Source organism: Calidris pugnax, unplaced genomic scaffold (assembly GCF_001431845.1).
Source record: "Calidris pugnax isolate Ruff unplaced genomic scaffold, ASM143184v1 scaffold70, whole genome shotgun sequence".
In the NCBI taxonomy this organism is placed as follows: Eukaryota; Metazoa; Chordata; class Aves; order Charadriiformes; family Scolopacidae; genus Calidris; species Calidris pugnax.
In genome coordinates, this window is record NW_015090862.1 from 9,830,807 (window position 1) to 9,901,871 (window position 71,065).

Genomic DNA, 71,065 nt, shown 5'->3' on the forward strand with positions numbered 1-71,065 from the left:
CTGATACAGAGACTGTGAGTTGTCTTTGGAGGTGCCTATTTTATAATAGGTTGTTTAGGGAGGTCAGGTACCTAAAATTCTAGGGTATTTACAAGCCCTTAAGAGCCTTAGTCTGCTTAGTGACCTAACTTTCAAGTTGACTGTTTTGAGCAGGAGATTGGACTTAAATGACTTTCCAAGGTCCCTTCCAGTGACAGTATGGCGTGTTGACTAACACTAAAAATGGGGCTAGGCCCCTTGAAACATCACACCTCAAAAAAGACAGAAAAAGCAGAGCACAGACCTCAAAAAAATTGCTTCCAGTGAGCTGTTTTTAGTGTGGTGTGATTATTAGTAAAAATAAAAATAAAACTCAAAAAAATCTCAACTTCTTTTTTTCCTTCATACTCTAAAAGCCACAACAGCTTCTTTCTTTGAGACTGCAAGGGAAAATGATTTGAAGTGGTGACCTGACACCTGAGTTTGATAGCTCCAGAATAAGAAGAACTACTTTATACTGACATCTGTTAAAAGTCCACTTTTTCGGTTACTTTACAGTTGGGAACATCTCCACTTCATCTAGCAGCACAGTACGGACACTACTCAACAACAGAAGTGCTGCTGCGAGCGGGTGTAAGTCGGGATGCCAGAACCAAAGTGGACCGAACTCCGTTGCACATGGCAGCATCAGAAGGCCATGCCAGCATAGTAGAAGTCTTACTTAAGGTAAAGACTGCTGAAACAAGGTCTGAGGCGGGGATATTACAGTCGTTTGTGATCTAATATTTGCAGTTTCCTTTTAGTCATGAAACCAATGTTGAAATGATTTAAATATTTATGCTGTGTGCATTGGGTGCTTTGTTTTCCTATTAAACTGTAGTTTATTTTGCATTAAAATCATTATAATTTCAGGTGAATTATTTATTGCTGTTTCAAAATAAGACTGTTTCCTAATTTGACATTGTGTGAGTAACAGCGTTTAGAACCAAGACATGTTATGTTTTTAGGAGTCTTTAATCCTTTAAAGGTAAATAATTTATTTGGTAATTAGATTGAAGTACTTCTAATACATCTGTAAATGTGAGATAACAGGACATTACTGCTAGAGAAAGAATGAAGCCCAAAATTGTCTGTGAGCAGTGTTATTTAATTCAGCTACTTCTAATGACATAATTTATGCAATGATCTTATTTGTAGCACGGTGCTGATGTCAACGCGAAAGACATGCTTAAAATGACTGCACTTCACTGGGCTACTGAACATAACCACCAAGAAGTTGTGGAACTCTTAATCAAGTACGGAGCAGATGTTCATGCTCAGAGTAAATTTTGCAAAACGGCATTAGATATTGCAGTAGACAATGGAAATGAAGACCTTGCAGAAATATTACAGGTAACGTTTGATTCATGATGTTAAGGGAACTTAAAGCAAAGTACTTGTTCATACATGTGATAAACTAAGCTTTTAATATATAGCAGCTGTGAGAGCCTATATTCCTTGATGATATTCACTAGACTCCAGTCTAGTTTGTGACATGGAAATTGCATTAATGTTAATAAGCAATAGTTGGCCAAAGAGCATTTTCACCACATATAAAGTCAAGGATGAGTATCCTTTATTTTCTTAAATTTAAGTGTATGCAGAACTAGGTGGAATCTTCACAAGCAAGGTATAAAAACCATAACTCCCTACTCTGCCATATAGTCTGTTTTCACTATACCCGACTGTTTACTTAGCTTCATATGGGGATATTTCCTAACAGAATTGGACATGAGAGATGGCAGTTTCTCCTGAATTAGAAAAACTATGATTGAATTGTTGGAGAAATTATTTGGATTGGGATTATAATAGATACTTCTGTGGAAATGTGAGCTCACACTTCAGTAGTGGTCTTGAAGACAAATTAAGTGCTAAGCATTAATTATTGAGAAAAGAATAGAAAGCAAACCAAAAAATTCTGTTATACCACTGTATAAATCTGGTGTTCCCCTGCGTCTTGAACTGTGTGAACTTCTGGTCTGTTCCTTTAGCTTCCTCTTCATTACAAAAAGGCTATAGTAAATAAAAGTCAATAATCATTCAAAGACAGACAAAAAGAAGAATGTAATCTTCAATTCCTGGTAATTACTGTGCTGTCCAAGCCGATTTTCATGGCCTGTAGCTGCAACAGTAGTTTCAGTTCTTCAGGCCTCTGTTTTAGATACTTGAGCTTGCACATCTACAAAAGGGCCTTGTCTTTATATGTTCCTCTTTGTTTACAATAAACGGTATGGAGAAGTAGTGGTGTGTCATTATTCTCTTCCACTTCAACAGACCTTTTGTCTTCAGATTTCAGCTAAAAAAAATGCTTCTCATGTACTAATACCGAGCACGAGATATGACACAATGTGTGTATGTTGCATGAGTATAACGAGGGAGTTCGTCCCTGTTTAAGTGGAATGTGCAATAATTCTGGTTCTTACAAGGTAAATAACTTCTTTATACCTTCAATTGGAATTGAATATTATTACCTTTGTCTCCTAGATTGCAATGCAGAACCAAATCAACACGAATCCAGAGAGTCCGGACACTGTGACGATACACGCAGCAACACCGCAGTTCATCATTGGACCTGGAGGGGTGGTGAACCTAACAGGTCTGGTATCTTCTGCAAATACATCAAATGGAACAGGTATTTAGATGCCTATAGGATAGCTACTGGGATTTTATACTTTAATTGATTTTCACCATTTAGTGAAAAAGCTTGAGGAAAAACAGTGGTAAGAACAGAGTAGTTACCATGTTCCTCTTCAGTGTGTTTTATGTGTTATAAATATCTAGGTAATTTAAACAACAGTCTTCACAGAGATAAATTGTCAGAAGTTGTGTTTGCTTAACAAACTTCCCTTCAGAATAGCGCTTTGGTTTATCAGAACATTGCTGAGAACAGAGGGTGTGTGTTAGAAGTTTCAGTGGAATAATAATAAAAAAAGGACTTAATTGATTTAAAATTTATTGCCTAACTTTATTTTTGTCATTCTACTAGATGAAACAGGAGTGTCTGCTGTACAGTTTGGAAATTCATCGACGTCAGTATTAGCCACATTGGCAGCTTTAGCAGAAGCATCAGCTCCACTGTCTAATTCTTCAGAAACACCAGGTTAGAAAGCTAAGTCATTTAACCTCATTTAATAAACTGGAAGTATATAACTGGTGCTTCTGGAGATCTTTCGTTTTTTCAGCATGAAAATTCCTTTTTTCCGTATGAACAAAATTTTCCCTTTACTTTCACCTGGAAGGTTGCCAGATTAATTTGTACAATTATTTCTTAATAAGATTTCTGACTAGAACTGGTATTTCTGGGCCTAACGTGAGTAGCATTCATCTTGCTGAAAGCAAGCATAATTCAGGAGATTGAATTCCCATCTTTGTCTACATACGGTCTAGTTGCATTTGTGGGAGAATGTTTTCTTTGAATGCTTCTTCCTGTTAAATATTGGGAAATGGCCTCCAATGTAGTTTACATCTACCCTGTTAGCATTTTTCTTATTTTCTGCCAAAAGGCACAAGAATATTTGGGGATCTTGATGTCCAATTTGCCCATTAGAATGTCTGTGGGTATTCTTTTTAACATTGAGACATTCTACTTGCTTTTGTAACAATTTGTAGTGATGAGCATGTCCATACTGCGAGTGAAGTGGCTGGTTCAGAACCAGAACACAGTGCCTTTCATTACAGAAGAAGCTGCTGATATTTTCAGTCAGTTTATGTATTTAATTGAAACTCAGGTCTAATTGTAGGAGAGAGAAACTCGAGAAGAGATTGCATGGGATTACAGTGCATTAGATGTGTATCCAGGACTTTGGTAGCGAACCAAGTGTTCTCATGTTTCATGATCCTACCCTTGCAGTGGTGCAGCGTAACCCACCTCACATCTCAGTAAACCACTGAAGATAAAATTAGAGAAGAGGCAGGAAGGAATAAGCTTGAAGTCTTGATGCAGTAGCTTCACACCTCCAGTAATGCAGTGTGCATCATACCGACCCCTCCCTGTTGCTTTCTGTTCTGCTTTGATTTTTATACAGACATGCGGGCAGTCTTGCAGCATCTTACTGTCTGCAAATTATTTACTGGCTTATTTCTTTTTTAATAGTCTATAAAGTGTAAAAAAAATTAAAAAGCAGCTTTTTGTCACCTGTGCATCAGTAGTAAGTGTGTTCATGGAAAAAAAACCCAAACTAACAATAGCAAAGAACTTTCTGTTTGTGCTCATCTTGTAGAAGATCTGTAGTATCAAGAACTGTAGGATTGAGAATTCTGGTTTTGGCTCTTACCTTGTATTTATTTTCCTGGATTTAAGACTGTATAAACTTGTAAAAGGCAGAACTTAAGTTATTTGTCCATTGTTTCTTTCTAGATTTGTCTCCTTTTTCCAAGTTAACTTTACCCTGCTCTCCTCCCCCTAGTTCCTCATGTCTTACAGTTAAAAACACATCCGTTTTGTAAAACTGCAGAAAGTAAGATGCTTCTTACTGGAGCTGAATAGAATAATGCTTTTTATAATTGTTACTCAGTCACAGTGTATGTGAACACGTGGATGTTATGTACAAACATGGTGCATAATGTATGTATGAAACTTGGATTAGAGAAAAATGTGATGTGAGATGTGTCTTTGGAACACAGTATTTGGTACGCTGATGTTGGAATTGGGCATGTGTCTTACTGCGCGTGCAGGTGTTCTTTTCCCACACACACTGCAGAATACTGCACATTAGTACAGTGATTCTTGACAATAATAGGGATATTTTAAATGACTTCAGCTTTCCTTCAGCATATGAAGTAGTGCGGTAACTAGTGATTATATGGATATATATGGAAGGAGAGCAAGGAAGGAAGAAGGCCTTTATTTATGGGGATAGCTTTCTTTTATATAGAATAGCTTCTTTTTTAGACAAAATCTCCACTTTCAAGGTCTGAAGAAATCCTAGTTAATGTTTCCTTCCAGAACTGAAAGCCCAGTGCTGAGTTTGAAACTGAAAGATCAGAGCTGTTTGCCACAGCAGCTAGTATTGGCACTTGCAACTTGAAATTTTTTGTGAGAGTGGTCTTTCTTACTGCTGAGCCCGTACTTGGAAGGCAAATCAAGTTCAGTACAACACCACTTATTCATGGAGGACTTAGTGTTTTGGGTTACTGAATAAACACTCTGTGAATATTTAAGCAGTGCTATAGGACAGTAATCTCCAAGCATAAAGATCTTCAGAAGGCAGTGACTGCAGTCATTATTTGAACTACAGAGTGATTTTTGTGTGTGTGTTATATTGTAATTAACTTAAAAGATGAAAGCTTCGGGGTTTTATCTACCTTCTGTCATCTTGAGCATCACAACACAGTCTATAGGGTTTTAATTTCATCTCTGTAGATAGAAAGCACTCTGATGTCTGTTGTTTAAATCAAAGGCTTTGCTTTTACCCTGGCAAATTGAAAATAAAATACAGAATTAGTGTGCTTGAAATTCTTTGATTGTGCTACTAGTAATCTTGCTCTTTGTCTCAGTATCTTGTTTTAAAAAATAAGGGTGGTAGTATGAGACCCCAGTTATTTTGTATAGTGCAAGCTGTGGTATGTGTTGTAGTTCTGAATGTGGCCTTTCCCTTATCTTACCTTGATTTATGGATGTAATATAGAACTGTGAGAGTTCACAGCTGTATACTCAGATCATAAATTTGAAATATTGTGCTGAGGTATATATGTACAATGTTTATTTTACTTTTTAAGCTTTATTTTTCTCCTTCAAGCATATAAAATGTCAACTCTGCAGAACTTTTTAGTCCTGTTTCATACTTTGTATAATAAATTAAGTTGGGGTTGTGTCTGATGTACCCACTTAGTACAGAGAAAACTTTAGGATTCTCTAGAATCTCCTTCAGTCTATTACTGTTTTGAAGACCATTACGGCAAACAGAATTTTGTTTATCGGGCTGGGTCCTGAGGTACACCTGGCAAGGCACTAGTTGAGGAATGGTTTCAAGCTAGTATGTCAAGTTTGTTTTGTTTTGTTTTTTTTTAATTCCACTGTTAGTGTGACTTATTCCAGCTTGTGTACAATAAAAAAGTTATTTGTGTTCTTAGAAACACCTCTTGTTCTTACTGCCATGTAAACACTGAACCCAAAGCATCAGTTTTGAGTAGAGTGTATCTATTACAAAACTTGATAAATAAAAAAAAATAATTACATTGAGCAAGGTAAATGAGGAGAGAGTTGCATGCATGTTTGAAACTCTTGGTGCTTTTTGTAGGCCCGTTGACAAATTTCTAATAACAGTATAATATGTAGCAATGCATTAATTTGGGGGTGGGGACAATCAAATTTTAAGACATGAAAGGATTTTTTTTCTCAGCTGTACCAAAATGTATTTGAAATCGTAAAGCTTAGTTTATAAATTGACTTAATTCCTTTACTAATGTGTTGATAGTTGTGGCCACGGAAGAAGTTGTGACTGCAGAATCTGTGGATGGTGCTATTCAGCAAGTTGTCAGTTCTGGAGGTCAGCAAGTTATTACTATAGTTACAGACGGCATTCAGCTGGGCAACCTGCATTCCATCCCCACCAGTGGGATAGGGCAGCCAATCATTGTGACCATGCCAGATGGACAGCAAGGTGAGTGGACACTTGTATGGTTCAAGCTTACATGGCTACTGTAGTTATAGTGATGATAGTAAATAGCTGGGTGCAAATAACTTGGGCAATTTAGTGTAATTATCAATTTAAATACAGCTTTTAATTCTTGTACTGCAAAAGGCTCAGACACGTGAGCTGCTGCAGTTCTGTGAGTTACCATGTTAGCTGAGCCTCGGCGTTAGGAGAAAGAACAGAAGAATTACTAAACTGTACGGAAGAGAAATAGGACATTTAAGGGAAAAGTGATAATTACTTTCTTTGCCTTCAGTAAGTTTGATTATTGCGGACTTGTTACGAAATCTAGAAGATGGAGTAAAACAGAAGCATCCTTCCAATATTTATGCAGTTGCGCTGCTGGAAATAGTGTGGGGAGGTGAGGCTTGGATTTAGAGATGTGATGCGTGAAGCAAGCTGTGCGAGTCCCATGGACTTGTTCTTCACAGAACAAAAGCTGAGTCTTACGTGCTTGAGGTTTTAGAGGAGCAGTGGCAGAACTAGTGAAGCCAGGGTGACACAAATTGTCCTGCTGTCTTCTAGGTACTTTGTTTGTGGAAGCTGCTAGTATAGTAAGTGCTATTTTGTGACGTGTGTGTTTTAGGTGATTTTTAAAGATGCTTTGCCGCTACTATTTAGACAAAAGTGATTCTTTCCCTGGTTTCTTCATGAGGACTCCCAGTGTGGAGCTTGAAGAGTTGTACACCAGAGACAAGTGATTCAGTTCACAGTCTGTCTGAGCAAGTACAGCTAGTTATCAGAAAGCATGAACGTGTGTAGGTAGTCATTGAAGTGACAATTATGTTTCTTTGCCAGATGGTTGCATCAGAAAATTAGGGTGTGAACTTCTTTAGATCCCTGTTGTTTTTTCCTTCAAGGTTAATAACTATGGGATTTTCACGTTACCTAAGGTGTTCTAATTAATCAAAATCAGAAGCCTGTTTTGTATTTAGTATTTGCTTAAGAAACATTATAAAGGAGATAGTCTGCTACAGTTACAGAATTGACAGACTGGTAACTGCTGCAGTTCACTTCCATTGTCTGCTCACTCTGTGAAAAACGGCAGCGATACTCCAGAGTGACAGCTAAGTATTGTAGATCTCAGGAACAGAATTTGAGAATTCTTTAGCAGCATGCAAGCAGCTAAAGTTTTTAGTAAATTTTCCCTGTAATGACTTTATAATGCACTTTATTATAGACTTGTGTTTTCATAAGGGAAAGTCTTTGCATTTTATTGCTGTTAATAAAATTACTTAATTATATGAATTTTATATAGCACAAATATTGCTTCAAATAAATGTATTTAGATGTATGAATATGTTTTCAGTATTAACAGTTCCAGCAACAGACATTGCTGAAGAAACTGTGATAAGCGAAGAACCACCAGTGAAGAGACAGTGCATTGAGATTGTTGAAAACCGTGTGGAGTCTGCAGAAATAGAAGTAAGGAGTATATTACGTGATGTGTGTTAACCAGATTGTTCAGCACTGAGTATTTGGTTGTGATTTTTTTTGTGCCATTCTAGAGTTTAATTTCTGTGTTACAGAGAGTGAAGTGTGTGAAACAATAACTTGTTCAGTCTCCCCTGTTACAGGAATTAATCTTTTACAGAGTTGTAAAAAGACTATCGGAGAGCTGTTCGCTTCATCCTCTGGTTGTGCACATAAAAGTGACACTTGTTTAAGTATTTGATAACTTAATTTTTTTGTTTTTCTTTTAAGATCAGTAGCTAGTTTTTAAAACTAGGTACCCATATGTTATCAAGTAACTCGACTCTTCTGCGCTGGCAGTGAATGAGAGTACTGTACCCTCATCTTTCTGTTATAACCACATGCTTGTCCTGATTGTGAGATCAGAATTTTAGCAGTGTTTCCTTTCCATTCATGATATCTAGATAACTGTAATGGAAATGTGAGACAGTAAGATTCTGTGTTTGCAATTTTTATCTGCTCCGGCCCTCTCCCTTCCCCCCTCCCCTTTTTTTTTTTTTTAATTTCTGGAGCAGTTTACTATTACACATCTTTGCACCATCTTGGTTGTTTTGGTTTTTGTGTTTGTTTTTTGTTTTTTTTTTTAAATTATAGTGCAGAAGACCTAACAAGATTCAGAGAGCTCTTCTTTTTATATATGACAAATAGATGTAGCTATTCAATTTAAAATTGTAGCTTTTTTATATTAGCCACCATAGGTCAACCATCTCATTCCTTCTTCTGTTACTTCTAACTGTACTCATCAGTTTTGGTCAAAAGTTTGTGAAAATTGCTGTCTGCCTTGACTAGGCTGTAAGCTTTCATTTTGTCAACTCCATGATGCTTCATTTATCAAAGGTTGTATTCTCCAGTTCATATTATTGAATTGTGCCTAATTGAATACTTTTTATTGTACAGTATGTGCTATATGTTATCCATATCTAATAACAATAATTACCACCTTTCATCACTTGCTTTCCCTGTCCCTAAGTTGTCACATCAAATATTTTTGGCCTTTGCACCTTTGTGGTCATTACAGATTATCATGACAGTTGCAATTTTGTTGCTGCATTTTTTTAAAATGTATAAATGTTACAATAAAAGCATTTCTTTTCTTCACACTTTTAAACATCTGCCTGAATTATTCATAAAGGAAATTACATTTCCTTAAGTATTTTAATAATTCTGTTAGGCGAAGGAAAAAGTATCTAGATTCGTTAAGGAATTAATTGACCTGTTCCTAATTACAGATAGTTGGTATAACAGTACAAACCGGAATTACCGGTTTCAATTATGTATTTCAAACATGTTTCTCAAATATTGAAGGAAGTTGATTTTGATGAGTTACTGTCTGTTACTCTTAAGTACAAGTTTTGACGACTTTGTCCCTGCCTGTACAACTGGAAATGCTCCTGCAGACTCTGCCTCTGCATTGGGGGCCAGGTTATTGCAGGAGCCTTATTGTGGTTCACAGGAGTATGGTGCTACCTCACTTCGGTAACAGGGACATTAAAGAAGTGCACATAAAGTCAGTTCACTTCAAACTTCATCACAGAAGGTGGTGTAGATACTTGAATTTGGAGGGAGAGGGACCCCTCCTCTTGTTAAAATACTTTTTTAATGTACAAAACTTTTATTGTTTGGTTTCTTTGGTGATTCATTCCTTTATTTCATTATAAAGAGTTGATTCCAGGCTAAGAGTGCTTTCTTCATTTTTTTTTAAATTCCTAGTGCATGAACAGTTAACTGTAGTTTTAAAGTCTTTACTTGGAACATCCTCCCATTTATGTGAGGTGACAAACTTTCCTGTGAAAGTATTGTGAAATGACTAAAGCTATAGTGGTGGTCTTCAATTTTTCTCTTTTTTAAGTCTGTTAAGTTCAAACATTTCAACTCATTTTGAAGAGTGATAGTTTTCCTAAATGCCTTGATACTTTAAACGTGAGATGGCAGCAAAAAAACCACTGTCACACAGATACTCTGTTTTTCATTTTTATGCATAATTCATTAACATACAGTGATTTTTATTTTCATTCTTGAATTTGACTGTCTTTCCCATGTTGCATGTTTGAAAGGTGACACGCATTAGAACCAGGACAATGATTTCATTAGACTAAAAATCATAATTGTAAAGCAGTTATATTAGTGATTTCCTATCCATGCTTTTTTTGTCGTTAAAGAGAATGCTTGGTTTGGTTATTTTAGTTATGGGTGTCCCTATTGTCCAGACATAGACTGTTAAGAAAAGTTACACGTAATGAAGAAAATACCCTGATAAAATGGAAGATTTCTTAGGAGCACTCAGAATCCTCTAATTTGATTTTTACCTGGGTAGGTTTTTATACTGATACAAAAGGACTTCAGATAATGAGAACGCTTCAGGTTGTGTTCTAAAGAATGCCCTAAGAACACTTCCTGGATTTGATGAAGTTAATAGACCAGATGTAGTCCTTCCTATTCTAGATGTCAAAGTTAAGGAAGCAATTTCCATTGTTCAGTCCACTCTAGATCTGCAATGCTCCTCCAGAAGCACTGTTGTCTTTCCACTGCCTCATTAGAGGTATACTTGGCCTCAGTTCCCTAATATTCTGTTTGTGTTAGGTCTGTGTCTAAAAACTACAGCTATTAGCTGCTGGACTAACCCGCATGCTTTGAATTGCTAGTCTGTCTGGTGGATACTGGTTTTATCTTCTTGTCTCTGCCACTGAGACTTTTTCCCCCCCTTTTTTTCTCTCCCTTCCTTAACGTGCTGTCCTCCTTGTGGGTACATGGCTCTATTTCTCTCTTCTGTGGGAAATACTCCTAAGTCTGCACATGCTCTGTGGTGGTGATAGCACCTTGCTTTTTGTAATGCACCACAGAACCACTGGCCAGTGAGCTACTGGTTGTTCTTACTCTTCTGCAGCACAGTAGATAGAGCAGCTTTGCTTCTTGCCAGTAGAAGATCTCTGATGTTTTTTATGTGACAAATTCATGATGTAGATAATAGATAATGCCCTGCTCAGTGTATTCCAGACCTGAGTGCCCTCAAGAGGGAGGGGTTGCTTTCCACATGTAGCAGGATGACCTGTTTTTGACTGCTTCCCTGAGGAACTGTCTTGTAGCTCTTTTCACCAGCTTTCTACTCCGTGAGGCTGTTTTACATAAGCTGTTGTCTCCCCTTAAACTATATAGATAACTTACAGAACTAAATAATTGGTGTATTCCAGATCCTTTGAGATCTACAATCTACCCTTCATTTGGCATTTGTCAGTCTACTTTGCTACATGGCTTGGCCAGTCATAAAGTTGCTTAAAAAACCAGAATGCAAATGTTCAGCAGTGGAAGCTGAACTTACTTTTCAAATAAGTAAGCAAGATCATATAAACTTTCATTTTATTAGCATGGGCTCCAAGTGAACCAAACTCTAGCTTGCTTCCTTCGGCTCTTAAAGCCCCATGTAAAATCAGGTTGCACTTAATGGAGTTTGCTCTGTTCTGTGTTATAGCCAGTCTTTAGAACCTGTTAATAACATCTCTCCTTCACCTGTTGTTTTTGCTGTACAGATGCTGCTGTTAGCAATGATCTCATCACCTATGTCATTATATTCCAGCACATTCAGCACAGCATGTGACAGCTAAATGTGGCTGTGACAAGTACTGAGAACAGTAGCAAGTAGAAGGGAGGCAGAGTATTTGGTGGTATTTTCAGGCTCTGACCATGAAAATATGTGAGTGCATCAAAGAGGTGAAGAATAAGGATGCTGTTATGGGGGTGTGCGGGGAGAAACCTCTAACCACTGTGTGAGGCATTAAATGGGAACGTGATACTGAGCTGCTGGGATGGGAATAAGGTGAAAAGGCAACTTGTCTTCACTGGGCCTCAGTTTTTGATAAGAGTTTTGTTTTTCTGGGAGATGGCTTGCTTCTCCGACAACCTCCCTCCTGTGGCTATTTAACATCTACAGTGGAAAGAATGATTTGAAATCAAATACCTTACTCATAAAAGTATGATGCACTTTAATGAAGTGGTATTTGGTTGAAGATCAAAACAAAACTATTTTCCAAGCAAATTGCTTTTTCAATTGGGCTCAGTGCAGCATCAAACAAAATTGACAGTACCTATGTCACCGGAGATAGAAATGCATTCTCCTGAGTTCCTGAGGCAGCTTCATAGGAAGTGGCATTTCCTGTATTATTTTGCTTGGAAACCATTTCATAGCCATTCCCAACAAACTTGTATACAAGATGAAGCCTTGAGTTACTCCTTTTGAACTGAAAAAGGTTACCTAGCTAAATGCCTGTTAATTCATAGAAATGTGGTGTCCTTGGGGCTGTAATTATACCTCTGGATTGTATAATATCAATCACCTCAGATCGCTCCATTTATAAATCAGTTATGTGTATATTTCTGTTAGTGGGCAGCTGTCACTTCCCAGTGCAAATTGCCGTTAGGTAACAGGTTTTGATCATACTGTCTGATTAGAAATAAAACAGAAAGGGACAATCCTGTTAGATTGGATTCGATCCTATTAGAAGTTGATTTAAAAAAGAAAAAAAAAGGGAGTTAAATCATTAGAGATACGTTAATATATTACGTTAGTATTTGATCACCATGCTTCTGCTTTTTGATTTCACTCTTTTTCCTTGAGGAATTGTTTGGTGTCTTTGCAGCCAAAGAAACTTGAGTTTACTATATTTACACTTCAAGCCTTATTGTGGGGGGCTGCCTGGTGTGAGAGTTCATATCTAATTGACACAGCAGCATTCATAGGTGTTTGCCTGAGTAAGAAGTGACCAGTTTCTACACGATACCCTAACCCTTGAACTGCATGTAAAGAGTATTTGCAAAGTATTTGCCATTTTAACTTGTATTTGATACCTATTTGACAAAATATTGCTGGTTCTGTTTCTAATAGGAAAGAGAAACTCTTCAGAAACAACTGGATGAGGCAAACAGAGAAGCACAAAAATATCGCCAGCAGCTTCTAAAGAAAGAACAAGAAGCAGAGGCTTATCGGCAGAAGTTAGAGGCAATGAACCGCCTCCAGACTAATAAAGAAGCTGTTTAATAAAAAATGAACGTACCGCAAAGCCTGTTACTTTCAAAACCCTGCAGTACAATCTTGAACTGTACGCTATATAGGTACAGACACAGGATTACACCATAGAGAAGATGCTACAAGTTGATAACTGGACTTAAGCCGTGAGCTCTGATGAATTTCTTGTAACATAAAAACTCTGAATTTAGAAATTGTGAAAAGTATTTAAAATGAAATACTGTAAATAGTTGTTTTTTTTACAGTTTCAAAATGAGTTGATAAATCTTTTTGAAGGGATCCAGAAACATGAGAAGCCAATGTTTTTGTGAAATTTTTGATTTTAGTATGAATCTAACTTCTGAAAAACAGAACAGTTTTAAGGGTGATGTTGTTGATTTAAGCTGACAACTTGAAAATGAATTATGTGACAAAATGAATTAACAGTTATTTCTATGTGGTAACAACTTAAACTTCTCTGAATAAGACATTTCCAGGTGGAAATCTTTGTACAGCTTTAAGTAGTTGTCTCAGATTCTCTGAAAACCATTTTTGGTTTGGTTTTTTTTTTTATTTTAGGCGGTGAAATTTTTATATTTAATTTCAGATATATCCAAGTAGATTTACATGTATATGAAGCTAATATTTTTTAAACTTTTCAGTTTGTACATATGCTGCATGTTTTTATAATTTCTACACATACATCTTGCATAGGTATTTTTCAGCAAAGATGAGAAAAATTATGAGAAAAATGTTTAGTCTATAGGTCATTTGAAGTAAGCCTGCAGCCAGTTTTATTGTGGATGGTATATTTCTTGGAGGAATGTAACTTGTAATTAAAAGGAACAAAAAATATCTTGATTTGCATATTAGGGGCAATTTAAAATTTGGTAGTGGAGGCACTGAAACTTCACTTTGTGTGTCTTACAGTTTTCCTGTACAAAAGTTTTAAAGTTCAGGAACAAATAAGGAAGAATGTCTCCGCTGGAACACAAATTATAGTTCTTTTAGAATTTTCCTATTGATCTCTTTCCCCCAACAGCCTTGAAATTATTTCAGTGATACATTTTTTCTAAACAGACTTTTGCATTTTAATTATGCAATTGGACAAGTTTTTATGTTGTAGTGATGCTCTTCTTACCCGGCATCATTGTTCTTCACTGTGATACTGTGTTTGTGTGTGTCTGTGCAGTGATCTATTATGCTTAGGATTTATATAGCACGTTACATCTTCAGAACATTGTAAAAATCTTTTAAAGAACCCTTACTGTACTGCCTGAGGCAGGTAAGTGAGTGTTACTGTCTCAATTTTATAACTGGTATAAGCGCAACACAGGGCGTGTTAAATGACTGGCCCAAGACCACGAGACTCTGTGGTGGACCTGGGAATGGATCTCAGGAGCTTCTGGCTTCTAGTCCTGTGCTTAGACTGAGCTGCCTTAAGATTGTTCAGTGCTGTGTTACATTAAATTTTGAACTACTGTGCAGATTCCTTTTTTTGTAAGCTAAAACTCTTTGTGCTTTGCTTTGTTGTTCCATGTTTCACTGCTTTTATGGAATTGTTTATATAAACTTAAGCAAAAAGTCTAGTTTACCTATACTGTACACACAAGAATTACCCTTAAAACTGTACTCTGGCCTACTTTTTCTATTTTACAATTAAATATCTTTTCCACATATATATAGTGTAGAATCAATTCTGTTTCAGTTGTTTTGCATGTGCATTAGAAGGTCAAAGCTGTGCGGTGTTAGGTGATCAGAAAAATATGGAAAAAACAGTTTCCGCTTTAGAATGGCCTTCAAAGGCAGGAGGGAGGTGTGAGGAAAGAAAGGCATTGTACAATATGGAGTAAAATCTTCTTTCTTCAAACTTGGACTTGAGTTTTTAGAATTGACAGGAAAAAATCCTATCTATCATATTGGTATAAATTTGGCAAATTTGATCCCGATCGGCAAATTTGACCCCAAAATAATGGGAAAAGCTATGGTGGTGGTTTTTAGAAGAATTATTTTCTAAGATCTAATAGTGCTCAGCTGGTACTAGGACTTGAAGCAAGCCTTGTGCAGTGACTAATTGGAAATTGCTATATTTTAGGTTTGGGTTTTGTTCAGAAACTCTCCATGATGTCACTAGTGAATGCAGGAACCAGTCAGTCAAGTTCGATGTGCTGGTCAGGCATCGCTCCAACTGAATTATTCTGTGATCAGAATAACGTTTGTGTCCTCACATCCCACAGACTTAACTACAGCTCAATCTCTGTGAACTCTCAATACCGATAAGAATGTCAGCGTTGGGCTGAGCAGTGATAGTGGTCACGGTCCTGTCCAAATGGAGCATTTCCCACGGGTTTGACGGCACGGACCTTTGTAGCGAATAATGAAAAGAACCTTTTCTATTCATTCTGCTTCCTGTGAGCAAATATTCTGTTCCGCATTGTCTGTAACAAAATCCTTCCCAGAGCAGGGTAACTATAACAAAATTTTATTTATCACCAGCAATATTTACCCTGCCTGTAATTCATTCTCACTTGTCATATTCTAGTTCCGAACAGGCCCTGCTGTTTGTTCTCTTCTGCACAGAATGAGAAACCAACCTGATGAAACTATCACCTCTGAGCAGAGGTGTAGGGTGTGTGTCACATGGAACATGTATTGTGTGGTTTAGCTATGAAAACATTATTAAAAGTATTGCTCCTTATTTGCTGTTCCACATTGAAATAGCAAATGTAATTAGCTACCAGCTCTCTTTGAGCAGACGTCCATATATTAAAGTAATAGTTACTTGTAATGAGCTAGAATCACAGCTTTTTGGAAACTCGGCTCTTTTTGAGTTGGTCCTGTGCTTGATGCCAGCCCTGTCTCAAACTTCTTTGTTCCTTTATGGTGGCATTTACAGTAAAGCAGAGAGAGGTTCATAAGTTGATATTAAATGTGTAGGCAGCTTATTATTTTTTTCCTAATGTTTCCAGAGAAATGTGAGAAAGCAGATGAATATGTGTATGGTATGGGGGTTTTGTGCACTTCTTGCACTTACTCCTTCAATGATTTTTTATCTTTTTTTTTTGTTTCAGTGTATTAATCTGATGTGTGTATCAGAGCATCTTTGTCATATCTATGAAGCAGTTCTTTCTCAAGTATCTAATCGCAGCAGTTCCTTCAATGATTAATCTTTTTTTTTTGTTTCAGTGTATTAATCTGATGTGTGTGTATCGGAGCATCTTTGTCATATCTATGAAACAGTTCTTTCTCAAGTATCTAATCGCAGCAGAAACTTGGAAAGGTTTTCACACTGTTCTGTAGAAAGTATGCTGTGGAGAAAGATGTAACAACTTGCTGGAATAATGGAAGCGTTGAGGGTGCATTACAGTACGAGGCAGAAAACCACAGCTGCTCTGACAGCCAGTGCTCTTCTGCATGATGAGAACAGAGAACTGCTGTCATGTATGGGATGGAGGGTCTGCTCAGCCTGGTCTCCTGTGTCCAGCAGCCCTAAGCAGGATCCTAGGGTATAGCAAAAATAGGGCAAGCATATATTGTACTTTGTAATAATTTCTCTTTCTGGTGCTTCATCCATAAGCTCCCCCCCTCTCTCTTTTCCCAGGGCTGCCTGGTATCAGTGTAGAACGAGTGAGTTCCTCCTGGTGAAGATGATAAGAGTTAACACTGAGTACAGTGTCAGAGGTCGTGCTTCCAAAGACAGGTCAGGATGTGTTTTCAGGTCCTAGAACTGGAGCAAGGGGGAGTCTACATGGCTGTTCTTCCGAACTGAGAACAATCCGGGTGGAGGACTGGGAGGAATTCTTGGAGATACAAGGACAAAGCCCAGTGCTTATGCATATCATATGTGAGAAAAGCAAGTGTATTAGAGGAAAAAGATGTGTTTTCTGACATCTAGGGTTATACAAGTGGAGCAACATCACCCTTCAGTGTAATGTGGTCTGGTCTGGAAAGGCAGGACATCCACAGAGAGGGACATTGCTGCTTTTTATTGCAGTTCTGGAACTGGCAATAGTTGTAATCCTTTCCTTCTAGCAGCAAGGGACTGGCAGCATGAGGCACTGAAGACTTGTGGGAGTGATGATATACTCTCTTCTTGGGAAAACTCAGTCCTGCAATTCCTTAAAAAAGCCAATAATAATAAAATCCCCACCTGCAGTGCCAAATTTATTATGTGCTGATGCCTTGTTTTAATGGCACTTTCTAGCTCTGGTCTCGGTGTGCTAGTGTAACGTGGCTGATCTTACTTGGTGTTGGAAACTTTTGAGCTTTTTCTCTCCCACAAGTTTGATGTTAATGTCTTATATTCATGACAATGAATTACTGTGAGACTTCTGAAAGATTGATTGAAAATGGGAAAGGGTTAGTGCAGAGGCAGCTCATCTTGGAATATACTATCTTACACATCAAAAGAGCACAGATGAGAACATAGGAGACTGTAAAAGCCCTCAGTTGGGAGGAGTTAGATAAACACTCACCAATAACCTGCCTACGTTAAACCTTTTCCAGAATGCGTGAGTCTGAGAGATAAAGGGAGCTATAAAGGGCGAAGCTGCTTGCAGGGCACCAGACCAAGCTGCCCACAGCTCCTGAAAGGTCGTGGTCCGCGTTGGAAGAGGTGCTGTTAGAAGGAGTCAGTATGGAGCCTGAGGAGTACAGACGGAGAGGTGAGTGATCCTCTGCTCTTGGAAACAGGCAGCATTTGCTCACGAAGATGGACTGTTGCAGGGCTGGGAGTGGTACCCAGAACTGAGGATGGGCTGTGTACTCTTTAGTTGCACATGTGTCCTTGGAACTTAGGTCTGCTGGGGCTGAGACAAAAATGTGTCCCAGGGCTGAGTTTAAATTAATGGATATAGAGTCAGTGGATGACTTAGGCTTTTTGGTCTTACACTTAAAATACTGTGGGAAAGCTGCAAAACTGTGATGCTAAATAAACTTGTGCTAAGGGGTTATACACAGTGGCTCTTCCCCGGCTGACACCATGAAACTTCAGTGATAGCGGCACAGTTCTGGAGACGGGCAGCAAACTTTAGTCCCAGAGCTGGAGGAGATTGCCCAAAAAGTGGAGAAAAGGTGTGGAGCTGTGCAGCTGTTTTCAGAGGATGCAAAAGGGGGTATGCCATCATGACAGGGAGGCATGGGGCGTTATAAAAACTAATTGCTATGAAACATGGTTTCAGTGAATTTGTAGGCAAGAAAATCTGTCTATTCTCTCAGTAATCAAACAAACTGTACTTGTACCATGATTGTATTTTGAAGGTACATTTGAACTATTCAGTGAGGACACTGAAATGTTCCTGTGAATCTGTTCTGTCCCCATGAAGCCTGCTTTAGAAGCGGTGTCCCTACGTTATTAGATGGGACAGGAAGGGTGTAGGAAGGTTAGTTCCCGTGGCTATCCTGGGAGCAGTATTCTGAGCCACCTCCAATGCTAATGACAGATTGCATGAAGTTCTGGCAATGCTAGTTAGTTTTCCTGCAATTAAAGCTCAAAGCACTGGTTTGCCTCTTTTTTTTTTTTTTAATTTCTGGAGCAGTTTACTATTACACATCTTTGCACCATCTTGGTTGTTTTGGTTTTTGTGTTTGTTTTTTGTTTTTTTTTTTAAATTATAGTGCAGAAGACCTAACAAGATTCAGAGAGCTCTTCTTTTTATATATGACAAATAGATGTAGCTATTCAATTTAAAATTGTAGCTTTTTTATATTAGCCACCATAGGTCAACCATCTCATTCCTTCTTCTGTTACTTCTAACTGTACTCATCAGTTTTGGTCAAAAGTTTGTGAAAATTGCTGTCTGCCTTGACTAGGCTGTAAGCTTTCATTTTGTCAACTCCATGATGCTTCATTTATCAAAGGTTGTATTCTCCAGTTCATATTATTGAATTGTGCCTAATTGAATACTTTTTATTGTACAGTATGTGCTATATGTTATCCATATCTAATAACAATAATTACCACCTTTCATCACTTGCTTTCCCTGTCCCTAAGTTGTCACATTAAATATTTTTGGCCTTTGCACCTTTGTGGTCATTACAGATTATCATGACAGTTGCAATTTTGTTGCTGCATTTTTTTAAAATGTATAAATGTTACAATAAAAGCATTTCTTTTCTTCACACTTTTAAACATCTGCCTGAATTATTCATAAAGGAAATTACATTTCCTTAAGTATTTTAATAATTCTGTTAGGCGAAGGAAAAAGTATCTAGATTCGTTAAGGAATTAATTGACCTGTTCCTAATTACAGATAGTTGGTATAACAGTACAAACCGGAATTACCGGTTTCAATTATGTATTTCAAACATGTTTCTCAAATATTGAAGGAAGTTGATTTTGATGAGTTACTGTCTGTTACTCTTAAGTACAAGTTTTGACGACTTTGTCCCTGCCTGTACAACTGGAAATGCTCCTGCAGACTCTGCCTCTGCATTGGGGGCCAGGTTATTGCAGGAGCCGTATTGTGGTTCACAGGAGTATGGTGCTACCTCACTTCGGTAACAGGGACATTAAAGAAGTGCACATAAAGTCAGTTCACTTCAAACTTCATCACAGAAGGTGGTGTAGATACTTGAATTTGGAGGGAGAGGGACCCCTCCTCTTGTTAAAATACTTTTTTAATGTACAAAACTTTTATTGTTTGGTTTCTTTGGTGATTCATTCCTTTATTTCATTATAAAGAGTTGATTCCAGGCTAAGAGTGCTTTCTTCATTTTTTTTTAAATTCCTAGTGCATGAACAGTTAACTGTAGTTTTAAAGTCTTTACTTGGAACATCCTCCCATTTATGTGAGGTGACAAACTTTCCTGTGAAAGTATTGTGAAATGACTAAAGCTATAGTGGTGGTCTTCAATTTTTCTCTTTTTTAAGTCTGTTAAGTTCAAACATTTCAACTCATTTTGAAGAGTGATAGTTTTCCTAAATGCCTTGATACTTTAAACGTGAGATGGCAGCAAAAAAACCACTGTCACACAGATACTCTGTTTTTCATTTTTATGCATAATTCATTAACATACAGTGATTTTTATTTTCATTCTTGAATTTGACTGTCTTTCCCATGTTGCATGTTTGAAAGGTGACACGCATTAGAACCAGGACAATGATTTCATTAGACTAAAAATCATAATTGTAAAGCAGTTATATTAGTGATTTCCTATCCATGCTTTTTTTGTCGTTAAAGAGAATGCTTGGTTTGGTTATTTTAGTTATGGGTGTCCCTATTGTCCAGACATAGACTGTTAAGAAAAGTTACACGTAATGAAGAAAATACCCTGATAAAATGGAAGATTTCTTAGGAGCACTCAGAATCCTCTAATTTGATTTTTACCTGGGTAGGTTTTTATACTGATACAAAAGGACTTCAGATAATGAGAACGCTTCAGGTTGTGTTCTAAAGAATGCCCTAAGAACACTTCCTGGATTTGATGAAGTTAATAGACCAGATGTAGTCCTTCCTATTCTAGATGTCAAAGTTAAGGAAGCAATTTCCATTGTTCAGTCCACTCTAGATCTGCAATGCTCCTCCAGAAGCACTGTTGTCTTTCCACTGCCTCATTAGAGGTATACTTGGCCTCAGTTCCCTAATATTCTGTTTGTGTTAGGTCTGTGTCTAAAAACTACAGCTATTAGCTGCTGGACTAACCCGCATGCTTTGAATTGCTAGTCTGTCTGGTGGATACTGGTTTTATCTTCTTGTCTCTGCCACTGAGACTTTTTCCCCCCCTTTTTTTCTCTCCCTTCCTTAACGTGCTGTCCTCCTTGTGGGTACATGGCTCTATTTCTCTCTTCTGTGGGAAATACTCCTAAGTCTGCACATGCTCTGTGGTGGTGATAGCACCTTGCTTTTTGTAATGCACCACAGAACCACTGGCCAGTGAGCTACTGGTTGTTCTTACTCTTCTGCAGCACAGTAGATAGAGCAGCTTTGCTTCTTGCCAGTAGAAGATCTCTGATGTTTTTTATGTGACAAATTCATGATGTAGATAATAGATAATGCCCTGCTCAGTGTATTCCAGACCTGAGTGCCCTCAAGAGGGAGGGGTTGCTTTCCACATGTAGCAGGATGACCTGTTTTTGACTGCTTCCCTGAGGAACTGTCTTGTAGCTCTTTTCACCAGCTTTCTACTCCGTGAGGCTGTTTTACATAAGCTGTTGTCTCCCCTTAAACTATATAGATAACTTACAGAACTAAATAATTGGTGTATTCCAGATCCTTTGAGATCTACAATCTACCCTTCATTTGGCATTTGTCAGTCTACTTTGCTACATGGCTTGGCCAGTCATAAAGTTGCTTAAAAAACCAGAATGCAAATGTTCAGCAGTGGAAGCTGAACTTACTTTTCAAATAAGTAAGCAAGATCATATAAACTTTCATTTTATTAGCATGGGCTCCAAGTGAACCAAACTCTAGCTTGCTTCCTTCGGCTCTTAAAGCCCCATGTAAAATCAGGTTGCACTTAATGGAGTTTGCTCTGTTCTGTGTTATAGCCAGTCTTTAGAACCTGTTAATAACATCTCTCCTTCACCTGTTGTTTTTGCTGTACAGATGCTGCTGTTAGCAATGATCTCATCACCTATGTCATTATATTCCAGCACATTCAGCACAGCATGTGACAGCTAAATGTGGCTGTGACAAGTACTGAGAACAGTAGCAAGTAGAAGGGAGGCAGAGTATTTGGTGGTATTTTCAGGCTCTGACCATGAAAATATGTGAGTGCATCAAAGAGGTGAAGAATAAGGATGCTGTTATGGGGGTGTGCGGGGAGAAACCTCTAACCACTGTGTGAGGCATTAAATGGGAACGTGATACTGAGCTGCTGGGATGGGAATAAGGTGAAAAGGCAACTTGTCTTCACTGGGCCTCAGTTTTTGATAAGAGTTTTGTTTTTCTGGGAGATGGCTTGCTTCTCCGACAACCTCCCTCCTGTGGCTATTTAACATCTACAGTGGAAAGAATGATTTGAAATCAAATACCTTACTCATAAAAGTATGATGCACTTTAATGAAGTGGTATTTGGTTGAAGATCAAAACAAAACTATTTTCCAAGCAAATTGCTTTTTCAATTGGGCTCAGTGCAGCATCAAACAAAATTGACAGTACCTATGTCACCGGAGATAGAAATGCATTCTCCTGAGTTCCTGAGGCAGCTTCATAGGAAGTGGCATTTCCTGTATTATTTTGCTTGGAAACCATTTCATAGCCATTCCCAACAAACTTGTATACAAGATGAAGCCTTGAGTTACTCCTTTTGAACTGAAAAAGGTTACCTAGCTAAATGCCTGTTAATTCATAGAAATGTGGTGTCCTTGGGGCTGTAATTATACCTCTGGATTGTATAATATCAATCACCTCAGATCGCTCCATTTATAAATCAGTTATGTGTATATTTCTGTTAGTGGGCAGCTGTCACTTCCCAGTGCAAATTGCCGTTAGGTAACAGGTTTTGATCATACTGTCTGATTAGAAATAAAACAGAAAGGGACAATCCTGTTAGATTGGATTCGATCCTATTAGAAGTTGATTTAAAAAAGAAAAAAAAAGGGAGTTAAATCATTAGAGATACGTTAATATATTACGTTAGTATTTGATCACCATGCTTCTGCTTTTTGATTTCACTCTTTTTCCTTGAGGAATTGTTTGGTGTCTTTGCAGCCAAAGAAACTTGAGTTTACTATATTTACACTTCAAGCCTTATTGTGGGGGGCTGCCTGGTGTGAGAGTTCATATCTAATTGACACAGCAGCATTCATAGGTGTTTGCCTGAGTAAGAAGTGACCAGTTTCTACACGATACCCTAACCCTTGAACTGCATGTAAAGAGTATTTGCAAAGTATTTGCCATTTTAACTTGTATTTGATACCTATTTGACAAAATATTGCTGGTTCTGTTTCTAATAGGAAAGAGAAACTCTTCAGAAACAACTGGATGAGGCAAACAGAGAAGCACAAAAATATCGCCAGCAGCTTCTAAAGAAAGAACAAGAAGCAGAGGCTTATCGGCAGAAGTTAGAGGCAATGAACCGCCTCCAGACTAATAAAGAAGCTGTTTAATAAAAAATGAACGTACCGCAAAGCCTGTTACTTTCAAAACCCTGCAGTACAATCTTGAACTGTACGCTATATAGGTACAGACACAGGATTACACCATAGAGAAGATGCTACAAGTTGATAACTGGACTTAAGCCGTGAGCTCTGATGAATTTCTTGTAACATAAAAACTCTGAATTTAGAAATTGTGAAAAGTATTTAAAATGAAATACTGTAAATAGTTGTTTTTTTTACAGTTTCAAAATGAGTTGATAAATCTTTTTGAAGGGATCCAGAAACATGAGAAGCCAATGTTTTTGTGAAATTTTTGATTTTAGTATGAATCTAACTTCTGAAAAACAGAACAGTTTTAAGGGTGATGTTGTTGATTTAAGCTGACAACTTGAAAATGAATTATGTGACAAAATGAATTAACAGTTATTTCTATGTGGTAACAACTTAAACTTCTCTGAATAAGACATTTCCAGGTGGAAATCTTTGTACAGCTTTAAGTAGTTGTCTCAGATTCTCTGAAAACCATTTTTGGTTTGGTTTTTTTTTTTATTTTAGGCGGTGAAATTTTTATATTTAATTTCAGATATATCCAAGTAGATTTACATGTATATGAAGCTAATATTTTTTAAACTTTTCAGTTTGTACATATGCTGCATGTTTTTATAATTTCTACACATACATCTTGCATAGGTATTTTTCAGCAAAGATGAGAAAAATTATGAGAAAAATGTTTAGTCTATAGGTCATTTGAAGTAAGCCTGCAGCCAGTTTTATTGTGGATGGTATATTTCTTGGAGGAATGTAACTTGTAATTAAAAGGAACAAAAAATATCTTGATTTGCATATTAGGGGCAATTTAAAATTTGGTAGTGGAGGCACTGAAACTTCACTTTGTGTGTCTTACAGTTTTCCTGTACAAAAGTTTTAAAGTTCAGGAACAAATAAGGAAGAATGTCTCCGCTGGAACACAAATGATAGTTCTTTTAGAATTTTCCTATTGATCTCTTTCCCCCAACAGCCTTGAAATTATTTCAGTGATACATTTTTTCTAAACAGACTTTTGCATTTTAATTATGCAATTGGACAAGTTTTTATGTTGTAGTGATGCTCTTCTTACCCGGCATCATTGTTCTTCACTGTGATACTGTGTTTGTGTGTGTCTGTGCAGTGATCTATTATGCTTAGGATTTATATAGCACGTTACATCTTCAGAACATTGTAAAAATCTTTTAAAGAACCCTTACTGTACTGCCTGAGGCAGGTAAGTGAGTGTTACTGTCTCAATTTTATAACTGGTATAAGCGCAACACAGGGCGTGTTAAATGACTGGCCCAAGACCACGAGACTCTGTGGTGGACCTGGGAATGGATCTCAGGAGCTTCTGGCTTCTAGTCCTGTGCTTAGACTGAGCTGCCTTAAGATTGTTCAGTGCTGTGTTACATTAAATTTTGAACTACTGTGCAGATTCCTTTTTTTGTAAGCTAAAACTCTTTGTGCTTTGCTTTGTTGTTCCATGTTTCACTGCTTTTATGGAATTGTTTATATAAACTTAAGCAAAAAGTCTAGTTTACCTATACTGTACACACAAGAATTACCCTTAAAACTGTACTCTGGCCTACTTTTTCTATTTTACAATTAAATATCTTTTCCACATATATATAGTGTAGAATCAATTCTGTTTCAGTTGTTTTGCATGTGCATTAGAAGGTCAAAGCTGTGCGGTGTTAGGTGATCAGAAAAATATGGAAAAAACAGTTTCCGCTTTAGAATGGCCTTCAAAGGCAGGAGGGAGGTGTGAGGAAAGAAAGGCATTGTACAATATGGAGTAAAATCTTCTTTCTTCAAACTTGGACTTGAGTTTTTAGAATTGACAGGAAAAAATCCTATCTATCATATTGGTATAAATTTGGCAAATTTGATCCCGATCGGCAAATTTGACCCCAAAATAATGGGAAAAGCTATGGTGGTGGTTTTTAGAAGAATTATTTTCTAAGATCTAATAGTGCTCAGCTGGTACTAGGACTTGAAGCAAGCCTTGTGCAGTGACTAATTGGAAATTGCTATATTTTAGGTTTGGGTTTTGTTCAGAAACTCTCCATGATGTCACTAGTGAATGCAGGAACCAGTCAGTCAAGTTCGATGTGCTGGTCAGGCATCGCTCCAACTGAATTATTCTGTGATCAGAATAACGTTTGTGTCCTCACATCCCACAGACTTAACTACAGCTCAATCTCTGTGAACTCTCAATACCGATAAGAATGTCAGCGTTGGGCTGAGCAGTGATAGTGGTCACGGTCCTGTCCAAATGGAGCATTTCCCACGGGTTTGACGGCACGGACCTTTGTAGCGAATAATGAAAAGAACCTTTTCTATTCATTCTGCTTCCTGTGAGCAAATATTCTGTTCCGCATTGTCTGTAACAAAATCCTTCCCAGAGCAGGGTAACTATAACAAAATTTTATTTATCACCAGCAATATTTACCCTGCCTGTAATTCATTCTCACTTGTCATATTCTAGTTCCGAACAGGCCCTGCTGTTTGTTCTCTTCTGCACAGAATGAGAAACCAACCTGATGAAACTATCACCTCTGAGCAGAGGTGTAGGGTGTGTGTCACATGGAACATGTATTGTGTGGTTTAGCTATGAAAACATTATTAAAAGTATTGCTCCTTATTTGCTGTTCCACATTGAAATAGCAAATGTAATTAGCTACCAGCTCTCTTTGAGCAGACGTCCATATATTAAAGTAATAGTTACTTGTAATGAGCTAGAATCACAGCTTTTTGGAAACTCGGCTCTTTTTGAGTTGGTCCTGTGCTTGATGCCAGCCCTGTCTCAAACTTCTTTGTTCCTTTATGGTGGCATTTACAGTAAAGCTGAGAGAGGTTCGTAAGTTGATATTAAATGTGTAGGCAGCTCATTATTTTTTTCCTAATGTTTCCAGAGAAATGTGAGAAAGCAGATGAATATGTGTATGGTATGGGGGTTTTGTGCACTTCTTGCACTTATTCCTTCAATGATTAATCTTTTTTTTTTGTTTCAGTGTATTAATCTGATGTGTGTGTATCGGAGCATCTTTGTCATATCTATGAAACAGTTCTTTCTCAAGTATCTAATCGCAGCAGAAACTTGGAAAGGTTTTCACACTGCTCCTTCAATGATTTTTTATCTTTTTTTTTTGTTTCAGTGTATTAATCTGATGTGTGTGTATCGGAGCATCTTTGTCATATCTATGAAACAGTTCTTTCTCAAGTATCTAATCGCAGCAGAAACTTGGAAAGGTTTTCACACTGTTCTGTAGAAAGTACGCTGTGGAGAAAGATGTAACAACTTGCTGGAATAATGGAAGCGTTGAGGGTGCATTACAGTACGAGGCAGAAAACCACAGCTGCTCTGACAGCCAGTGCTCTTCTGTGTGATGAGAACAGAGAACTGCTGTCACGTATGGGATGGAGGGTCTGCTCAGCCTGGTCTCCTGTGTCCAGCAGCCCTAAGCAGGATCCTAGGGTATAGCAAAAATAGGGCAAGCATATATTGTACTTTGTAATAATTTCTCTTTCTGGTGCTTCATCCATAAGCTCCCCCCCTCTCTCTTTTCCCAGGGCTGCCTGGTATCAGTGTAGAGCGAGTGAGTTCCTCCTGGTGAAGATAAGAGCTTAACACTGAGTACAGTGTCAGAGGTCGTGCTTCCAAAGACAGGTCAGGATGTGTTTTCAGGTCCTAGAACTGGAGCAAGGGGGAGTCTACATGGCTGTTCTTCCGAACTGAGAACAATCCGGGTGGAGGACTGGGAGGAATTCTTGGAGATACAAGGACAAAGCCCAGTGCTTATGCATATCATATGTGAGAAAAGCAAGTGTATTAGAGGAAAAAGATGTGTTTTCTGACATCTAGGGTTATACAAGTGGAGCAACATCACCCTTCAGTGTAATGTGGTCTGGTCTGGAAAGGCAGGACATCCACAGAGAGGGACATTGCTGCTTTTTATTGCAGTTCTGGAACTGGCAATAGTTGTAATCCTTTCCTTCTAGCAGCAAGGGACTGGCAGCATGAGGCACTGAAGACTTGTGGGAGTGATGATATACTCTCTTCTTGGGAAAACTCAGTCCTGCAATTCCTTAAAAAAGCCAATAATAATAAAATCCCCACCTGCAGTGCCAAATTTATTATGTGCTGATGCCTTGTTTTAATGGCACTTTCTAGCTCTGGTCTCGGTGTGCTACTGTAACGTGGCTGATCTTACTTGGTGTTGGAAACTTTTGAGCTTTTTCTCTCCCACAAGTTTGATGTTAATGTCTTATATTCATGACAATGAATTACTGTGAGACTTCTGAAAGATTGATTGAAAATGGGAAAGGGTTAGTGCAGAGGCAGCTCATCTTGGAATATACTATCTTACACATCAAAAGAGCACAGATGAGAACATAGGAGACTGTAAAAGCCCTCAGTTGGGAGGAGTTAGATAAACACTCACCAATAACCTGCCTACGTTAAACCTTTTCCAGAATGCGTGAGTCTGAGAGATAAAGGGAGCTATAAAGGGCGAAGCTGCTTGCAGGGCACCAGACCAAGCTGCCCACAGCTCCTGAAAGGTCGTGGTCCACGTTTGAAGAGGTGCTGTTAGAAGGAGTCAGTATGGAGCCTGAGGAGTACAGACGGAGAGGTGAGTGATCCTCTGCTCTTGGAAACAGGCAGCATTTGCTCACGAAGATGGACTGTTGCAGGGCTGGGAGTGGTACCCAGAACTGAGGATGGGCTGTGTACTCTTTATTTGCACATGTGTCCTTGGAACTTAGGTCTGCTGGGGCTGAGACAAAAATGTGTCCCAGGGCTGAGTTTAAATTAATGGATATAGAGTCAGTGGATGACTTAGGCTTTTTGGTCTTACACTTAAAATACTGTGGGAAAGCTGCAAAACTGTGATGCTAAATAAACTTGTGCTAAGGGGTTATACACAGTGGCTCTTCCCCGGCTGACACCATGAAACTTCAGTGATAGCGGCACAGTTCTGGAGACGGGCAGCAAACTTTAGTCCCAGAGCTGGAGGAGATTGCCCAAAAAGTGGAGAAAAGGTGTGGAGCTGTGCAGCTGTTTTCAGAGGATGCAAAAGGGGGTATGCCATCATGACAGGGAGGCATGGGGCGTTATAAAAACTAATTGCTATGAAACATGGTTTCAGTGAATTTGTAGGCAAGAAAATCTGTCTATTCTCTCAGTAATCAAACAAACTGTACTTGTACCATGATTGTATTTTGAAGGTACATTTGAACTATTCAGTGAGGACACTGAAATGTTCCTGTGAATCTGTTCTGTCCCCATGAAGCCTGCTTTAGAAGCGGTGTCCCTACGTTATTAGATGGGACAGGAAGGGTGTAGGAAGGTTAGTTCCCGTGGCTATCCTGGGAGCAGTATTCTGAGCCACCTCCAATGCTAATGACAGATTGTATGAAGTTCTGGCAATGCTAGTTAGTTTTCCTGCAATTAAAGCTCAAAGCACTGGTTTGCCTCTTCCAGGGAAAGAGATGGTGGATTACATTTGCCAGTACCTGAGCAACGTGAGAGAGAGACGGGTGACTCCTGACGTACAGCCAGGTTACATGAGAGCCCAGTTGCCGGACTCTGCCCCAATGGACCCAGACAGCTGGGACGACATCTTTGGAGATATAGAGAAGATTATTATGCCTGGGGTAAGAAATGAAGTATGAGCATGGCAGGAAAAAGTCATTATGACCTGGGGTGAGCACTAAATCCTGGGAATGCACAAGTTCTGCAGAACATTTATCTAAATAAAGAAAACATCCAAAATGTAGAATAAGTCTTGTAGACGTTATGCACGCTGTTGTGTTCCTGACTAATTTTAGAGGATAGACTGAATGTATTTTTGAAATACTTTATATGTTAAGAATAACTCGTTTGCTTAGAAAAAATTGTCTGACACTGGTGAATTTAGCTTCACAAGGTCTCTGTGTGCTGAATTGCATCATGTCAATTTCAGAGCTGTGGAAACATTATGCACACTGTTGTGTTCCTGACTATAATTTTAGGGGATAGACAATGTATTTTTGAAATATTTTATATGTTAAGAATAACTCATGTTTGCTTAGAAAAAATTATTGTCTGACACTGGTGAACTTAGCTTCACAAGGTCTCTGTGTGCTGAACTGCATCATGTCAATTTCAGAGCTGTGGAAACCCAGGCACAGCAAGGTGAAGTATCTCTTGCCCATGGTCATGAGCATGAAAGACTTGCATCCTGCTCTTTGAATGTAAAGGTCTCCTTCCCACTGTACATAAATACTGCAGATTCTGCTAAGGGAGTTTGTATTATCTAACTAAACATTTTATGTAAGAAGCCATTTCAAAGTCTATTTTAAAAATGTCTTTATAGATATTTGCAGAGACTTGGTCTGATAGTCACATTAAATGTTTTAAATTTTTTTTTTATAGATAATTGCAGAGAGTTGGTCTGAGAGGTAGTCACATTAAACATGCTTAAACTGGTGTCCCACCTGCAGGCTCCTTCAGGTGTATAGAGGGGGGCTATATACTGTAAATTGCTGTCTGTAGCTAAAGGCAAGCTGTTGTTTGATGACAAAATGACCAAGAGCAACTTTGTTGCAAGGATTACTCTTAGAAAGATAAATATTTGGATAAATATTTCTGACTCCGTTGTGCAGTGTTCGAAAGACCGTTCTTTCCTGTTCAGAATCTTTGTTTGCCTGTTCAATTCAGATAAATGCATTTGCTATAATTTGCAATTTATCTAATAACGACACAGTGTTATCATTTGCTAGTGCTGCACTCCTGTTGATATTATCTCTCTAGCTTTCTGCCAGCAGATCTATAATTGCATATATTATGTTACTGCGATCCTTTTCTATCACTTTAAGCAGATGCTAATCACTACATCTCGTGCAGAATTTGGTGATGTTTTCAGACTTAACTTCTACACAATTTTGTTCTAGGTAGTCCATTGGCAAAGCCCACACATGCACGCCTACTTTCCAGCTCTTACTTCCTGGCCTTCGCTCCTTGGAGACATGTTGGCTGATGCAATTAACTGCTTGGGATTCACATGGGTAAATTTTTTGTTGGTATTGTAGCTATTATTCTCCTGTGTGTAGTAAGCAGGAGTAGGTCATAGTCATTCTTTCTTGTTCTGCGAGTCAGTATAATGATTTACTTTAACCAATTGTATGTCATTTGCATAACTGAAAAATGTCATTTGAATAAATAAATAAGTAGGATATATGAGAGCAAACATTACCTAGTAGTAAGAGGTAAATGAAGAAACTATATCATTAGAAATGTCTGTTTTGTAATTCTTTGCATATCCCCCTGCGAACACAGTTCTCCATTGTCTAGTCTCGGTGCCAAGACTGTTACACAAGCACTGCAGGCGATAGAGCAGCCACCGCCCATGACTGCAGGCCAGCTTGGGCTCCCTTCCAGTTCTCCTGCTCCTTTAGAGAACACATTCCCTATTTTTCCTCTTCTGAAAGTAATTTTTTGGTGGCCTGTCCCAGAGTGCCTTCAGTGTTTGGTATCCTCCTGCAGCCACACAGCACTACTTGGTTATGGCTCTGCATACCTCCGTGGCATTCTGAAGCCAATGTTTTCTTCAGTGGTGGAGTTCCCAGATTTTTAGATCCATGTCTCCATGTAAGGAAGCGGTAGAAGCTCATAAACCTATAAGAAATTGACATGGTCTCCATGTTGTTATATCAGATAAGCTCATTGCATACACAGAAATGACCATTTCCATCACCTCGATCTAGTTTTGGTAGACTTCTGTTCAGTTTGCAGTGTAAGGGGATTGTTTCATAAGGCAAGGCAGATGCTGCAGAACAGTCATCTCTCTTTTGCTGTTCTTCAAAAAACCTCCTTTAACTGGCCTCTGTTGGAAGAGAGATCACTGGCTCTTTCTTGTTAGGGACTAAGGGCACGTACCTAAGTGGTGAATTGCAGTTCCACAGTTCTGTCTCAAATGGCTCGTGGTGATTTCTTTATAAATGATTCTAGAATTTTTGATAGTTTAGAAGCTCAACACTGAGGTGATGCAGTGAGCCAGAGAGAGCATTTTAAGCAGGTTGGCAAGAGTCTCTGTATTTGATGTTCCAAGAGAGCAACTGGTCATGAGGGAAAGAGCGAGGCAGTTGGAGCCAATCCTCATCTGCAGCCTTAATGTGATACAGAACTCACCAAACATCGTTTTTATTACAATAAAGTTGTGTTCTGCCAGGTATGGGCCACAGTATTACAGTTAACTGCTTTTATGTCCGGTGCTACAAAGCTTGTCATTTATCTGTCTTACATCTAGGTGAAATTTCTCCCAAGGCAATTAAAAGTGTTAATAGCTATTAATTAAAATGTGATACATGGTTTACTCTAAGCATTATACTCCTGTGTTTGCAGGGTGAATTACAGCCTGATTCTCTTTCTTTGATTTTTCTAGGCCTCCAGTCCAGCCTGTACAGAACTAGAAATGAATGTGATGGATTGGTTGGCTAAAATGCTGGGCCTTCCAGATAAATTCCTGCACCACCATCCCGACAGTGTGGGCGGAGGAGTATTACAGGTAGGGGAGATCAGAGGTGGCCTCACCAATAAGACTTGCTCTATGGGTTTGAATAGACAAATCCCAATTTCATGTTACTTTCCCAAATTTTAGTATCAAATATTTAAGATTATAGAATAGGAATTGCTATTGCTTTTAGTCCTAATTGTGTTATGGATGAGAAGCAGGTACTGTTGTGTCCTTACTAAGGATAAGTGAGAGTTAGATTTGGTTTCTTCAATCTGTTTCACATCACCAGATTATTCACTTACATTATTCAATTACATAATGAGAGAAGGAATTCCTTGTCTCTGTCCTCCTGCCAGCGGCCCTTAGCCACACAAGAAATTATTTTTCCTTTTTCTCGTGTCTGCTTTGTGTTTCTGAGAGATGCAAGATCAAGGCCTGAACCTTTACCTCCTTGCAAAAGGCCAAAGCAAGTACCCCTGGAATCTGCGCTCAGGCTCTCTGGTTATAAGGAGCTTTGCTCAGGTTTGCAATTTTTATGGGAGGTTCTACATTTTAGCTGTAGAAGAACTAAAGGAAAATGTGATTTATTTACTCCCCCTCAAATCATCTCTGCACATTAAAAATATACAGCAGTTAAAAGGCTTTGGTTTGTGTTGCTGTCCCACATAGTTGCCCATCAGCGTGTGACTTTCCACTGCACCCAGAAAAACGGGAGTAGAAAAAAAAAAGAGAGAGTGGGCAGCTGAGCACTTGGATGACTTCAGTCATTCCCTGACAAAATAGCAATCAAGTAACAGTATGTTGCAGTAAATGAGCAATGTCTTTGCAGAGCACTGTGAGCGAATCAACCTTGGTTGCACTGCTAGCAGCAAGGAAAAACAAGATTCTGGAGATGAAGCTTTCTGAGCCAGACACCGACGAGTCCTCACTTAATTCTCGCCTCATCGCTTACGCCTCTGATCAAGTAGGTCCTTATGGTCACAAAGAAAACAAATTTGCTTCTGCTGTCTCGCCCTGCAATGGGAGGTTGCGTTTCTGCACCCAGAGACAAACACAACCATGAATGCCTCACAAACATGAACAAATCCCTCTCATGTCGCTTTTTGCGGCTGGGGAAACTAAATCAGAGTGAGGTGAGGTTTTGTAGGGTCCCAGCAGTCTTCAAAAGACTGTTTGACGTGACTCATTTCTGCGCTTCCTTCCTGTTTTTCACAAAGCCTTACTGCAGTAAGGAGGTGCTGATCTCATGCTGCTTCAGCTCTCGCTTCTCCACAGCCTCCTTCCACTCGGTGAGAGGCCTGGGGCGTTACCTCAGTGCTGCTCCTGGTTGTGGTCTCCACCCCAGCCCTCTGTGCTTGTTCTCAGAGGAAACCTCTACGCAGCACTGTGACTCTCCCTGCCAACCTGCCCTGTCCTTTGGCTCCTGAACTGAACAATCGTATTGCCCAGTGAAAACTGCCACAGGAGAGATGCTCGTGCTGGTTCTGTCTTAGGTTAACTAAAAGGGCTTTTTCTTGTGAGAGGTTTTGTTCTACTCCAGCTCAGAAGTAGGCACACCTCAGGCGTCTTTATCTTCTTGTGGTGGGGAGGAGGAAATAAACTGAGGTTGATCCGTTTCTAGAGGGTCCTTTAAGATGTGAGTTTTGATACAAGGTGAGGATTCCTATTATTACGTTTTAGAGACCAGTACCCAAATAAATGGAGCATATGCATTCCTTGGAATTATAGTGTATTATTTGTTTTAGTGTTTACAAAAAAGAAATGTCCGTACTTCTATTGAATGGATTATAATAAGGACCTGTCTCTGCTTTTCATGCAACCACTGTCTTTTATAAGGCTGCGACTTATCACAGCTGTTCAGCCTCAGAGCTTGCTTTCTTACTGTTTTTCTTTTTTTAAAGGCACATTCTTCTGTAGAAAAGGCTGGCTTGATTTCTCTTGTGAAGATGAAATTTCTGCCTGTGGATGAGAACTTTTCCCTCAGAGGTGAAACTTTGAAGAAAGCCATTGCAGAAGACAGAAGTAAAGGCCTGGTGCCAGTCTTCGTATGTTCAACTTCCTGGTTGGGGATATTGACATAGTGGTGTATTCTTAATGTCAACACAAAATTACATCTGAAACTTTTCTTATTGCATTAAAATACATTAGCTGAAGGTTAAAGTGATTGCAAGATTTTCTATTTTATTGAAGAAAAAGCTTTTAACATAATTTTGAGTGTATATGATAGCCTCGCCGCTTTCAAAGTGCTACGTCTATTTATTTAAAACATGTCGTCTTGACAGATTTGTTTTCTTCTAGGTTTGCGCAACTTTGGGTACAACTGGTGTCTGTGCTTTTGACAATCTCTCAGAACTGGGTCCCATTTGTAAGTGTCTTTTTTTTTCCTGATCTTAAACTATGGTAGCACAGAAAAGATAGTATGAGAATTTTTCATGCCAAGACCAAGGAGAGTAGAAACACTGCTCAGTTGAGTTTTTCAGCTGTGTCTCAAAGACCAGTGACTTTGCGTGATTTCTGTAACATTTAGTTTAGGATGCTAAAATATGTTCAATTTAAGGTGGATGAAATTTGCCAACTGATGAATCTTTAATGTGGTTATTCAGGGGATACAGACTGTACAGGACAGAGTGCAGTACTGTTGTAGGATGGATACGTAAATATTTAACCTAGCAAAGGGATTCTGAAAGTAGTATTTGTAGCCACTTTTGTAGCCACCAGTTCAATAGGTAAATTTTACATAGTTGTAGATTCTATTCCAGCATAAATTCTGACAAGTAGCTGCTGAAGACCTGGAGCACTTTCTTTTACAGGTCAGAGTGTGGCATCTCTCTATCTCCGGATCCTTTTTGCTTGCCACCATGTCTTTGTTCTGGCTTTGTACAACTGAATTGTACTGGGGAATTTTACTTAGTGAAAAGGCAGGTGGCAGAAATCAAATGTTAAAAAGCCTCACTCATATGAAATAGGGAATAGTGAATTTTGTTATAGAGTCTATCTGATTTCAGCATTATCCTCTATTTTGTGGGTCTGGATCCACAGCTTTAGAATAAAAGCAGATTGTCAATTGTTTGTCCTGCTGTTTTGTTGCCAGCCTGTCCACCTCCTGCAAAAACATACACCTAGTTTTCCGAGAGATTAAGGATGTACTTTGATTCCTTATGTCCTTGAAATGACAACAATTTCAATTCCAACAGGTGATGCGGAGGGACTCTGGCTTCACATTGACGCTGCGTACGCAGGAACAGCATTTGTGTGTCCTGAATTTCGATTGTTCTTGGATGGAATTGAATACGCAGATTCCTTTACTTTTAACCCTTCTAAATGGATGATGGTTCATTTTGACTGCACTGCATTTTGGTGAGTAAAGGCAAGACACAACACCAAAAGTATGACATGCAATTTGCAAAGTCCTTCTTTGCTAAATACAGTTCATTCTATAATTGACAGGGTTAAAGATAAATACAAGTTACATCAAACCTTCAGTGTTAACCCTGTCTACCTCAGACATCCCAATTCAGGAGCTGCTGTTGATTTCATGGTAAGTTGTTGTTTGAGTTGATATTTTAAATTGCCTATAAAATGTTCAAACAGAATGTGAAATTCCTCACACTCTGGAGTGGGCTTATCTTATAGCTGGTCTTATTACATAAATGCATAAAACCAATTATACTGAGATCTTAATGCAGATTAAATATTAAAACTTTGAAGTGAGCCCTGGTTATAAAAATTCATTATAAAATTGTTTTCAGGTACAGAGATTGCAGTACTTAAGGTTCTACACAGATCAGAATCCAGCCTTGCCTTTTTAGTTAGAAGGGTCTTTTCTGTGCATCCTGTTGCTGAAGTAATTCCTATTGATGGCGTTTTGGCTGGTTTTCTTGTATCCCTGATATGTAATAAAAAAGAGAAAGGAGTAAGCAATGGAAACACCATGCTCTGAAACAGCGGTAGAATGAATTATATTTTTCTTTAGATTAAGCTATTCATAGGAGAGCTAAGAGGCATTTCACTTTAGATCCATCTTACAGCAGTTTTCAGTTCAGTAAAACAAAAGAATATTCACTGCCAATTGTTCCTGCTATGATCTCACCCTCGTCCTCAAAAGATAATTGTTTTCTTGAAATCAGTAGTGCTTTTCATTAGAGCGTGAGTGCAGAGTGGGGAGGAAATCTATCAATGAGTCCCTCTTGTGGTTAAATAGGACCCTGCATGTAAGTGTGTAGCTTTCTAGAAGTATTTTTTTACGTGTTTTGTCACTGTTCCATGCAGTAGGTGTTACGTACTTTGGAAGGTCTTCCCCTCTATCAATTCTCACTGTTTGCAATTGACTTGGGAAAACGTTCAGGATGGCACTTAACTATGCAAATTACTGGAGCTGAAGTGTGCCCTCAGTTGTGAAGTGTGAATGGAAACATCTTAAATTGATAACGCTCTTTAAACGAAAAAAGGTCTTGTTATTAGCTGGTAATTAACTAAAGATTCAAGCACATCTAAGTCATAGATTAAGGGGAATAGCCAAAATCTTATTTTTTCAAATAATTGAAAAATATGTAGACATAGTGTTTCTTTGATGGCTTAGCAGCTTTCCAGTAATATGAAATTATTTGTGTCACTGGAGATTTCTGACCAGTGTCTGAAGCCACAGCCCTTGCGGGGTAAGGGGCCACTCCTTGCTGTTGGTTTTGCACTCACTGATACACCCTTGTGTTTTCACAGCACTGGCAAATTCCACTGAGTCGTCGATTTCGGTCTTTGAAGCTGTGGTTTGTGATTCGTTCGTTTGGGGTGAAAAAGCTTCAAGCTCATGTCCGACATGTATGTGAAATAACAGTGCAAGCATAAATGGATTATGTTCATTCATTGGTAGCTGAGCTGAATAAATTCAGTGACGCAAAGATGGGTAACAGAAATCCTCTCTCACACAAAGCTTGCATGTGAAGGCTAAATGCGTGCTGATTTTACTCCTCAGTAATCTGTAAAGATTGACTGTGCAGACAAAACATTTCCTGTACCCTTCTTGGAAGCAATAGGCAATGGAAAGCGCCTTGTTAAGTCAATGCCTTCTGCACGTTTCTGAGTGCTGATCTGTAGAAGCTTTCTTTGAGGCAAAGTGGCAGCTGTTTGGGAGGCAGGCTGTGACTGACGGCTCATCCCATCGCTAGGAAGATTTACAGGCTTGAGTCTTTGATGGAGTGTAAATACAAGGGGTCACATTGTGGATCCACAGTTTCCGCAAAAGGACTCTGCTCTGAGAAGGCACATTCTGTTTCAAAACCTTTTTCTAGACAATTTCTGTGTATACTCCAGTTACTCTTGTTCATTGTCAAGGATTTGGGCAAATAGAGACAGACTTGAAAATTCTTAGCTTTTTTGTAATTCTTCTGTTTGCTACCATTCATGCATTGGAATGATGTGTTTTAGTTCCTTAGTAAGTAAAGGAATTCTTTTTAACTACTTCATTTAGTGTCTTACAGTGGGTTTATGACAAACCAATGCATAACTACTTTTTTTCCTTAATTATAGGGTACTGAAACAGCCAAATTCTTTGAATCGTTGGTTAGAAGTGATCCACTCTTTGAAATTCCTGCCAAGAGACATCTTGGACTGGTGGTATTTCGTTTAAAGGTAAGGATTGTGCTTTTTGCATGCCTCTTCAGAATGAATTGATCACAGTTGATCTCTCCCCAGACATTAAGGACTGTGAATAAACTTTCATGTAAGAATTTGTGATGCTGGAATTCTTACAGAGACATTTGGTTGTCGCTGGAAGTTCTAACTATAGTATTTTTTTTTTCTTATTAATATTTAAAACAGGGTCCCAACTGGCTGACAGAAAAACTCCTGAAAGAGCTAAGCAGTTCTGGCAGGCTCTTCCTTATTCCAGCAACCATTCATGACAAGTTCATCATTCGCTTTACTGTAACTTCTCAGTTCACAACCAGGGAAGATATTCTGCAAGACTGGAACATTATTCAGCACACTGCAGCCCAAATCGTTAGCCAAAATTATGGGTTGCACTCCATCAATTCTGGTGATGGGGCAAGAATCCCTACCATGATAGTTAAGCCTAGTTCTGATGCCACTAGTAACGCATCTCAGGTTTATCTAGATGGAGGAAAATACAAAACACCTTCCAGAAAAATAGTAGTTCAGCCTAAGAAATTAGCAGCAAGTCCCAGTACATGCGTGATTAGCCAACAGGTGAAAGGTCAAGGGGATCCTGTAGATGACTGTTTTCCAGAAGATGTCCAACATGTTACCAAACATAAGTTAACCTCTTTTTTGTTCAGTTATTTATCCGTTCGAGGCAAGAAAAAGACAGCACGTTCCCTTAGCTGCAACAGTGTGCCAATGACTGGTAGTCTTGAGCAATGTAACCCCAAAGCAGCAGCTGCTGACAAGGAGCCTCATGCGAATGCCAGAATTCTTTCCAGGCTGCCTGAAGAGGTGATGATGCTCAAAAAAAGTGCCTTCAAAAAACTAATTAAGTTCTACAGTGTCCCAAGCTTTCCAGAGTGTAGCATTCAGTGTGGCCTTCAGCTGCCTTGTTGTCCTCTGCAAGCCATTGTTTAACAAGAGATTAGTCCTTAAGACCTCTCCAGGTAGAAAGAGAACCAAAGTTTGCTTATTCATATGCAATACCACGTTATTTTGTTCAATATGTAAGCAGTGGCAATGACCGCTGAGAAAATTACTGTGCTTTTATGGTGGAAACCTCGTGTATTTATAGATTAAAATGTCAAATAAATCTTGTAAGCGTATAACATGAAACTCTCTGGTTTTTAGACTGTGGTAAAGAAAATGCCAATTTAATACCTTGACTTAAACTCTCTAGACTGCTGTGAGGATCTGTGCGTGCACACAGTGCCAGCATCAATTCTGAACTGTGCAAAAAGAAGGATGTAACATCTCTAAGAGATTTTTGCTGTGTTAGGGCAACTGTAAATCTCCATGACAGCAGCCCTGTCATTCCATCTGTGCTCATCATTTACAGTGCACAGGAGGCTTTGTGCAGCCATGTTTCAAAAGCCATTGCCCTTGCTAAGCACTTATGGCCTTTCTCACCACCACTGAAGGTCTGTAAATCACAAGCGTGTGAGGAAAGGGAGTAGCAATGCTATTTCACCCTCTTGTCATAACAGAAGAACTAAGGGGCGTTACAGAAGAAAGGGTCTCTATGCAGTAGACAAACTTATTGCTACAAGAAGGCAATGATACACGTTTTTCAAGAACAATTAAAAAAATTGAGGGGAGAAAAATATCTATTGAAGGCAGCACTAAATTCAGAGACACTACTGTTGTGTCAGGAAGCATGACGATTGTTAGGAGATTATTTTGGGAAAGCACTGCTAGACACTTGCTGCCTTCACAGTTGTTTCCAGACACTTAGAATCGCCCCACAGTGAAGGCAGCATACTCATCCTCGGCCAGATGCATCTTCAGTCTGACCCAGTACAACTATTTTCAAGTTATATTATCAATGAGTCTGGTTAATCGGAGGAATTTCCATACATTTACACAGCTAAACTCACAGTGGGGTATACTGAGGCAGTAAAAGGTAGCCCTTTATAGTAAGAACAGATTTATCCCATTCTGTAATATTATTTGCCTTTTTTAAAATCATAGGGAAATATAAGTGACATTTTGAAGTATCTGGCCTGCCACTATTCTATTTGCACCCGAAGGAAAGTACATCTTAGTTTTTATCAATTGTTCTCATTCTGTGTATGTATTATTTGGTGCATAAAAAATAAGAGGGCATCTCTGCTACAATGGGTAAAAGTTAATGTAAGCATCTAATATAGGCTTTTTTTTTAACTTAGTTGATTTGAGACAACTGCAAGCTTCGTTAATGGTCTTTTTTTAATGAGTTTTGTGTTTTGATTTAGGGATGTAATTTTTATTAATGCAGTAGATCATCCTTTAATATTAATATAAATGTATTTGCATAGATATCATATTGTACCCACTTTCACATGCTTAGGTGCCTAACATTAACATTTACAGCATAAACAATACATCCATACACAGTAGGAAGGTAGATAACATTCAAAGTGTGCAGGAGAGAAGCTAGGCTGAGATACAAATAGAGCTGGAGAAGTTCTGCTTTATTAAAACAATCTCACATTCGTGTTTTATTTCAGATCCTGATATTTGCTAATATTAATAAATAGAATTTCCTGACAAGATTAGAATAATAGATGCTTTAAAAACTAAATACTATAAAATACAGATTTTTTTTTTCTTTTACATGCTCACAATTTGAAGACATGGTTTTTTACTGAGTTATAAACGTCCTGGGTCATTTGTACGTACAGGTTTTCTTTGTCATCCAGGAAATACAGGCGATCTTTGATGACTGCTGGATTGAAACCCTCCTCCACTAGTTGTACTTTACGGTACTTAAAAGTTGCTGTAAGTTCAATGGCACTCTACAAAACAAAATTACACCTCTACTTATCAATGTCAGCATATAATCATGGGAATTAGATTAGATTTCCTAAATTCAAAGGGAATCACATTTAAAGAAAACCCATATAGCACAGAAATTGAAGCCTTACTAATAGAGGTCCAAACTATCTGCATTCATCAGATAATAACTAACTAGAGTGTAGAATATGTGGACCAGTTATTACTCTGAAACTAAGAAGTGCTGGGAACACAGAAACACTTCTGAAAGGCTTACCTTACTATTCTATTTAAGAGGCAGGAAAACACTAGTTTTCAACTTCTAGTCAGAGAGAATGAAGGTTTTTATCCAGAAATGTATTTAAGTTCTCAGATCAAAAAACGGCAGAATTTTTCTTAGAAGAGTAAAGAAAATGGCAGTTGGACACTGGGCAAGAGTCACTGTACTTTACATGGGATGGCAAGACAAACCATTGCCTTGACTGGTCAACTGTTTTGTTTGTAGGACTCAAAAGTTTAAAGATTGATTAAATAATTAGACATGCTGATACCTGTGTGTTAGTCCTCTTGACTCATCTCAGATAATACACAACCCTTCTCAAAGGAGCAAAATTTATTTTAAATAAATAACTTGAGAAGTAAGGTGACAGTGACATTCTTGCAACGTTTTCCTAATTCAAGTTAAATTTCAGTTTAGAATTGGGCTATTTATTTACTGGTAGGATAAAAATCTAAGGCCTCTCTTGCAAAAGACAGCGCTCTTGCAAGCTTTTATTTGTGTGTGGCTCTTTATTTTGCACAGAACAGTCTGTAGACAGAGCTGCACTAAATTGAGAACATAACTGTGTTACTGTGCTGAAGGAATCCAACAAGAAATGTATTTTCCACTAAGAGATCTTCCTGATGTTATATTTTAAAATATGGCAGGCATCCTGTAACTGCTCATGCAACTTGTTTGAGTTCAGCCTGAAAAAAAATCTGGGCGCAGCTCTACTTTCACATTGGTAAGTGATAAGAGCAAGTGAGAGACAAAAGAAGCCTTTTTGAGAATTGCTAGTGTATAAGTCCATAGTCCTCATAGAAAAGAGAGAAAATACAATCCAGATGGACGCACAAAAGCTGTGTGGGAGCACTGGTTTACCTTAATCCTTATAAAGCGAGGTCTTGCATAGTTTGGAAGGTGAGTGTTAACATGTCTGTAAGTACTTTCTCCATTAAATTCACAATTTTCCTTTAGTCGAATACATGCCATTCCTGTTCTACCTTCATAACCTGAAGAAATAATGACAGCAAATAACTGTAGCTCATATCTAACTTCAAAGTTCAGGCTAACCTTCCCCCCTTTCCCCTGCCTTTAAGTGAACCCTTCCTTCTAAGCCACGTTAGAAAACATAGCAACTATATTTTCCTTTAGAAATCCAAGTGATTAGATGTTCTTAAGGCTTCAGCATGCTAGATGCTAAACTCTTTTGAAAGCCTAGCACCAGAATTATAGGTGGCAGATTATTTTGAAAATCATCTTTCTTTTGAATGTCTTTGGAAATATTTTGGAAAATCAGGTCTTGGTACTCTGAGGCAGAATTCTGCCTGCAGCAGCATTCTATGTGGGTTAATTTACTTTACAATAAATCATGGTAAATCTCTTTGTACTTGTTGTATTCACAAGCTCATCCATGCAGAAAGAGGACAGAAAGGAATAAGACCAAGTTTACCATTATTTATAACCATATGAATGATTAAGTAAGTGCTGCAAAAATCCAAGTACTTCAGATTTTTTACTTGTTTACATACCAAGAGGGCTTCTTCCCTCCCCTTCTGGTGGCTGAAGAATAGGGTGCCATTTAAATACAAACCTTTTGGTGTTCCTTATGTTTTCTGGGATTACAGGTAATGCAAGAAGAAATAGCTAATATTCTTGTACAAAGTTTTACATTAGAATCATATGAATACCTTCACAGAATTGTGAACAGAAGGAAGTGAAAATGGAAAGTAGCATCTAATGGTTAAAGAAAAGTAGAGCACAAGCATCTGCTAATTTCAGACTAATTGTTCTTTAGTTTGAGTTTTGTTTCTGTTTGCCTTTAACACCATGTACTTATGATACCTGGCATTCTAATTCTTTAATTCAAAATTGGAGTGTTAAATTAATGAGTTCTCAGGTGACGTATACTATCACCCCCAGCTACATTACTGAAGTACAAGTATTTCTGTGCCATGTAAAACAGGAAAAAAAAACCAAAGCATTCCACCCAGTACTTACACAAATGTAAGGTGAGAACTGGTTTAAACAGTATTTATTTTTCCATAAAGTTGTTCCATGATTAGGTGTTAACACCTTTTCTGTGTGGTTTTACAACAGCATTGAGAATAATAGCATACCTTCCTCACCTCCTAGAGTGTAATCTGAGAAATACACAAAGAACTCTAGACCATTTTTGTTGTTACCTTTCTTTTGAAAATTTCTCCTAGGGCAGCTGTGTGTTTATCCCTACCGCAAAGGGAAAAAGCTGAAAACAAGAGTGATTTGAAAAGAGAGGCTTTAATTGTAGATCAATAGGTGTAGCAGAGACATACATAATTAATAAAAAAATTATTTTAATTAAATTCACTATTCTAATAGATCATCTTGGTTTATAAACAGTCTTGTTATTCTGGCCTCAGAAACACGGGGCATTTCTGTTCTCATGTCTCCCACTTTTAGCAGAGGAAATAGCAAGTGGATCATTACATTAACAGAATCTCTCGCATTTTGAATAAATGGTGGAAGGAAATGGTGGATGTAGGAGGAGAGGCATCTCTAACATGCCTTTCAATTCCAAAATACTAAATTGTCATTAATGTCACCCATGTTATGATATACCATAGTGTGGAAACCTTTCTGGAAAAGTATGATATCTCTGAATTAATATTGTTAATGAGTTAATGATCTGTTATACCGGTTCATATATGTTGACTTAGCTAACAGGGGCTCCAAAATTCCTCCTCCTCCTCAGACACCTCAAAGAGCACGCAATGTATTATGCCACCTAATCCAAACCACTTGCACAATGCAATACCTGGGATTTCAATCAAATCTAATCTTGTGTGTTTGATTTCAGATCCCTACGTTACACTCTAAGAGTGGGTTCCATTTCGACTGTCCATCACAATGCAAATGCAGTGAAGAACTAGAGGGGAGTCCTGCAGACTTTGGGTGAGAAACGTGAACAGGAAGGTACCTCCAAAATACAGGAGACAAGAAAGTAGAGTAAATCTATATCTGTTCCCTCTTTTGTCTTTCAATATATCTATGAATTTGCCTTTAGCAGCAGTGCGTCTCAAATTAAAAAAAAAAAAAGAAAAAAGGGGAAAAAAGCTGCCATAAGCACTTAAAGAGTTTATAAAAGTTTGAAGATTTCACATATTTTTGAGGAGTAGAAAAAAGGCAGTAAACATGTCAGAAATTCTTACATTCCTTCAGATTGTTAAAGGAATTAATTTCTTAAATGACTTTTGTTATTCTAAAAATTCAAGTCGATTTTGTTTGTCTCATTTTACAGGAATTGCAGAGCTATATTTCTGTAAAAGATACAATAATGTTTACATCCAAGATACTTAATCTTCTTCCATTCTCCTGTTAGTACTCTTGGCATAATACGTTAATATAAGATTTGGCTATCTTTTTTCAGCTAATTAATATTGCAAACATTTAAATGATGTAATGCATCAAATGTAGCTTACAAAAAATAAGCTGAAGTAGGGCTACCTATACTCTGCAGTTCAGTATGTTGATATTTTGTTTGTGTATTAAAAAATTCTTTTGTTGAAATACTTATTTCACGCATACCTGGAACAGATACTCCATATACAGTAACTTCTTGAACGCAGTCAATCAGTCCTAAAACATCTGCAACTTCTGTTGTAGAAACATTTTCCCCTTTCCACCTGGAAAATAAGCAGTCAATAGAAGTAATGATTTCTATGTGTATTATATATAGTGATCTCCAGTGTTTTAATGTCTGACTTAGCAATGGACTGAGCTTGAGATCAGCAAGCCCTTTTGCACTAGAACAAGTAAATTGTTATCAATAGTAGAGAAAAACATGCTGCAAAGTTCAACAGTGCATTCCAGTTTATTCAAATCTCAGAAGAATTTAACACATTCAGTTTAATCATACTTAAAATGGCTCTAACCCAACAACCCCTCCAAATATTACTTAGCTTAGATTTCATCATAGGCTCTACGCTTTCTGAATTTTAAAAGTATAGCGAATGTGACACCACAATGGTTTTGTTCTATGGATGTGTCTGCTTTCTGACTATTCAAAATAGAACTCATTTCATCATCCTAAACTGAACCTCTTGTAGGCTGTGTATGTAACCATGAACACAACAGTGGAGATGACTCAGAGTCCTCTCTTTTTCCTCTTTGTCAGTCAGTAGCAAATACAGGCTATGAATTCAAACCTGAGAATGAGTCAGAATTTTCTCTTGTGACAAGCATTTAAATAAGTAAACTAACCGAAATGTGTCTCCAGTTCGATCATGGAAATAAATGAAGTTATCATCATCGATCACTAAAAGGTCACCGCTATTAAAATATAAATCCCCTTTTTGAAAGACATCTCTTAATTGCTTCTTCTCTGTTTGCTGTTTCGCTCCTGCATAGCCACTAAATGGTGCATATTGGGTGATTTTGCAGATCAGTAGTCCAGGCTTACCTATGAAGAAGAAAAACATTTGTTTAAAAAGCACAGTGTAAATTGCAAAAAAACCAAACCCTGATTTTCATTACATCAGTGAAGTTTGCAGCTGTTACAGAGTAATTTGAGAATTTTGTCATAATAGTCATATTTTAAAATCAGTTTTGAGGTACAGATTGAGTTTCAACTTGCCCTCTCATTTCACTAGCCCTCAAAAATGCCAGTAGATAGTACAATTTATCATCTGCTTGTATTGATGCAGCAGAACGGAATCTCTGAGGTCTTGTCAGGTAAGTGGAAAATCGTTGCCCAGTTTCTCTAGAGAGCTTCATAACCCTCAGTTTGAAATACCTGACTCAAAAGCAGCTGTGTCTACAAAGGAAACTTGCACATGGCATCAGGCATGTCTTTAGAAGGTGACCTTTGTTATGGGCTACTTCCATGTTAACTCAATTGGTGTGGGGCAGTCTTACCCTTAACCAAATGATTCAGCTGGATTTAGGAACCAAATACTGGGGTTCAGCTTGCTTACTTTGAATGCAAAATATACCAAAAGGTTGCTCAGTATGTTCTTTAGTCTTTCATGTGCTAGAGCTGGAGTAATTTTTGAAGGGAACAGGAACACCTGTATGTTTATGTAAATTGAAACTCAACCCCATGTTATATAGATCTTTGCGTGGACATTACACACTGGAGTGAATTTTATCTCTATACAAAATAATTTACAGCCTGTCCCCATCAAACCTGGGATTTTACATTTTTTCATGGGTCTCTCTTACATTGCAGACATTTTCCATGTCTCTGGAGTTCAGCAACTTAAACATTGGGTGCATTTATCTGGAATATATCAGTGCCCATCCCTCCTCATCCCAACTCAAAAGATTGGGTAGGGAGAGTTGGCATAGGAGAGTACATCTATGGGGCAAACGCTCTTAACATAACTGGCATCTTCCTCGGCAATGAGAATTTAACACAGTTGGTAACACCTGCTCCCTTATGCATAGAGGTGAGCATTTCTGGCCTCACTCATGCTAATGACTACACATGTAACAGAATGCAACAAAATCAGAAAGTACCACAAGTATCTGGTTTAAACACAGGTTTGCCTATGCCAATATATAAACCTCTCTTACGAAAATGAATATTAAGATATATCATAAAATAAGTATTTTCATGTGTGCTTTCTCTATTGCCAATGGCAAAAAGTTTCAGTCACTGCTAGAAAAGAGACCTGATTTCTATTTTGCAAATGTTTTTTTAGTGGCATGTTAAGAACAAAGTCTGAAAAGAACTAAATAGCTTCTACTGAAAGTCAAGACCTGTGCTCAAAAATGTTAGCATGTCCATTAGAATTATAAAAGTTATTAAAATATAAGTATACAGATGCTGCATTCCCCACTGTAGTTTACCTCTCCATTAGCTGTATCACAATGGCATGTGATTTGTTACATGTTTTCTAACTTGCATTTAAAAACCTGGCTTATTTAATGGCAATTCTTAGCATCTTTCCAGATTGAAGCAATGCAAAAAGATAACATTTTAAGAAGTACCCTTCTGAAATTTTTTAAAGGAGTTTTTACCTTTAGGAACTCTTATGCAGTATCCATTTTCATCTCGGACTGGTTCATCTTCCTCTACATCATATTTAATCAATTCATAGCGTAAGATTTTCTAGTGAAAATTTGCAAAATGTATATACACATGAATAGTCAATCTTTGAAAAGTATTTTCAGAATTACACTACATAATCAGCTTTCTGTTTAATAGGAGCCAAGTTCATCATGTTTCAATTGGATATGCCAAGTATAAATGTCCTTTTGCCTGAACTAGCGAGAGATATCTGTGCTGTCTAGCATGGGCAGTTATACACTTTACTTGAGAAGAATCTTCTCCCTGAACAAATTCATAACAAATTCAAGTTGGGTTCTTCCCAACTTGTCATACAAGCAGCATAGTATAGGCCCTTGGCAATATACCAAACTTCAAGACAAAAGAAGTACAAAATGCCAGGTTTTGTTGTTCTTCTCACCTTCTGCAGGCAATTTACTCTTCCCACTGCACCAATTTTTCCAGTGTAATTAACAAAAGAAATATTTCCTTCAGTTGATGCATAAAACTCCAAAATATTAATATTTCCAAATCTTCGGATAAATTCCCTCCAAACTTCAGCCCTTATTCCATTTCCTATGGCAAGTCTGACTTTGTGATCCCGATCATTGTTTCTCTAGAAACAAGAAACAGTCATGAATTCACGTTTCTGCTGAGTGAAAGCTTCTACTTCTGGAAAACTCTCAAGAAAACTTTAGTCTAAAAGTATCGAGCCTATTCTGACACAAAATGTGTGCAAACATCCTTACAGTTAAGTATCACAATTTTGATGTGGAAAAGAAATTACTGAGCAAGTTAGGCCATATATGTAACTGTAGTAAGTAGTTAACTTGATTTGGATGAAGACAGGAACATATAATTCTTCGCAGAGTGCCAGAATGAAACTGATGCCCCATGTTAAACTATTTTGTTTGTAAGCTTTGTGGTCACTATCTGCAGAGGAGTGTAATTTACCCAAAATTCAGCAAAAGTTTGAAGGATTTAAAATGGTGTTTGGTTGGAAAGGAGATCCCTTCTGCTATTGTAAGTGCAGGAATAAGCCTGCTAAAAATTCTATTACCACACTTCATATCACTTTTAATAGTGCTATTAGATCTTTCTGTTTACACAGTAAAGTAATAAACACATAATGAGGATTTATGCCTTCTCTTAGATGCTTGTATTTATCCGCAAGAATAGGAACTACTGAACTGGGTCAGGTATCTAATGTGCTAATGAGTAACAATAACTTTGAGAGAATTTTAACAAAATACCAAAAGGCTGTATTGTCCTACTTCCTGTCTCTTTCTCCAACTGTTTCTTTTATTACACAATTTAATAGTATATTAAGGCATGAAGAGTCTTTTTAAATACATATTGGCTTCATAATTTGGTGTACTTTGTTGAAAGAATAAGAGTATTCTATCAGCAACAGACTAGAATGTGTATTTGTGCAGAATAAGTATGTTGGCTCTATGTCTTTCAGGAAATACAGTGCAGAGGGCAGTGCAGTATATGGTAGAAGATGGGCCTGGAACACTGGAATTACAAAATCCTCTTTCAAGGAGCGATTCAAGAGAGAAATCTGGCCATTAAGACAAACGTGTTGGTCTTATAGTGTCATATTCCCAGAAAAGAAAAAAAAAAAAAGCCATAATAAAATGGCTACCTTTTTTTAATACTGTAAATATTTTTTAATACTGTAAAACTTTAATTTTATTTTGGATGTATGTATATACTATGTATAGCGTCTAAATGACTTGCTGTTCACTTTTTGTAAAGTCTTTGTTTGTTGTAGATGATGCTCTACAGCACCATACAAGCTACCTTAGTCTCTCATGGGAGACTCCAGTTGATTGGGCATTTATACATCTGAGCTTACACACTTGATTTTGATATGATTCACTGGGGACAGGATCCTGCTCTACATTGTCCCTCATCTTTTCTTGTTTCTAAGTCTGTATTTTCAATCTATCTTCCCAATTTGCTTAGGCAGATAAAGAAAATTTGTTATTTATCCATTAATTAGTCACAGTTATTGAAAGGAGGAAGGAAGGACTTAATGATTCCCCTGTAAGATGAACTGTATAATACCTGGACTGCTCACTTGTTCTGAAATGCCTACATAAGTCAGCCAACAGTACAATCAGAAAGAAAACTGTAACACACATGGAGTTTTTTTTCTCCTGTGGATATGTAAAGCAAAGAAATGATAGCATAAAAGTTACTAGCACAATAAGAAAGTTTGATAATTAAATGGCATTAATTAGGACAGATAACACCTTACATCAATGTGGATCTTGCTTACACTGCGAGTTTCTCATGGAAAAGACCGTGTCTCTTACATCTGCAATAACAAGCCAAGCCCTCTTGGCACCACAACAGTTTAAGTAATAATATCCATTTGGTCAAGTTCTTGCATTCTTAAAATGTTAATCTCATCTTTCTGGGAGACCTGTGCACTCAAAGTAGCATGCGTATGGGTACGTGGGCTCAGATATTAAGCCTGTAAACCTTGCTTATGTAAAAGTGTTTTCTCTACTGGTGTTGAATTCTACGTACTGAGTTAAACAAAATCCTTATATGAAATAATGAAAACTAAACTATCTGCGTCTTTCTTAAAATCTGACCTTTGTAGATAAGTAGCCACCAATAATAAGTAATGGGTAGGACAGCCTCAAATATCACTCAGTTGTATCATTCAGTGGGGTTTTTTTGAGTTTTGTTTTTGGGGTTTTTTTGCAAATCTGTTGTTATAAGTTAACAGGTCACTTTAATGGTTAACGTAAATGTCTCTGTGTGGCTAACATTACCAAACTCACCCTATTTGGGAGTTAATTTATAATTGGCTGGCAACTCTACATGTCTATGAGATACTGGTTGAATTCAGGAATTCACAGTGTATGCCCTGTGACTCAGTTGTATTTGTCTGCGCGTGCATGCTATCAAGAAACACAACTCTAAAAAAAATTAGCTCATTCTTTAAGCTTATTTTACTAAAAAACATACTGCATGAAAGGTGATAATCTAGGGTTTTTTCACTTTTCCCCCTATTTTATTTATACCAATTAATTACAAGTGCTTTGCTAATTGGTATTTTCCATGAACTACAGGACTGACATATAACTTATCACCACCCTTGATTATATATTTCAAGTGCCCAGTTTCTTTAACTCATTTTAAACCTCCTCCACCCACACTTTTTAATGAAGAGTACTGGCCTAATTCAGAGGCCAAACCTTCTGATTATTGTAAAACTTCATTTTATTAACTGCTCATTTTGGGCAGATAATAATAAGAAATAATGCAAAGCATAGCAGAATCTTCATTAGATACCCCGTTCCTGAGGAATTCTACTGATTTTCAGTGAAGTTACGTCATATCTTTGTAGCTGACATCAGAATGACATCTCTGTATATTTCACATTTTGCACACATACATAAATTACAAAGAAACTGTGATCCCAATTGTCTTACCGTTATCAAATGGTGCAAGAGAGGCTGATTGATACCACCTTTGTTCTTACTAAATTCTAATTGCTGTTCACTAGGCCTAGCTCTGTGAAAGGCATTTTATGCAAACTCATTTTTAAAATTAAGGATTAACTAATATAATTGCAGGGATCTCAGCAGAGAAGTGTCATGAATAGGTAACCTATGAAGACAGTACATTAAATGCATCTTCACAGGGGGCACTCTTTAAATAATTGCATTAACACTCTCAGCTGGGGGTCACCTGACTATCTTGGGTCAGGACATCTTAGCAACAAAACCCTTAAAACTCACACTGCCCAAATATGAAATGGCACAGCTCAACTGGTTCCCAGCAAACTCCTTGTTTTTGCTTTGCAGCTTGAGTGCTCGTATAAGGTAAGTGTTTTCTCTATCCATTATAACAGAATCTCAATTAATGGATTGCCATTGTTCCACTATTCAAAAGAATGATTAATTCAAGCTCAAAGCTCTTTTTCTTTCCTCCTTGAAAAACATTAATGTTAGTATGCAATGAGATTACAGACATCATTAGAGGTTTTTGTTGGGTTTTTTCCCCCTCCCTTTATGGTTATATTTTAAGCATAATATAACCAATATTCCCACTAATTTAATTAGCCAAAGAAGAAAGGCAGTTAATGTTACCTGTGGCACACTGCATAGATACCGAAGCACTTCCCCAATATACTGTATCACTGTTACGTTATATTTCCTGCAATCATCCCAGAACTGGCTTGCTGAGAATCTGGCACGCAAAACAATAGTTGCACCTGTGTACAAAAAAGTAAAACAAGTAACAGAAGGAAGAATTCTTATTATATCATCAGACTATAGAATTTCTTAGCACAACACTGCAGAGACATGTAGAATTAGGGTTAATATAGCTTTTAGAAATACTCTTCTTAAAACATATTGAAATACAATCTATGCTGAATAATCGGTTTAACCTCTGTTTCTATTCATCAAGAAGGGCTATTATTGGGGATAGAACTCTGTACTAATTTACTTTAAAACTGTGCAAAGAGCTGTCGTGTAGGACAGGATATATCCTGTTTGTCCAGGTGATGAAACAAAATTTGTACAGGGTGAAGATCTGTGCAAGTCCTATGAAGACTTGACTTCACGACAGAGAAGTGAGACTGACAGGGCTCTTGATTTACAGAGCTTCTGGTAATAGAGACACGAACAACCAAGTATTTCAGCTCAAAATTTGGTAGCTAAGGAAAGGCTTACTATATCTGCAATCATATCTGTGCATGAATACTGCCCAGGAACACATGCATTCATACTAGTCAAGTGCACAGTACCTTTCATGATACATCCATGGACTCCAACCAGGAGAGCAGAGCTATGATAGAGTGGTAGAGCAGTATACACAATATCTTCTGAGGTAACGCCGCCAGCATCGAACAAACCACAAGCTAGCATTATGCGCTCATGGTTAATCACTGCAGCCTTGGGAAGACCTGTGTAAAGCAAAAAGGTGCATAACTTCACTTGAACAATAAACATAGTAAGCCCAGTTGGTTTCACAAGGGCTTAAGAAAAGGCTTTCCCCCATTCCCTCATGCAAGGGATAGTCCCAGAGTTCAGGGAGGTATAGCAGCTTCTGTCTACGCAACACACTGGAGTTTGGCCTTGGTGAGGATAGGTCTTCCCATGTGTAACTTTTAGGTAATTACCCCCTTTTAAGTGCCCAAATTTGCAGAACTATGGTACCTAAGTACCCAGAGAATGAGGAAATGGGATTCGAAAGATCTAGCATACTAAAACAGAGGTTAATCTCAGGTCTTGCATCTCTCCTGGAATTTGGTATCTCCTCGCAACTCTGAATCATCCTAGGTGAAACTGGAATTCATACTAGGAAATATCTTCTTTTTTTCCCATCAGATACAGTTGAACAGATTAATTGCTGAAATAAGATACTAGAAGACAAAATGATGGTAGGGCTTGCTACCCTACTCTGTAAGAACAGAGAGGTTAGAGCCCTTAACAATGATGAAGGACACATAAGTTAATTGCCTTCTGCAGTCTAAACAGGATTCAAATTCGTACCTTCTCCCTTCCAGGGGAATGCCTACCCTGAGGAACTCAAGGAATGAGCTAGTGTGGAGGCACACCCTGCTCTTCCTAATGAAGCTATAGGTCTGAGTACCTTCAGGCATTGTCTTCATCTTCATCCTTGTCACCTCATTTCTGCTGTGCCTAAATGCTCCTAATGCTACATGCCTTTATGTAGGGCAGGCTGCAGCTCCTGTACCAGTTCTGCCCAGTGGCCATGACTAGCCGTATTTTGTGCAGCCCTCACTATTTTTGGTACTCTGACACCCAAAGACTTAACGGCCAGCATTCAGAGTTCATGATCCAAAGACACCAATTATAAGCTGGTTGCCAAGACACATACCTAGGCCAGCAGTGTCTCCAGGGATAAGAGACCTTATGGGAATAAAACCTGTATGTTTTATTGGCTTTTACTTCAGTCTCTCCCCCCAGATTTAGTGTTTAAAGTCAGCCTATAGTCTATGTGCTTTTTGGTTTTATGTACAAACACCAAATTTTCAGTTTCCTGAGAGGGCATGAATGAGAGTAGGAATTAACGTGAAGTAACAAATTCTTTTTCCTTACTAAAAAATCACAATGTCAGGAGGAATGTGTGGCCTTTTATATATTTTTTATGAATTTAAGTTACCTGTAGTACCAGAAGTATAAATGTACATGGCAGGGGTTTTAAAGGTTATATTTGATCTCCAAGACAATGGAGTAGGCTCATCTGAAGCAGCATCTACTTTATCAAGAAAGCTCTCAACTCCTTCTGTAGCAGATGTCTTGCTTAAGTAATAAACTTTAACATTTTCTTTCTTCAAGAATGGCAGTATTTCTTCAACAGCTTCCTGCAGTTCTTAAAGAGGAGAGAAAAGAAACACTGAAAAGCAGAATGAAGAGTGACTTAGCAAGTAGTGGTACTACTGAAGCCTGGACACCATTTCAGTTATGTGCAGTGAGTAGGCTAACTCCCTGCATGGTAAGCCCTGTTTGCGTTTCTCTTATCCAACCAAGATCGAAAGAATATAGCCATCCCTGAGACTTTTAGTCCCTTAAGAGGCTGAATAATTGGGTAATGGAATCTAGCGAAGATGACCAGACAACTGATGCAACTGTATACACCTTGTTTCTTTAGGAATCCAGACTAAAAGCCTTCCAGCTCACAGGCGCTTTTACTTGAATCCACAGGATTTAAAATGCATCCTCAACACCACTTTCACTGAGATAAATAACCTTCCAATAAACTTAGAAATCTGTATTTTATTGTAGGTATAAGTAACTTTAATGACATATAAACTGTATTAATGAATTTAGCATGTTTCTTTTCAGAAACTTATCTGTTCAAGCACAGAGACAGAATCTCATATGACGGTAAGTTCTGATGAGACAGTATTTTCTTCTGCATGGAGTAGCAAGAAAATAAAGGATGAAACTTAGTAAGGACAGAGAGATCAAGGTCCAACAGAAAAGACGCAGACTTGTTTTCTCTCCTGATGTCCAGCCATCACTAGTAAAGTCAAGCATGTAGTAAATTTTTATGAATAATGCTCATTTTTTTTTCTTTTACCTTTTTTCCCTCAGAGCTGAAGATTTGACACAAGTTTTTTATAGGAGGAAATATACATTTCCTATGCTACACAATGGCTTTTCCCACATATGCTAATAACTCAAATACTAATTAATTTTGAAAGTTCAGAGATTGCACAGAATTTATTCTCTGAGGCAGAAATTTATCACAAAATGAGAAAATTTAATTTGAATTCCTGAAGTTTTGCAGTATATAAAATACTTCAGTTACATAGAATAGATACTCTGTACAATTTTTTAACTCTAGACAGATGAAGGGTATCTTTTGACTTCCCATGTGGTCAGTCATTCATACTGTATGTATGCATATACATGCAAACATATATAAAAGATGGGCATGAAGTAAGGTTCCTGCTCTCTATTGAAAGGAATGCAGCTCTCCATTTAAAACATACTAATGCATCAAAGTCTCTTCTGCGGAAAAGCAATATGGTTTGTCTACGTGAGTTTGTGACTTTTTCTTTGAACTGACACCTGACAAGAGCTTTTATATAAACTGCAACCACCTTCATGTGTCTTAAGTTCCTGTCCAGCTGCAGCAAGAGAATTCTTCTGCATTACCTTATTTCTAATTTGGATATTTCTGTGAACATAACTGTGAATTACTTCTGTTGCTTATCGAGGGCTATTTTACTTCTAGGTCTTAATTACCCTTATCAAATAGCTAATAAGGTATCAGAGGTCAATGCCTGTATCTTGAACATGAACTGAAAACACGGTGCAAATTATTTGGACACCTTTTCCTCTCATCTAGGTTGAAGCAACTTCTCAGATCGCCAAATTCACATCTAGGGAATAGGAGGCAAGCAGAAGAAAGTGTCCCTGTGCTCCAGCCCGCCGCCGGGGAAGTCCCAAGGAGGGGAAAGGCCTCCCCGCCACTTCGGCCCACCTACCGGCCCGCCGAAGAGCCCCCTCACGGCAGGGGGCAACCGAGAAGCCCCCGAGGCCTCGCTCCGCTCCCCACCGGTCGCGGCCGGTGCTTTCCTCACCTGGGGCCGCCAGCAGCACGGTGGCCGCGCTGCTCTGGAAGCAGCGCAGTAAGGAGGCGGCCCTGATGTTGGTGTTGAGGCAAGCCACGGCGCAGCCCAGCCTGGCGCAGCCCAGCCAGACCCAGACGTAGGCCGGCCGGTTACCCATGAAAAGGGCCACGCAGCCGCCCGCCCGCAGCCCCGCGGCGTCGCGCAGCGCCCGCGCCGCCTGGCAGCTCCGCCGCTCCACCTGCTCGTAGGTGCAGACCTCGGCGCCGAACAGCAGCAGCGGCTTGTGCGGCGTCCGCCGCGCCCGCCGCCCCACGACGTCCAGCAGGGTGCCGGCGGGGCGGCGGGCACCGGCCCTCCGCGCCCTGCCGGCTACCCGCGCCATCGTGAGGGCGAAGAGTAGGTCCTGGAAGAAGTAGGGCCAGGCGCAGCGCAGCAGCAGCGGCAGGAGCAGCAGCCCCGCCAGCGCGCTGCACAGGGCGGGCAGCATGCCGCCGCGCGCCGGAGAGGGGCGGGAGGGCTAACGGCTGCGCCTCGCGCCCGGTGAGGGACGGGGAGGACTAACGGCTGCGCCTCGCGCCCCGTGCGGAACTGGGGGGGGGGGAACCGAACAGCAGCCTCTCGCGCCCTATGAGGAACGTGGGGAGGGGGGAACCAACGCCCGCCCCTCGCGCCCCGTGAGGGACGGGGGGGACTAGTGGCCGCGTCCGCCGCTTCTCAGACCAGGGGCGCTGAGCCACGCTGAGGCTCCGGGATCCTCAGGTGCTGGCTGACCCTCGCAGCGGCTTATTCTCCCAGAAGCGCTAATTTGTCGGCCGCCCGCCGTAATTAGAGAGACTGCTTGATGGCCGCTGTAGGGAATATGAGCGCGGCAGGTAGTGCTGGCCCAGCTGGAGTCGCAGCTTTGCGGGCTCCTGTGTCAGGAGCTGCGCTCAATTGAAGAGACAGGCAGTTTCACGGAGGAAGGTTGGCATCTTTCTTTTCCGGGAGAAATTTAGGATGAGGCTTTCAGGCAGATTAAGTGGTGAGGTGCCCTGGAGAACGTGTTCCTACCCTCCTCTTGTGCCAGCACTGGTGCTGTTCCTCACTGGGTAGTAGACAGTCTAATAAGTAAATAGTAGCTGAGCCAACTGAAAGTTTGGGGTATAACTTCTTTTTTTTTTCTTTTTTAATTTAAAAATCCCACCTTTATTAGTATGCTAGATGCACAAAAGGAATTTACACAGTCTCTCTGTCTTGCTCTTGTCCAAGGCTAAGACACATTAGTTGCTTGGACAACCTTGAAGCAAACTCCAAGAATTTCACCCTTCTAGACCCAGCGACCCGGTGCTTTTCTTGGTGAAATTTAAGGAGCCATTACTGTGAATAAGGACTGCTTGTACTTTTTTTTTTCAATTATTTTTAATTTAAAATATTGCTGAGTGTCACCAACGGGAAAATTTCCTGCCCTCTTGTTCACCATTTTTTGCTTGCTTCTGTGCCAAATATGATACTCTCACCTCAAGGTGAGTTGATGCAGGTCTTTGATCTGCCAGAAAACCTTTTTCTTCACTGCAGACTTTGTTTTCCCTGCCAGATACTTTGCTGCTTGGTGCGCTGTGGCTAGCTCTAATGCAACACAAATGCTGGATGTCCAAGCAGAGTGAGGGGGAGCAGAGTTTAGCTGTGGTCAGCTTCTGCAGTTGTGCAGCTTCTGCAGTTGAAACTGGACCCAGTGGATTGCAAGTGGCCTACAGCCAGTGTTGCCTTTCCTGCTCATATACTCCTCCCCATCAGCCAGCGTTAGAACTCATGCGACCAAGTGAAGAGCTGCATCAGGGAGCTAGCGCACGTGAAAATTAACTGGTTTATGTCTAGGGTAACTTTTCACCATCGCTAGGCTTTAGTATTTGGATAAATTAGAGGGTTTTTACAGTTCTTCTGTCTCTGAGCTACAGTTTCAAACTGCTGCCTCAGGTGTGTTTTTAAAAAGTTATTTCACAGCTGTAAAAGCTACAGAACATTTTTGAAAGCTTCTTTATCTGATGGTAACTGCCTGGGAGAAGTATGAGAAAATAGTACACCCTATTGGCTACGTTCACAGCCAGTCTTTCTAAAGCACTGCTGAATTACCATAACTAATTCCAGCCTCTTGCTCAGAAGAGCATGTAGGGATTTTATGCTGTAATCCTGCAATGGGTTTTGGGAAGAAAAGTTGTCCTATGTGACCTTTTCTTCTTCAGTTATCGCTCTGACTTTCTCACATGGGCAGTGGTGTTAGTTCTGTAACTTTAGTAGGGAATTGTAATTGGCAGCCTGGAGAGCTAAAAGCCTCAGGTTAGTTGGTCATGAATGTGCCTTGGGGGCATTTTGAAGGACCTTTGACTGCCTTATTATTTGGGACTTTTTTAAAAAAACCAGCTTGTACATTTTCCCACAGCAAATTTGAAACAACACTTCTTTAGTTCCTGTTATTTTCTCTAACATTTACCAAGCCCTACCTATGTCTATAGTGTTCTTGTTGATACTTTTCATTTATTACTGAATTTTGTTTTGTTCTCTAAAACCATACAAAACAAAGCCCTATAAGGAATTAGTCTGTGCTGCACACTGGGACAATCTGTTTTTCTGCAGTAATCCCAAGGGGTGAAGGTGTGTTAGTCCATTGCTAGAGATAGTTTTGTTTGTTCAAGTATTTCTCATTACCATAGCAGTTTTAATAGGCAATTAACTATTAATTCATATGTTGTTTGAGGTTAATATATCATAAAATGTGTCACATATGATGTGGCATGACTTTGAGGTAGCTGGTGCTTTTCTATTTTTTAAATTATTTTTGTGAGGGAATTACTAATCCAGGCAAGCTGTTTTGTGCTTGAGTAATGTTATGGACACTTATGTTATATTGTATATTGATATTTTTTCTCAAACAGCTGTCACTTTGGTTATAAATTACAGTATGCTTCCGTATTTTTGCTGAACCACGTATGAATTTAAAAATTATTAGCCTAGGGACGAGTGCTTTTTTATTGACTTAGTTGTTTGCTAGGTTTTATAGTTCAGTAAACCCTACTTAATACCTTATCTTCCCTTTTTTTTCCAATTAACTAAATGCAGGTTTTTTGGAGAGAGCTGATGAGGCTGACACTTGTTTAGTGCTACAAGAAGCACGCGTGCTTGAACCTGTGCTGGAAACTGGTCAAGTGCTGTCCTGGGCTGGATGTTGCCCATGGGACCTGGCTCTGCAGAAGGTGTCTTGCCAAGGTTTGGCACTGCCCAAGCACTGCTTCAGAGCCTGGGCAGTCATAGGCCGTGTGGCAGAAAGATGCTGCTCACAGTTGCTCGCTGTGGTTTCAGTGGATGCTCAGTTAATAAGTCTATGACTTCCCATGTATGTTCCATTTCCATAGTCTCCTCATCTCCAGCTTTCAGTCTCCTAATGCTTTGTGAAAGCCCTTGAAAAACAGATACCTTTCTGCTATAGGTCCATGACAGCTGGCGTTTGTAGAACTCTTCATTTTCTCTGCATCAATATCCTCCATGGGGAATGGATCAAGTTTCAAGGTGTCTGCAGAGGTCACAAGGGACCATATTTCTTGTTATGTAGAAATTATTTTTTCCTACATTATGAAGCTGTAATTTAAACTTATATAAGTTTAATATATAATTTAATTATATAAAGTTAACTTATATAATGAATGCCTAAGTACTTTGAAATTAAGCCTCCAAAATCAGTTTGTATTTTTTGCAAAGTGTTACTAACTTTTGCATTTCTTACTGTCACAACTTGAATCTGAGATGAGTCTTTAGTTCCAGCCCCTGTGAATGATGCACAGATATACTGGGAGGGTTAGTTACTTAATATTTGCAGGGTACAATGATCTATGATTATGTGGTGCTGGTAATTTGTTTGCTCCTGACACTGTGGCAAACAGTGCATAGGTTCCCCTTGACTTCAGCTATGAAATCCTAATTACTCAATACTTGCTTATACTCAGCGTTAAACATTAGAATCTGTTTTATTAATAGAAAATACAGCTCATGAAATTTATTCACTACTGTTCTCTTTTCTTGGTTTCTGTACTCTACTCTCTCATTTATTTTTTTCCCGCTTAGCTCTTTTTTCAGTTCTTTGAAGAAGGCTTGTTGCTACAGTGCTCATTTGCACTATCCACAGAGCAGGAAAGACAGGAAAAAATAAAGAAAAGCTAAACCTTGCAGGATGCTATAAAGCTCCTTAGACTTGGGAAAGAGACATCCACTTTGCAGGTTCAGACACCTGAGGCTTTGCAGGGTTTGCCAGCAGGCAGGGATATCTTGCTTTGATCCACAAGATGTCACCAGAGGGTAACGAGTAACTGGAACTTTGTATTAAACTGAGATTCAAGCTCACTGTACAAGTTAAGGGGAAAATACATGGATGGGGAGCATAGGAAAGCCCAGTAGTCCTTATGCTGGCTCACTATAGGATGCCCCAGGCTGCAGCATTTTCTGTGCAGGCAGCCTTCTCTCTTTTCCATTTTTGATTTTTTTGATGGATGACCTCACTGTAATGGAACAAGGCAACATCCTCCATTTTATCTGGCTCAAGTGCTAATAATCATACCTCAAAACACCGCTGACCTAATTACTGAGATGGGATTCAGAGTGGATAACGTGTGGCTTTAGTGAACCTGTGTAACAGGTCAGCTGGGTTGTTTCTTTTCTTACCTGTTTCACCTGACCCTTCCCACTGAAAGCCCCAACTGGGTATTTTTCAGATCAGCTAATCAGGTATTTTTCAGTCAGCTAAACTGAAGTCTTTAATCTTCAGTTTCCAATTTCAAATGCCTTTCTGTCCCATTCACAGCTACTACAGTTGTTATTAAAGGTTTATTTGCAGTATTACCACAGTATTTCTGTAAGGTTGCAATCAGATGAGACAAGTTGATCTAATTCATTGGTACTGCCAAAAGGGGCGATTCTGTTTCCCTCTTCTCCTTATGGGGCCTCTTAGCTCCCCGGCCTCCCTTGCTCCAGTTCTGGTGCTCTTCTGACACTTCATTGATGAATGCAACTCACTAAGCAGAAAAATGCATTTTGCTGGGTGAGTTCTCTGCTAACTCACTGACTAGAACTAGCTCTTCAAGGGGTCATATGAATACCAATATTAGAACCAATGCAAAGCATGGAATGAGGAGATTAATAAACAACAGCTTGATCTCCCTTCTCTATATGCTACATTTCAAATTCTCCTATTCCCTTTCCACTTCTACATGGGTTGCCAGGTGTCTATTAACCAGGCAAAATAATTTTTGTAAATGTAAGAACTGAGTTCATAGTCTATGGAGAGATCACTGAACCTACTCGTGGCAGAGTTCAAGCCATTCCATTTTTGTCCTCCCTGTCTGGCAGAGGTTCAGGAGATGAAGGTCAGTGAACTACATGCTCTGGCACCACTTAAACTGTGCTAACATCAGCAGTTTATTGGTATTTTTTCCAGATCTTTCCCTACATCTGAGGGATGATGCTTACAAATTTGTAATGCATCAGGATTTCTAGCAGGTCAGCTAGAAACCAACCTCTAAAAAAGTCTCCTTCAAAGTGAGTGAACTGCTCCTATGACCCTGAAATTTCCAATAAAGTTTTGTCTAATGGGTTAGCCAGGTCCTCCCAAAAAGCAGGAAATCTAGGTGTTACAGGGTGCCTTTACTTTTGCTGCACTCCGTCACAAGCTTTTTTATGTTCCTTTACGTTAATGACATTGCTTTTAAAAGACAAAAATTGTGCAACCTAGCTGTGAATAAACATGCCATGACTTGTTAGGCAAAAGCACGTAAATAGCACAGATTTGTGGACTATGAGAGGTAGTGGACTAGCATGAAATGATAATACTATTACAATGTATGCAATTAATAACTATGAACCTTAGCTACTCCATCTTCTATTTTATGACTTAGCAGTTTAGCCCACTGGTTAGAAGTGTATCTTGAGAGGGGACCTGGTCTTCAAAAATCTCTAGTGGCTGTAGTTGGAGATCTAACTGTTTTGCTGCAAAGCCAGAAGGCTTGTAGCATACCTGTAGCACTCACAACAAACTGTGAGTGTCTACCTTCCCAGCAACCTGTGTGGAAAACTGGAGCAGAAAGTGGAAATCCTCTGTTCTGCCTAAATTTGCTATACCTAAAACCTCTTAATGAAACCTTTCCAATTCAAGAAATTGGCATTTTGCAACTAAGAACTTGTTTTGCCTACCAAATCTCCTTACAACACTGTGTTTGTTTCTAGGCTATTGAAGTTAAAAATCTTAAACTACTTTGTATTGAGTGGTGAGCTTAGATTTAGCTCTGCGCATTTATGACTGGCTAAAGAAATTGTAGGTGAAGCATCCTGAATCATTGGTTTTCTAATCTTTTTGTTGCAGAGGTGTTAGAAGCAACTGGTATGAAATTCTAGGAACAAAATTGTAATATTCTACAGTGACGTGAGAGATTCCTGGTGCTGGATGGTAACTAGATTCTTGGCGCTGAGCCCATCCTCATCTTCCTTGGATGGACACGGTTGGGATTCATCAGAACAGATGTGTTCTTCAAGATCAGGGAAGGAAGGGAGCTGTCGAAGCTCAGGAATGTTCTCATCTCCTAATACAGAAACTCCAAAGGGGGCCTTGCTCAGTTCTCTTTCATGGAGTTGAGGAAATGTTTCCACCCCATAAATAGATGTTGAATTCTGTTAGTTCATTATAGATACACAGCCAAACTCATTCCAGAGCTATGCCAGCAGAAGTTAGGTCAGAGTTCAGTTAGTTAGGCTAGTACAGATTTCCCAGTCATTGCAAGGAAGCCACTTGCACCCTCCCCTTTTCTGCTGAGGGCTGTCAAGAACCAAGGGGGCCAAGGGGATATGAAAGGCTAAGCAGAAAGCTTAGCTGAGCCTTGACCTCGGGAGAATTTAAAATGACTCCTTTCCACCAAATTTTGACTTTGCCTTTTTTTTTCCATTTGCGATGGAAGAGTAAATGATGTTCATGTGTCCAAATCCAGTGTTGGTTTTGAACCACTAACTTCAGGCTTGAATCAGATTCAGCATAAAACCTACAATGAATTTATGAAATCCTCTGAAGGAGACTCAAATCAAAGCCTACTTATTTAATTTGTTACTACCATCAAGGGAACCTTATGCTCAGCAAACTTTTAAGGGGCATTGCATTCACAGATGCTGTCAACAAGAGCATCAAGGGATGGAATGTGTTAATCAAAGATCTGCATTTTCTTAGAAAAAATGGAGGAGGGAAAAAGAGGCTTTATTCCCACATTCTTATTTACTGAGTAGCAGCAAACTGGACAGGATCTGCTATCTAGCTTAGTCTAAGGGTACTTCAACCTCTTTCACAGGAATAAACTGCATGCATATATTAGAAAATAGTCATTTAACAATTGTCTGTCAAAGGGAACGTTCAAAAGCTCAAGAAATTGCACAGTGATTGAGGTTCTGTGGCTTACTCCTGTTGTCAGGGAGTTTCTTCAAGGCATTCTGTGGCTCAATGTAGAAAGGAGAAGCAGAGGAAAGCTGGTTTTTGTAGAATTCTTCCTGAAGTGAATAGAGGTCTAATAACTTCGGTGCATTGGGCTATCCTCTCCTGAAAGCTTGGGATGGATAAGAAGTTATTGGAAAGCCATGGCTTCCTGTCTCTTCCAAGAAAGAAAACAAGTGGAACAAATGCTAAGTATTGCCACAATAATAATGCAAAACTCCTTCACAATTAGGAGGCCAGTAGGTTACTTGCAGTTGCCACTCACGGGATGGTTAAAGGAACAAGACTTTTTGAAACTGTTGTTCAGATGTATAATGTGATGTGGCTGCAATTTTAACTCCAGAAAACTGGATGCAGTTATTATTTCAGGGGCACAGCAAAGTTATTTTAAATATAAATATTCTTCAAGCAAGATGCAAAGCAGTTTCCAGATTTTAAATGCTAATGTACAACAGGCTATGTTGCAAGACCATATATTTGAAATTTGAGAGATTTCAAATGTGCTAGAGCCACGAAGTTCACTTGGCAACCCTGACAGAAAGTATTGTCACGGTACTGACCCTAGAAAATGTTGGCAGATCATGTTACTGTATACATGGAAATACTGGTCTGAATGAAATGTATCCCACCAAGGGATGTGCCTTTTGCTGCATGAACCTCCTGCGTTTTTCAGTAGTCAGCACTGCGCTGCCTCTGGAAATGACTGAGTGTAAAATGTCATGGATTATGATCACCAAATCCTTTGCCTTCATAGAACTTTCTTCAGCTCTGTCACCTTTCTATAATAGAAACATGGCATCTAAAATTAAAACAGGTATTTATATGTCTGTTGGTACTCATGTTTACGTGCACATACAGTGTAGCTAGTCAGAATGTGGATTTCTGCAAACTCTGTTAGGAAAAGAAATTAATTATTAAATCAGTGATTTCTATGATGTAACGTGATTTGTGAGTAGCCAGAACAGTGGAAAGTCTTATCTTCCTGAAATCAGGTGGATTCAGTCAACAAGGACTATTTTATTTGCTCAGTTTCAAACAGTTTTTTTGGACTACTTCTAAGCCAAGAGTTTTATCTAATGATTCTCTCACCAGAGCTCTGTCATTGTATTTGCTATTTCAGTTGCAACTTCTATCTCCTTGCTGGCCAATGTCCTGCCCTTCACATATATGCACCTCTACTACCTGTACTGTTTCCCTGGCTGAGTTAATGAACATTGTTTTGAGTGGGACTACGTAACTGTGTTTCTCTACATCCTTCTAGTATTCCAGCTACCTGCTTCCCAGAAAAGGAGTTAAATTATTACATGCTTGAAATGTAGTGAAATACATATTAATATTTATATGTTCTTTTGATTTACATATGTTGAAATACATTTTGATGGTATATGTGATTTGATTGCATTTTGCAATGAAATTTTAAAGACATTTTAACAGAAAGATATGAAGATCAATGTTTGCATAAATAAAATAAAATGATACACTAAGAATTTAATCATACTAGTGTGCTAACAATCTTACAAAATTTTTAGCTATTGCTATTTAAGGTTCATATAGAAAACATCTACATAAGTAATCTGCTTTCAAACAGGAGAATTTTTTTTATCTTTTGATTTCTTAAAGACAAGGAAAGTTTTAGTCTTGCTTCCTAAGAACATAAGGTTATATGACTCTGGGCTGTGTATGTGCTTATATATCTGTGTCTGTTCTCTCTTTCCCCTCCCTGTAATTTGAACCTCTTAGTGAGTTTCGGACAAATTTGAGAAAGGGTCATAGGTCTCCATGGTATTAAGTTCCTGCAAGTTTTGTGATAATAGCTAGCTGGATAGGAATAAAAAAAAAAACCTTAAGTGCCCCAACTAGCTGAAAGGTTGCAGAGCTATTAGATACCACTGTATCCACAAAATGGAGATTCCTTATAAATTCTGACCTCTGATTATGGTAAATACCATCCAATTTATGATTATGACTTATCATTTACCATATTAATTGCACAAAAAGAGAGGAAAACAGTTTTACGCGGTCCTTGTACTCATAGGAGTAAGTATTTCATTCTGTAGTCAAAACTCCATTGTAGCAGATTGCATTCAGCCTGATGGAGAATTTGGCACTTCAGCACGTCACACAGTGAAGATGTCCTGACAAGGAAGAAGAAAAAATCTTCCAAAAAACACCCATAATTGGCATTTGGAGAAAATAACAGGATTTGTCCTTCGATAAGTCTAAAAGATAAAATAGGCAGAAGCCATTTAGAATTTGTCAGCAAGTTTAAAGATTAAATCGGGTTTGGTGAAGCTGAGATTAGGGAGAAAGAATTTTCTGCCATTATACATATGTAGCTTGTTTGGTTGGATAAGGGATTAAATCTAATTATATCTTTCTTTTGAGTGTGAAAAATGATAAAGCAAGATTTTATATTATTTAATTAAAATCAGTCTATTTCAAAGGACTTTGAAAATAGCACATTGATTGTCAGCTCTTAAAGTGAAGTAATTAAATAAATTGTTTTACTTTACAAAATATTTTGACTGTTTTTGGAGTTCAGAGTTGACAACAAAGTTATGAGCTTAAAGGAGAGAAAAAAAAGTCATTTTAATATTTTGAGGTGCATTTATTCTTCCCAACTGGAACAGTCCAGAATTCTGAACTTCAGGAAGTTTGAAACTTGCTTTCTAAGAAGCATACTGGATTCTTCTATCTTGTTCCTGATAGCTAACAGATAAGATCTGCTGTGGCAAATTCTCTTCTTGTGAGTGTAGACTGTTGGAATTTAGCAAGCAGTATCCTAGACAAGGCACTAGAAGGAACTGAAGACTCTCACAATTGTATTGTTGAACAGAATAAGTTTCTATGAGTAAAGTAAAAGTAAGGATACGTAAAAACTGTTGCATATGTTAAGAACAGCTCACACCAGGTATCTTATACCAAATCATTTTTATCAGTAATATAGCAGAAATACTGTAAGAAAGGGTAAGCTGTTCCTTAACCTTAACCTGAAAGACTTGCTCTGAAAGACAGGACCTCAAGTCCTGGACAGATAGAAATTCACATTTAAACAATAGTACAATCCTTTGAGAGTTCTGTTAACTCTGATATGTCTTGGAGAAAAAGATACATGAGACTGAGACCACATACTATCCTAAAACATATCTGAGTTTATAATAACACTGGTCTTCTTGCCAAGGCTAACTTTACTGCATGTCTCCTGCTGCTTTCTCTAATACTGTGGTTTTAAACTAGAATTTTACTACTTAATATCTTACTCTCTAATGCTATTGGGCCAGAACGTTGTTCTGTGTTAGCTAGAACCACATTCCTTTAAATGGATTACCTAGTTATCAGAATGAGATGGTTTTATATAAGCTGGCAAAGCACCTTATGTCATTAAAAAATGTTGGCTACAATATTACAAAAAATGCATAGAGCCCCATATAAAAAAACCCAAACAACCAAAACCTAATCAACTTGCTAGTTAATCTTTATAGGCCAGATCTCAGCAACAGCAATGTGAAGCTCCTGTTCCTGTTTCAAGTTAAAATTCCATACTGAGGTGAGGTTTGCAGTGGAAGAAAATATCTTTAGTAGATCAGCACATAATTTAAAAAATAACTGGCAAGCTTTTGGGTAGTGAGCTGAGCTTTCACGGTGTTATAATAATTCTAGCAATTATGTGTAATAACATTAATGATGTCATCTCTATAATAACATTTTTGTAGTCCAAAGAGCTCAGCATCTGTGTAGTCAACCACGTGTTGAAGTCAGTTTCTTGTATTTGAATGAATGAACTTGGCTGTATTTACATTTGAATAATCATTACTGATGTTTTGCTCTGTGATTTATGCACTGTTAAAATGTACATTCGTAGGTTAAGCCCTTCCTGTAGAAGAGGAAGAAGATATAAAGAACTAGGTAGTATACAAAAAGCAAGAGGACTGTCATTTTGATGCCAAAGAGGGAACTGTGAGGATTCCATACATCATAAATGTGAACTGTATGGAGTCTGTATTGGGTGTTAAGGAATAAAAAGACGTAGGGAAAGAATTCAAATAAGTGCCTGCTTTAAGGATATGAATGAGTTTTTTTTTTCTGGTGACCCAGTACTCAAGTAATGAAAGAAGCATAGGGGTACTAGTAGACAGATAGTGCATTGATAGCATTGCAGGTATCAAGGCCCACGCGAGGGCAATCTGGGCATCAAATGGCTGGTACTCAGTGAAGGCTGGAAAGGAAATGCTGTTTACCAAGAGTGAAGGTTTCCAGTTCAGACCATGAATGTGCCAGTTAGGAGAAGGAAAGGATTTCTGCTTTGATTATACTAAATGAAGATTGGCTTATGTCCTGGAGGAACTACCCTTAAGAAAGGTAGAAGCAGACCTTTGACATATGGGAAAGAATGTTTTCACTGAAAAAAATGTGAGCAGAAAAAATGCAGTCCAGCAGAAAAATTTAAAAAATGGTAGAGCATTAAGAACAAAGCATTAAGAACAAATGATGGTGAGGTCAATTTTAGGGACCCTATAAACCATCAAACATATGTAGTAAGTTGGAAAAGAAGTATTGTGCAGAGTCAGAAAAACTATGTAAACTGAGTTGATAAAGAATGATCCAAAGGTCCAAAACTAGCTGATAAGTGGAGAAGGACAGAAAAAGAAGCAAGACCTTTGGATTTAGCCACAAGCCAATCATTAATTTTTTTAGAAGGTCAATGTGAGTAGAGTGACCTTAGCAAAATAAACTGACAAGCATTAGAGCAGAACTAGCATAAAATTAGGGGTTTTAAAAAAATTAAATACATAACAAAAGTTGGTAACTAGGAATTAAGTAGCATCAAGAAAATTAATTTTTAAAACTAAAAAGAACATCCTCGTATGCTTTTCAATACAAGGATAGTGTTTGAGGCAATTACGTTACAATTAAGTCCTAACAAACTGAGTTATAAAAAAGTTCTGTAGTAATATGAAACAGGGTAAAGCATGCTTGATATTGTACCAACTAAAACAATTAACTTTGCTCTGAGAAGTATGTAAATTTATGAAGGGAGAACTCACACTGTTCTGTTTCTTCTGGGAAGGTGTAGTGTTTACCTGTGCCAAAAAGGCGAAGTGCTAAGTGATTCATTACCCGGTAGAATTAAACTTGCTTACTCATATATCTAAGGTGTGTTAAAACTGTAGTGGATTTGCTGTATTCTAGGACTGTAGCTTATGTTTTAATATACATTAAGACTAAATTTTTCCTTTGCTGCTGTAGATGTGTGTGCTGAGTTGGGCAGCAGTACCTATGGTCTTACATATAGAAGTAATGTTAAGTATCACGTCTGTTCACAGCCATGCCCCGCTGTACCTGCTCCGAATAGCCAAGCATAGGCTGGAGGAGTATTGAACAAGGCTGAATCTTAGCCTCTCCTCTTACCCTGAGGGATATTTTAAATATGAGTAGAGCTGATAGGAAACACATTTCTCATTGTAAATTGCAGTTCTGTTGAGATAGTATTTTTGCACATACTTGTGTTGATTTTATCATGGAGAGATTTTGCAGGGGGGAAAAAAGTGTGCAAGCTAACTATTTTAGATTTTTGTTTTAAGATGACTTTTCATCATATCGCAGTATGCATTTTGAAGAAGCCAGATTTAAAATTAATTTTATTATTGAAGCACCCTTTCAATAACAAAGAATTAAAATATTTTTAAGCAAATCACAAAATCATTAGGTTATTGTCTAAAAATCTGAAATCTTAACATATGGATTGGAAATTTCGGTAAGATTTAATTTCTTTTGTCTACTACAGGCTTAATGAAGAACATATATATTTGATGACTAAAAATAACTGACTGATGGACTTCAGCATGTTTTATACGGAAGAATTTTAATCCTGACTGGAAACCTTCAAAGTCAGATTGCTGCTAAAGAGCCATCTGTGGAGGTGAAATCCAGGTATGTCGAAAGAAGCCGTCCGTCAGCTTTGCAGATTGCCTCATCCCGCCTCATCCCTCCAGCCGTTCCTTCATCCACGCCCGCACCCGGGGACGCCCCGTCCGCAGCGGCTCCGCACCGGCCCCGGGACGGGCTCCATCGGGGCGGTGCCGGTGCGTGGCGGGCCGCTATAAAAGCGGCGGGCTGGGCGCAGGACAGGCTTACGCGGCCGGCGGAGCTCTCCTGCCAGCGGGGATGCTGCGAGTGCGGTGCTTGCGCGGTGGGAGCCGGGGAGCCGAAGCGGCGCATTACATCGGCTGGCGGGTTGGTGCCGCGCAGAGCCGCCGCCGGGTTCGGGGGGCCGGGTTTGAGGGTGCTCCTGTGCGGGGGGCGGCGGACGGCCACGGGCTTCTTTGATTTACCCATGCATCCTCCTGGTCAGCAGCACGGAGTTCAGTGACTCCAGCCGCCACTGTCAGTGCTGTTCTCCTGTGTCGTTACCCTTCTAAACTGAATGTGTTTTTGAACGGTGGATTTAAGCACCTGGTAGGCCATGAAAAAATGAGAATGGCTGTAACAACGAGTGTGTTTCTGTTAGTGCTCCAAATAACGTACATTGCTTTGGGATTACAGAGTAAGGCACTTGTGGACTGAAGCATTGCTCTTTGCCTTTTGTAAGGGACACATAATTTTAATTCTTATTTTTATTTTAAGCTTGGCAGAGTCTTTACAGGATGGGTGCAGCGATCTTTACAGAGCACCCAGGCAGCTACAGCCTCCAAGAACACCTGTGCTGCTGATGACAAGGCCACTAGCCCTGTGCCTAAGGACTGTCCCGTTTGCTCGTACAATGAATGGGACCCACTGGAAGAGGTCATTGTGGGAAGAGCTGAAAATGCGTGTGTCCCACCTTTTTCTGTGGAGGTTAAGGTAAACAATAAAAAAACAACCTTAAATAGGAAATAATGCACTTTTTATATGTACAAATTGCTTAAGGTTTACAGTGCAGAAGGTGTGGTGTTTAATCTTGAGGCTTCTTCTTTCCAAGTACTTGTTTACATAGCCATATTGTTGGGGAATATGTTTTTTCTTTCTAGTTTCAACTGAATTGACTTCTGCTAAAACAGCTAGTAGTAGAGAGAATCTCTAATATGTGCAGTCTGCTCTAGTAATATAGCCCTAATGCTATCAAAGTGTGCACTCTAGCTTTTGAGATAGCTGGTAGGACTAATGAAGGATTAATTGGGTTCAAAAGTAGGGTTAACATTTGAAAAAAACTGTAGTTTACTACTTAATAGTTTGAGAAACATTGAGTTCCGTAGCTATAGACTAACAGGACCATTCTGTTTAAATAGCTCATGGCAACTCTTATGTGCTCTGGTAAGTATTGTATGGAAACACATACTCGGGGCGGGCCGCTATAAAAGCGGCGGGCTGGGCGCAGGACAGGCTTACGCGGCCGGCGGAGCTCTCCTGCCAGCGGGGATGCTGCGAGTGCGGTGCTTGCGCGGTGGGAGCCGGGGAGCCGAAGCGGCGCATTACATCGGCTGGCGGGTTGGTGCCGCGCAGAGCCGCCGCCGGGTTCGGGGGGCCGGGTTTGAGGGTGCTCCTGTGCGGGGGGCGGCGGACGGCCACGGGCTTCTTTGATTTACCCATGCATCCTCCTGGTCAGCAGCACGGAGTTCAGTGACTCCAGCCGCCACTGTCAGTGCTGTTCTCCTGTGTCGTTACCCTTCTAAACTGAATGTGTTTTTGAACGGTGGATTTAAGCACCTGGTAGGCCATGAAAAAATGAGAATGGCTGTAACAACGAGTGTGTTTCTGTTAGTGCTCCAAATAACGTACATTGCTTTGGGATTACAGAGTAAGGCACTTGTGGACTGAAGCATTGCTCTTTGCCTTTTGTAAGAGACACATAATTTTAATTCTTATTTTTATTTTAAGCTTGGCAGAGTCTTTACAGGATGGGTGCAGCGATCTTTACAGAGCACCCAGGCAGCTACAGCCTCCAAGAACACCTGTGCTGCTGATGACAAGGCCACTAGCCCTGTGCCTAAGGACTGTCCCGTTTGCTCGTACAATGAATGGGACCCACTGGAAGAGGTCATTGTGGGAAGAGCTGAAAATGCGTGTGTCCCACCTTTTTCTGTGGAGGTTAAGGTAAACAATAAAAAAACAACCTTAAATAGGAAATAATGCACTTTTTATATGTACAAATTGCTTAAGGTTTACAGTGCAGAAGGTGTGGTGTTTAATCTTGAGGCTTCTTCTTTCCAAGTACTTGTTTACATAGCCATATTGTTGGGGAATATGTTTTTTCTTTCTAGTTTCAACTGAATTGACTTCTGCTAAAACAGCTAGTAGTAGAGAGAATCTCTAATATGTGCAGTCTGCTCTAGTAATATAGCCCTAATGCTATCAAAGTGTGCACTCTAGCTTTTGAGATAGCTGGTAGGACTAATGAAGGATTAATTGGGTTCAAAAGTAGGGTTAACATTTGAAAAAAACTGTAGTTTACTACTTAATAGTTTGAGAAACATTGAGTTCCGTAGCTATAGACTAACAGGACCATTCTGTTTAAATAGCTCATGGCAACTCTTATGTGCTCTGGTAAGTATTGTATGGAAACACATACTCCTCTGCTTTTTTAGGATTTTTCTGTGCCTAAAACAACTGCAGCAACCTAAATAAATCCATGTCTTTGTTCTCTGAAATGTTGTATTTTAGAGCAGGAGCACTCAAACAGTGGGCTTGCTCCAGATTTTTATTGTGTACTTTACCTGGACTTTAAAGTTGCTAAGTATGTGTTGTTACCTGCATTCGTGGGGATGATCTTGAATTGTTCTCTTTCAGTGTCACAGTACAGTACTACCTCCAAGGCAGCACATAATCCATGGCTATCACAGAAAAATGAGCTGGCACACTACTGCTGCTGAAAAGACCTTAGTAAAATTGTAAAGGATAGCTTGACAAAGTTGGCTGGAAGACCTCAGATAAAAAGGAAAGGGAATTCTTCTGATCTGGTGTTGAAGGAATGGCAAACAAAGATATGGAAAATATGGTTAAAGTGCTAGAAATGGTAGTTTAGAGGAAGTTTGGGTAAAGAAAACTTATCGTCCCCTAGCCCCTTTTATGTTTGTTTGTTTTTTACAATCTGGACTATGATTCTGGACTACAGTAGTTGGAGGAGTGTGA

At 38.9% G+C, this 71,065-nt stretch overlaps 4 protein-coding genes across 10 annotated transcripts in view; 3 read left to right on the forward strand and 1 right to left on the reverse strand.

Annotated features, from left to right (window-relative positions):
- The window catches only part of GABPB1 (GA binding protein transcription factor, beta subunit 1), a 22,720-nt gene extending 7,901 nt beyond the window's left edge, over positions 1 to 14,819 (forward strand). For 4 of the 6 annotated variants that reach the window (XM_014944664.1, XM_014944665.1, XM_014944667.1 and 1 more), the window contains 7 exons: positions 538 to 705; positions 1,177 to 1,371; positions 2,503 to 2,650; positions 3,005 to 3,118; positions 6,435 to 6,620; positions 7,963 to 8,078; positions 13,003 to 14,819. In XM_014944664.1, coding sequence (XP_014800150.1) covers positions 538 to 705; positions 1,177 to 1,371; positions 2,503 to 2,650; positions 3,005 to 3,118; positions 6,435 to 6,620; positions 7,963 to 8,078; positions 13,003 to 13,155 — 1,080 coding nt within the window. In that variant the 3' untranslated portion in view covers positions 13,156 to 14,819. Of the gene's footprint in view, positions 1 to 537; positions 706 to 1,176; positions 1,372 to 2,502; positions 2,651 to 3,004; positions 3,119 to 6,434; positions 6,621 to 7,962; positions 8,086 to 13,002 lie in introns of all 6 variants that reach the window. The other 2 variants (XM_014944668.1, XM_014944669.1) reach the window with 2 other exon arrangements.
- Positions 14,820 to 27,674: 12,855 nt separating this feature from the next.
- HDC (histidine decarboxylase) lies at positions 27,675 to 43,307 on the forward strand. 2 transcript variants are annotated; one of them, XM_014944768.1, is made up of 12 exons: positions 27,675 to 27,828; positions 28,680 to 28,852; positions 30,131 to 30,244; positions 31,621 to 31,743; positions 32,522 to 32,656; positions 33,594 to 33,737; positions 33,991 to 34,057; positions 34,887 to 35,049; positions 35,140 to 35,230; positions 36,409 to 36,507; positions 37,216 to 37,317; positions 43,200 to 43,307. In XM_014944768.1, the coding sequence occupies exons 1-12, from the start codon at positions 27,801 to 27,803 to the stop codon at positions 43,296 to 43,298; spliced, it is 1,338 nt and encodes a 445-aa protein (XP_014800254.1). In that variant the 5' UTR covers positions 27,675 to 27,800; the 3' UTR covers positions 43,299 to 43,307. The 2 variants fall into 2 exon arrangements, with proteins under 2 accessions (XP_014800254.1, XP_014800253.1); XM_014944767.1 differs by lacking the exon at positions 43,200 to 43,307 and adding an exon at positions 37,507 to 38,459.
- On the reverse strand, positions 39,576 to 54,977 carry SLC27A2 (solute carrier family 27 (fatty acid transporter), member 2). The gene is made up of 10 exons (XM_014944769.1): positions 54,481 to 54,977; positions 52,551 to 52,760; positions 51,169 to 51,327; positions 50,507 to 50,631; positions 46,813 to 47,007; positions 46,364 to 46,454; positions 44,603 to 44,801; positions 43,928 to 44,025; positions 41,243 to 41,373; positions 39,576 to 40,124 (listed from the first exon to the last, which is right to left on the reverse strand). Exons 1-10 carry the CDS (start codon positions 54,956 to 54,958, stop codon positions 39,948 to 39,950), a joined length of 1,863 nt encoding a protein of 620 aa, XP_014800255.1. The 5' UTR covers positions 54,959 to 54,977; the 3' UTR covers positions 39,576 to 39,947.
- A 14,328-nt stretch (positions 54,978 to 69,305) lies between these two features.
- Positions 69,306 to 71,065, forward strand: part of GATM (glycine amidinotransferase (L-arginine:glycine amidinotransferase)) — a 14,010-nt gene continuing 12,250 nt past the window's right edge. Inside the window, exons 1-2 of the mRNA XM_014944317.1 lie at positions 69,306 to 69,424; positions 69,815 to 70,030. Of these exons, the coding sequence (XP_014799803.1) occupies positions 69,356 to 69,424; positions 69,815 to 70,030 (285 nt within the window). The 5' untranslated portion in view covers positions 69,306 to 69,355. The remainder of the gene's footprint in view (positions 69,425 to 69,814; positions 70,031 to 71,065) is intronic.

Coding starts and splice junctions, on each gene's coding strand:
- HDC (XM_014944767.1), top strand. CDS start 27,801: ATGGAGCCTGAGGAGTACAGACGGAGAG. Junction 31,744..32,521: donor TGGGCGGAGGAGTATTACAG/GTAGGGGAGATC, acceptor ATGTCTTTGCAG/AGCACTGTGAGCGAATCAAC. Junction 34,058..34,886: donor CTCAGAACTGGGTCCCATTT/GTAAGTGTCTTT, acceptor CAATTCCAACAG/GTGATGCGGAGGGACTCTGG.
- SLC27A2 (XM_014944769.1), bottom strand. CDS start 54,958: ATGCTGCCCGCCCTGTGCAGCGCGCTGGCGGGGCTGCTGCTCCTGCCG. Junction 50,632..51,168: donor CCATGGATGTATCATGAAAG/GTACTGTGCACT, acceptor TTTTGTACACAG/GTGCAACTATTGTTTTGCGT. Junction 46,455..46,812: donor GAGTAAATTGCCTGCAGAAG/GTGAGAAGAACA, acceptor AATTTTCACTAG/AAAATCTTACGCTATGAATT.